At 36.9% G+C, this 72089-nt stretch overlaps 1 long non-coding RNA gene across 1 annotated transcript; it reads right to left on the bottom strand.

Moving 5' to 3' along the window:
- Positions 1–34222: 34222 nt before the first annotated feature.
- LOC112608370 lies at positions 34223–67730 on the bottom strand. Its single transcript, XR_003115983.1, has 3 exons — positions 67546–67730; positions 49958–50221; positions 34223–34542 (listed from the first exon to the last, which is right to left on the bottom strand). It is a non-coding gene; the product is annotated as an uncharacterized LOC112608370 (long non-coding RNA).
- Positions 67731–72089: the final 4359 nt, after the last annotated feature.

The raw sequence follows: 72089 nt of genomic DNA, 5'->3' as shown, positions 1-72089 counted from the left end.
AGTAACTATAGAGGAAATGTGTAATAAAATCACATCAGTATAACTTCAGTAGGAAGATAGTGACATCTATCTGTATTCTGGTCTCTCTAGGTGTAATTAGCTCATATATCTCAGATGAGAACTAACCTGAATTCTGTTTCTCAGTAGGTTTTGTTTGTTTGTTTGTTTGTTTTTGCAAAGTTGAGATTATATCTATTTGCCAGTTTTTTTTGTTTTTTGGTTTTTTTTTTTTGCAAAGTGGAGGTTATATCTGTTCTATCTATCTCAAAGATATCTGTGAGAACCATGTGGCATAAATGCACTCAAGTATGTATAAACTCTATGTGGAAGCAGGTGGTTTAAGATAAATTATACATTTCTCATTAGATTGCAAGCATAAATAATATTTTATTTACCTAATGAGATCTCACATATTATAAGCAGTCTGTATCTCTTCAAAAATGTTCTTATAAATTTACTGTTATAAGTACAGAAGCTCTTCTACTTAAAAAATTTTAAATTGTAAGTGTTCATAGATTTTAATAAAGCTGCTTATGAGAACAAAAGTAGATTGACTATACCCACCACAAGCAGATAAAAACAGCATCATAAACTCTTTTTAGTCTCATCCATCCTTTTTTATTAGTTTATGTCATATTAAGTATTGAAATTACTAAAATTTTACAAACTTTCTATGATAAAGAAAGACAAAATGCAAACATCTTTGGATATATTTTTAAGAGAGTTAACAAGAAAGAAGAATATTAGAATTAATATTGTCAACATCTACAGTTTTCCTGTGAAACTTAATTTTACATAGGTTTTGAGCAATATTTTAGACATGTTAATGCACTTGTGTACAGCTATTTAGAATGTACACTTTTCTAAAAGACTCATCTGTGCTCACCTTTGTGACTGTTGTGAAAATCAAGGACATGCACAAATAAGTAGTGTTTTTAGGCTGAGTAATGGCTTCCCCAGTATGTCTTTGGCCTGATCCCTAAAACCTGTGAATGTAACCTTATATAGTTACAGGGATGGTACAAATCGTGTTAAGAGTTAACCAGTTAAGAGTCTTGAAATGAGTAGATTATCTTATCCTGCATTATCTGAGTGTGGTCTAAATGTAATCACAACTGTCCTTATAATAGGGAAGTACAGGGAAATTTGACTACGAACACAGGAGAGAAGGTGATGTGATGACAAAATAGAGCAATTTGAGGATGCTAAGCTGCTTGCGCTAGAGAAAGGGGCAAAAGGCCAAGGAATGTAAAGAATGGAGTTCTAGAAGCTGAAAAGACCAAGGAAAAGGATGTTTCCCCCAGAGCTTCCCCAGGGAGAAGGACCATGCTGACACCTATGTTTGGGCTCAGTGAAACTGAATTTGGGTTTCTGACATTCATAACTATACAGAATAAATATGTGTTATTTGGAGCCACCAAGTTTGTGATATTTTTTTTTAGCAGTGATAGGAAATTAGTAGAGTGTGAACCTCGAATTATTGGTGACATCCCCCCAAAAGATACAATTTTATAAAGCTAACATTGTGCTATTCTGTGTTAAACAAGATTCAGATTCACTGGGGCCAGAATCTTGAGATCATTTGTTATATCTTCAGTATATCAAAGGACAGAAAGTTTCTTTTCTGGAAGCAGATGAAACCAGATTGACATTCCGGATCTACCCAGAAAGATATCATTTTTGGTAAATTGCTTAAGTTTTTGCCTCAATGTTCTCATCTATTAAAGGGAGCTTATAATAATATCTTTACTCACAAGGCTTAGGTTAAGTTATGATGAAATAATACAGGTTTAGCACATAGCAGAGTTTTGGCATCTATTATGTTTCAGGAACATATTAACTGTCGTTACTCTTGATGGCAGCAAACCTTGAGCCAGGAGGCAGCAATGTATTAGAAAGATCAACATCTGCCCAAGATAAAAGTGAAGTTGTGGCAAACACTAAGTGTAAACTCACAGTAAAAAGAAAAATATGCCAATTACCTTGATTATTGTTATATATTTGTTGAAAAAACCTGTCCAGGTGACCCAACACTCTTTGTTCTTACTCCTGTGTGTTAATATAAACTCCAGTCCCATAGTTGTCAATGCAGATCCCAGGTGACCACACCCGTGTTGAAGTCATCTTGGTAAGAATTATCTTTCAGAGTTGGGGACCTGGGCTCTATCACTGACTAGGAAGAAGGACATTGGTGAGTTATTTTTCCATTATGTACCTCAGTTTTCTTACATGTATTGTAAGAAATTTAGGAGATATTATGTAGTTACCTATGTCAGTGGGCTATTTTAGAGATTGAGATCTATTTGGGTACATAGAATTTAGGAATTTAGGAAACTATTGTACCTAGAATATAGCAAGTCCTCAAAAGATGACAGTTATGAACAGTACTAATTGTTAGACACTGGGTGTCAGTCCATTTTGTGCTACTATAACAAAATACTGAGATCAAACAATTTATAGTGAATAAAAATTTAGTGTCTCATATTCCAAAGTCTTGAATATCCAAGATTTAAGGAGCTGATATTTGACAGAGGGCTTCTTGCTATATCATCTCATGGTTGGAGGACAAAGAATGGGAGATTGAAACTAAGTGATTGAATTTGCAGACTCCAATCCTATTATAATCAGCACTAATCCATTTGCATCTTGCATTAGGCTCCACCTTCCAACACTGTTGCATTGAGGATTAAGTTTCCAGCCCACGTTTTGGGTGAGAAACATCCAAATAATAGCTCTGGGGATATAAAATGCATTAAGATTTGTGAAATCTCCTCAAAGATTTTGTAAGTCCAGGCATTAAACTTTGAGTGCTCACAGTAAATGGATAGGTAGATAGTTGATTGATAGATAGATAAAATCACTCAAAGTGGCCTAAATTCTAGACTACCTCTGTGGAAATATAATGTGAGCCACATGTAATGTTTCAACATTTTTAGTAGCTGCATTAAAATGAAGTAAAAAAAACCCGATGAAATAGTTTTAAGGATATGTTTTATTTGCTCTATATGTCTAAAATATTATTTCAGTGTCATTAACATAAAAATATGAATGTAATATCTTTTTTTAATATTTTGTCTTTAAAATCCAGTGTGTTTTTATGCTTAAACAAATCTGTCAAGTTTCCCTGGGTCTGTCTAGGTTTTAGCCCTGGAAGTCTCTCATGCAAGAAAACCCTCAGTTTCAGACAAACTAGGCCAGTTAGTTGCTGCATTTTTTTTTTTTTTAACTATACTTTAAGTTCTGGGATACATGTGCAGAACGTGCAAGTTGTTACATAGGTATATACGTCCCATGGTGGTTTGCTGCACCCATCAATGCGTCATCTGCATTAGGTATTTCTCCTAATGCTATCCCGCCCCTCTCTGTACCCATATGTTCTCATTGTTCAACTCCAACTTATGAGTGAGAACATGTGGTGTTTGATTTTCTGTTCCTGTGTTAGTTTGCTGAGAATGATGGTTTCCAGCTTCATCCATGTCCCTGCAAAGGACATGAACTTATTCTTTTTTTATGACTGCATAATATTCCATATATGTGCTGTATTTTCTTTATCCAATATAACATCGATGGGCATTTGGGTTAGTTCCAAGCCTTTGCTATTGTGAATAGTGCTGCAATAAACATATGTGTGCATGTGTCTTTATAGTAGGATGACTTATAATCCTTTGGGTATAATCTTTTGGGATTGCTGGGTCAAATGGTATTTCTAGTTCTAGATCCTTGAGGACTCGCCATTTTGTCTTCCACAATGGTTGAACTAATTTACACTCCCACCAAAATTGTAAAAGCATTCCTATTTCTCCACATCCCCTTCAGCATCTGTTGTTTGCTTACTTTTTAATAATCACCATTCTAACTGGCATGAGATGGTATCTCATTGTGGTTTTGATCTGCATTTCTCTAATGATCAGTGATGATGAGGTTGTTTTCATGTGTTTATTGGCCACATAAGTGTCTTCTTTTGAAAAGTGTCTGTTCATATCCTTCACCCACTTTTTGATGGGCTTGTTTTTTTTTTTCTTGTAAAATTGTTTAAGTTTCTTGTAGATTTTGGATATTAGCCTTTTGTCAGATACATTGCAAAAATTTTCTCCCATTCTGTAGGTTGCCTGTTCACTCTGATGGTAGTTTCTTTTGCTGTGTAGAAGCTCTTAGTTTAATTAGATTCCATTTGTCAACTTTGGCTTTTGTTGCCATTGGTTTTGGTGTCATGAAGTATCTGCCCATGCCTGTGTCCTGAACGGTATTCCCTAGGTTTTCTTCCAGGATTTTTATGGTTTTAGGTCTTAAACCTTTAAATCTTTAATCCATCTTGAGTTGATTTTTCTATAAGGTATAAGGAAGGGGTCCAGTTTCAGTTTTCTGCATATGGCTAGCCAGTTTTCCCAGCACCACTTATTAAATAGGGAATTGCTTCTCCATTGCTTGTTTTTGTCAGGTTTGTCAAAGATCAGATGGTTGTAGATGTGTGGTGTTATTTCTGAGGCCTCTGATCTGTTCTATTGGTCTATATATCTGTTTTGGTACCATTACCATGCTGTTTTGGTTACCATAGCCTTATAGTATGGTTTGAAGTCAGGTAGCATAATGCCTGCAACTTTGTTCTTTTTGCTTAGGATGCTCTTGGCCATATAGGGTCATTTTTGGTTCCAAATGAAATTTAAAGTAGTTTTTTTCTAATTCTGTGAAGAAAGTTAATGGTAGCTTGATGGGAACAGCATTGAATCTGTAAATTACTTTCGGCACTATGGCCATTTTCAAAATATTGATTCTTGCTATTCATGAGCATGAAATGTTTTTCCATTTGTTTGTATCTTCTCTTATTTCCTTGTGTATTGGTTTGCAGTTCTCCTTGAAGAGGTCTTTCACATCCCTTGTAAGTTGTGTTCCTAGATATTTTACTCTTTTTGTAGGAATAGTGAATGGGAGTTTGCTCACAGAGCTGAACTAAAGGAAATAGAGACAAGAAGAACCCTTCAAAAAATCAGTGAATCCAGGAGCTGGTTTTCTGAGAAGATTAACAAAATAGAAAGACTGCTAGCCAGAATAATAAAGAAGAAAAGAGAGAAGAATCAAATAGGCACAATAAAATATGATAAAGGGGAGATCACCACTGATTCCTCAGAAATACAAACTACCATCAGAGAATACTATAAGCACTGCTATGCAAATAAACTAGAAGATCTAGAAAAAATGGATAAATTCCTGGACACATACACCCTCCCAAGACTAATCCAGGAAGAAGTCAAATCCCTGAATAGACCAATAATAGGTTCTGAAATTGAGGCAGTAATTAATAGCCTACCAACCAAAAAGAAGCCCAGGACCAGATGGATTCACAGCTGAATTCTACCAGAGGTACAAATAGAAGTTGGTAGCATTCCTTCTGAAACTATTCCAATCGATAGTAAAAGAGGAAGGGACTCCTCCCTAACTCATTCTATGAGGCCAGCATCACCCTGATATCAAAACCTGGCAGAGACACAACAACAACAAAAAATTTCAGGCCAATATCCCTGATGAACATCAGTGCAAAAATCCTCAATAAAATACTGGCAAACCAAATCCAGCAGCACATTAAAAAGTTTATCCACCATGATCAAGTCAGCTTCATCCCTGGGATGCAAGGCTGGTTCAACATATGCAAATCAATAAACGTAATCCATTGCATAAACACAACCAATGACAAAAACTGTATGATTATCTCAATAGATACAGAAAAAGCCTTCGATAAAATTCAACACCCCTTCATGGCAAAAACGTTCAATGAACTACGAACGTATCTCAAAATAATAAGAGCTGTTTATGACAAACCCACAGCCAATATCATACTGAATGGGCAAAAGCTGGAAACATTCTCTTTGAAAACTAGCACAAGACAAGGATGCCCTCTCTCACCACTCCTATTCAACAGAGTATTGGAAGCTCTGGCCAGGGCAATCAGCAAGAGAAAGAAACAACAGTATTCAAATAAGAAGAGAGGAAGTCAAATTATTTCTCTTTGCAGATGACATGATTGTATATTTAGAAAACCTTATCGTCTCAGCCCCAAAACTCCTTAAGCTGATAAGCAACTTCAGCAAAGTCTCAGGATACAAAATCAATCTGCAAAAATCATAGTTACTGCATCTTTATAGCACTTCTCAATTTGAGCACTAAATTGTCATCAGAAATACCTAATCTACCTTTCGATTCCATCAAATTTACAGAGAAAAACATTCACATATCGAAATCCTTCAAAAGTACTTAAAAGATTGTTAATAACTGAATAGAGCATCCATCTTTAACTTTAAATTAATTAACACTTTAAAATATAGTTCCTCAGTCCTATTGGATACATTTCAAATGTTCAAAACTTACATATATCTAGAGGTTACTCTATTGGGCAATGAGGTTCTCTTGTGATAAAATTACATACCAAATAGTCTATGCTTTCTGGAGGGTCATTCTCCCATATAATTCAAGTTTCATCCCATAACTGAGCTGAGGAATGTATTGTCATATTGTATACATTACTGAGTATTATATTATCCTATAATTACAACACCCTGGGGAGATGTGACCACTGCCTTAAAGGTGTAATATTATACACTGCAACTTTATTAAGACTTAAGAAATATTTATTTGAAACATATTTGGAAGGAATGGAGTGACAAAGGCAGAATAGTTGGAAAGCGGGAGTGAAAGAAAACTGTGAGCAAAGTACATATAAAATAAATAAAGCACATGGCTATTCATCCACCCTATTGTGGAAATATGAAAGCTAAGCTGAGAGCCAGGAGATCTGGCTCAATGGTAGGCATGCTAAAGACCATGAGTTAGTCCTTCTCCTTTCTTGACCTGACTTCTTCACACTTCTAGCAATATCATGGATGGAGCATCCAGAGACCCATTGTTATTCTGAACACATGGAAATGTGTTATAACAACAATGATATAGTAATGATATTGCAACAGTGGTATAGCAATACATAGCTAAGACTGAAAGAAAGAAGCACAAATCCTGAAGGGTAAGAGTTAAGAGAGAGATCTAAGCCAAATGCATACGCATTCAAGTTAATGAGATAGTGGTTAAAGACAGAGCAGACAAAATGGGAATTGAATGCTCCTGTAGGAACAAAAAGTGTGGATTTAGGATTGTAGGGAACTGAAAGCTGTATATAGATGTTCTACATAACTCCAGGGCCATGAAAGATTGTAGAATCTGTGTTATAAGGGGAAATCTTTTCTCCTACAGGTACAGAAAAGTAGTAAGAAAGTTTGTCTTCTGCCTATGACTAATGGAAGGAAAAGATGTCTCTACAGTTCGAAATTGAAGAAATTAACATGAACCATACATGCATATTGGGTCAGAATTTGATATTCATATGCAGTTGGGATCACAAGTGAAAAAAATAATGTGAAATTTTCTCTAAGACTATTGTAAGCCCCATGGTTTCAGAATACACTAATGAAAGAAACCACACTGTGGAGACACTTCCAAAATCCAGAGGATACGTGCCTCCCATTGACAGCAGGGGATGGAGTGTGGCGGAAGGACCACCACTGAAAGTAAACACATAGTCCAAAATTACAAATTACTTGAGGAAATAATCCACCATGTGGGAGATCAACAGAAACAACAAAGCAGAAAATTAATACCCCAAGAAGTTGAAATCAGAGAACAGAAGAATGAAGCTATCAAATAAATACATTTTAAATGATTAAAGAGAACATAGACAGAAACAAATTACAGTGAAATAAGAAATTATAAAAATATAATTTAAAAAATATATACTATAAAGACAAAAATATATGGTCTTAATTTTTTAAAACATTACTGACTGGACTAAACAGTAGATTACTCATACTTGAAGAGAGAAGTAAAGAACAAGAAGATTAAGAAGATAAATTACCTAGATTGAAGTACAGAGATATAAATAAATGTAAACACATTTAAAAATAGATTAAGAATCATGAAGTAGGATATTAGAAGCTTCAATACTTTATTTTGTTAATATTTTATTAACCATCTAAAACAATGTACAGCAAGTAGTAGGTACTCAAAAAAAATTTGTTGAAAAGATGAATGAATGAACGAAGTTTCAAAAAGAGAAGATACATGATGCATGGTGATGGAGTGAAAATTTAAGATAAAAAAGCTGGTAATTTTTCAGAACAGAATAAAGACATGAGGTATCAGTTTAAAGAGTTGTAACCAGTCCTGAAAAGTAAAAAAAAATCAAACTAAACACACAAACAAAACATAGTGAATCTGTAGACATAGTAAGAATTGTAAAAAGCAAACAAAGGAAAATGCACAATGGCAAAAATAAAAATAAGAATATTAGATGTTTGGTAGACTTCTTATCAGTAATAATAGAGGCTAGAATGAAACAATATATATACAAAGGAAAGTAATTTTAATCTGATGATTCTATTATACCAAATGTCGTTCAAGATTGATACTAAGGTGAACAAATATTCAGAAAAGACTAAAGACTTATAGACCATTGCAAAAAGTGTTGCTAAAGAATGTATTTCAGAAAGAAGCAAATTATACTAAAAAGGAATTAGAGATGTGCAAGTTATAGTGGTAAGGAAAGAAATAAGTAGACATGTAAGTAAACCTAAATAAACAGAAACAAAACCAATAATAACTAAATTGAGGTTATTAGAAACAATGTGCAAAGAAAGTATTCCAAACAATAAATAACATGAATGACAGGGTGGCAGTGTGAACAAGATAAAGTATTCTAGGCTCTTTGAATTGTTTGGCAAGTTTGCAGAGACTGACAAAACTGACTTTGTTGTCATGTATGCATCCTAACATTTAAACATCAAAAAAAAAAAAAAAAAAAAGAAAGAAAGAAAGAAGAAAGAAAGAAAGAAAAGAAATTCGACACACACTAATTGAAAGATAAATAAACATCTCAAATATATTTTTTAAATGTTTCATCAACTAGGCCACACAAGAAGTCTAAGCAAATTTCAAAGAGTTAATATCATAGACTGTGTTATTTAACCACACTGGAAAAAAAAAATCAATAACAAAAAGATAACTAAAGTCTTTCATTTGAAAGACTAAAAGTCAATTAAATTGTTGATTAAGAATGAATAAGGAAAACTAAGTTATTTAAATCTGAATTACCATAACAGCATTGTTAAATATTGTGTAATACGGCTAAAGAAGTTACTAGGGCCAATTTATTGCCTTACTTAAGGAAAGAAGATACTATTCTAGAAGCCCATACCTCACCATTACAATATATACTTGTAACAAACCTGTACACGTACCCCTTGAATCTATAAAAATGTTAAAAAGGAAAAAATTGGATTAAATTATTTAAAAAGAAAAGAAGGCTAAACACAGATGAAAAAATGATTAAATTAAATATTAGAAAAAAACAGCAGAAGGAAGAAAATATCAGTAAAAAAATGAGAGAAATGAAAATAAAGCAGCACGTAGAACCAAACTTACTCAAGAAAAAAGGAATCGATAAAACTCAAATCATTACAGAGATTAAATAAAAAATACATCTATATCTAAACATGCACACACTCCAACTGAACCTAAACATTTGGAGAAATGATCAGAACTATAAGGCATATGCAATGCCTGTCTTATACTAACTATTCCAGAGAATGTTGAGCAAAAACATTATGCTCCCAGTCATTTTTTGCTAAGATTAAAATTCAAAACTGGATAAGAGTACTACAAGAAATTTAAAACAGTATCAGTTAGAAAGATTTATATAAAATCCCAATGAATTATTATCAATTGTTAATTCAGTATTTTCTGGATACTTAATAATCAGATAAAAGTTATCTCAAAAAGGAAATTTTAACTGTTAAAAAAGTCTGGTACTTTTAACTCCTACCATTAAAAGACAAAAGGAGTAAAAACATATGGTCTTCTCAATAAATGTAAAAAAGTGTTTAATGTAATAATCTCTATCCATGGTATAAGTAACTCTCAACAATATAAGAAAATTAAAAAGCATTTTACAGATAAATTTATCCAGAAAAAAAAAAAAAAAAAACCAGCAGCAAAACTATTCAATAGTGACATATTAAAAGTATTCCCTGTAAGGTCAGGACCAAGGCAGCAATGTCTGTTATTGCTGCTTCTCTTAAATATGACATGGATGTCCAAGCTAGCACAATAAAATAAAAGGCAGAGAGAGAGAGAGAGAGAGAGAAAGAAACAGAGAGACAGAGGAAGGAAGGAAGGAAGGAAGGAAGGAGGGAGGGAGGGAGGGAGGGAGGGAAGGAGGGAGGGAGGGAAGGAAAGAATTTGAAAGGGAGAAGTGATGATTGGTATTTCTACAAAATAATTGCTACATGAGAATTCTAGGAGAATGTCTATATTTGAAATATTAAGAATTTAGACTGTTGGGTACAATATCAAAACATGAATTATCAGTATTGACAAGGAATCATAGCAATTTATTAGAAAACATGAATGTCTTAAAGATGCAATTTATGGTAGCAACATCAACTATACAATATGAAGAAATAAGTCCAGAAAGAGATTTACATGAATTTTAAATAAGAATGAAATTATAAAACTTGTTGAAGTACGTAACAGAACATTTGAATATCAGGAGATCATGTCGATAGACATAAAAAATGCAACGTTAATTTCTCCGAAATTATTCTACAAAATCTCCAATTAATCTATAGTAATAAGTACAATTTTAATAACAATCTCAACAATATGTATGAGTCTGTGTATATGCATGCATGTGTACGTGTATGTCTGTGTGTGTGTGGCATGTGTGTGCCATTTGTGCTTGCATGTGTGTGTGACCTGACAAGTTGTTCCAAATGATTGTATGAAAGATTTTAAGGCTAAGACTAGCCAAGAAAAGTTTGAATAATAATATAAGAGACAGAATTGCTGGGCAGAATATTAATAATTTATATAAGGCTATGGTAATTAAAATAATGTTTAATTAACTAAGGGGTAGACAAACAAACAATAGAATAAACTTTAGAGCTCAGAAACAGACACATTTATATATGACAAATTGCTTTATGAGAAATGTGGTATTTACATTAGTGTGAAAAGAATTCATTCTTCTGTAAACAGTGCTAAGTCAATTGACTATTCTTAGGGAAAAAATAAAATATTTTCCTACCTAATTCCAGATTAATTAACAATCAAAATAAAAATTTTCCCTACCTAATTCCAGAAGAATTAGCAATCTAAATGTGAATAGCGTAACTTTAGAACATTTAACAAATAAGAAATTATTTCTGTGACTTCAGAGTAAGGAATATATAACAAATGAAATGCTAAACTTTTGCAATGAAAACTACAAAAATTATTGAAATTAAATCAAAGATCTAAATAAATGGAGAAATAGTTTATGTTCACAGATCTGATGACTCAATATTGTTTAGAAAGCAGTTCTCCTTAAGTTTTGGTGTATGGATTCAATACATTTTCTGTCAAAATTTCAGCAGATTTTTAAACTGTTTTAGAAAAAATAATAGTCGACAAACTGAACCTAAAGATTATATGAAAATACAAAGCAATAAGAAAAGCCAAAATAAATTTGTAACAAAACAAGATAGAGGACTTAAACATCTTGATTTCAACTTATATAACTTACAGAACGCATTACAGCGTGACAGTTGTTTGAGGATAACCAATGGAAAAAACTGAGTACAAAAATTAATTTTTACTTTTATGGCTAATTGAATTTTGACAAAGGTACCAAAGCAATTCAATTGCAGAAAGAATAATCTTTTCAACCACAATTCTGAGAAATGAAATAATGAATTTTCACCCTTATCCTATACCACTCACAAAAATAACCCTAATTAATTAATCATAGATTAATTAATCATAGATCTAAATGCAAGAGGTAAAACTATTAAACTTTTAAAAGAGAACTTTTGGGGAAATGATGTTAGGTTGAACAAAGTGTTCTTAGATATAACATCAAAAGCATAATCCATACAAGAAAAATATTAAATTGGACTTTATCAAAATTAAAATAATTTTTACTGCAAAAAATATTAAGAGGAGTATGCAAGTCACAGACTTGGAGAAAATATTTGCAAATCATATTTGGTAAAGGACTTTTATTTACAATATATAAGGAGGTCATATAATTCAATAATAAAACAAACAATCCAATACAATAGCAAAATATTTGAAGATATATTTTATCAAATAAGATAAATGGCCAAATAGCTCATAAAAAAAGCCAGCATCATTAGTCAATAGGGAAATACAAATCAAAACTACAATGAGATAATACTCCATATCCACTACAATGTCTATGATCAAAAAGACAGACAATAATGAGTGTTGATAAGGATACAGACAATGGCAATCTTCATACAATGCTGGAAATGCAAGATAGTACAGCCACTTTGAAAAACAATTTCACAGTTTCTTAAAAAGTTAAACATATGTTTACCATATGACCCAGAAATTCTACCCTTAAGTATATACTCAAAAGAAATAAAAACATTTGTCACATAGACCTGCATATGATTTTTCATAACATTATTAGTAAGAGCTCAGACATGAGAACAATGAAAATGTCTATCAACTGGTGGTGAATGGATAAACAAAATGTGATATAGCCATATGATTGAATATTATTCAGCAATAAAAAGGAACAAACCATTGATAAAAGTGACAAAGTGGATAACTTCAAAAACATTCTAAGTGGAAAAAGACAGACACGAAAGACTGCATATTATATGGTCTATTTGTATGAAAGTTTCAGAAAAGGTAAGCCTCTACAGACAGAAAATGGATTAGCAGTGGCCTGGGGCATAAGGAGGAACTGTAAACTGAATGCTAACAGACACAGGGCTTCTTTTTAGAGTGATGGAAATGTTCTAAATCTGAATCGTGGTAATGGTTGCACAACTACATAAAGTTACTAATAATTATTGAATTTTACCCTGAAAAACAGGCGAATTTTATGGTATGTAAAATGTACTTCAATAAAGCTGTTAAAGTCATAAAAATGACAATCATAATGAGAAAGATGATCAAATTTGGTCTTACAGTATTTCTAAATAATGTAAATTATTTGATATACATTAAATTTGATATGCATTAAAGTGTAAAACTAGTATATAGCACACAGAGAAGCACATATAAAAACATGGTGTCATTTTTGAGGATTCTCATCTTCCTTTCCCATGATCTAGGGAAGCAGAACTGCGTAGTGGGAAACAGATTTGGAAGTATAGATCTAAGTAATTTCATTTAAGAGCTGTATAAATTATCAGTTACCCAAGTTTCATATTTCCCACCTGTAAAATGGTCTAACATCCTTCTAACAGTAAAGAGTAAGTGATGCAGCGTATAATATAAATATTTTGAAAACTGTCGAGTGCTGTACAAGATACTAAATTGCAGTTGCTACCATATTTGGATACATTCTGTGTGCCAGGGATTCTTTTTTGGCATGTTACATTGTTATCTCACTAAATGACAAAAAAATAAAAATAAAACTTAGGAGGTAAGTAACAACCTCTTAGTACAATGAGGCTGAAAAGTATCTTCTTCAAGTTTACGAGACAACGGATAGCAGGGATTAGATTTGGCTTAGATTTGCTACAGTGAGAACCCTAACTACAACAGTGCAGCCTCTATGAAGCACAGTATAGAAATTCCTCAAAAACTACAAATATAACTGCTGTATGATCTAGCAATCTCACTAGTGGATATTTATTCAAGGCTAAGGAAAACAGTATATTGAAGAGATGTTTGTACCCTCATGGTTATTGCAGCACTTTTCACAATAGCCAAGACATTAAATCAACCCATGTCCAACAACAGATGAAGGGATAAAGAAAATGTGGTACATATACACAGTGAAATACTATTCAGTCATAAAAAGAATGAAATCCTGTCCTCTGAAGCAGCATGGATGGAACTGGAGGCCATTATTTTAAGTGAAATAAGCCAAGGGCAGAAAGGCAATAATGGCATGTTCTTATTCGTATGTGGAAGCTAAAAATGTTGATTTCATAGGAGAAATAGTAGAACTGAGGTTTCTAGAGGTTGGGAAGTGTAGGGAGAATGGGGGATAGAGACAGATATGTTAAAGGATACAAAATTACAGCTAGATAGGAGGGATACATCCTAGTGTTTTATAGCAATCTAGGATATATATTTTCAAATAGCTAGAAGAGGTGATATTGAATGCTCCCAACACAAAGAAATGATAAATGTTTGAGATGATGGGTATGCTATCAGCATATCTGTAGTATGCTGTTAGCATACTCTGATCTGATCACAATACATGGTATTGAAATATCACTATGTTCCCCAAAAATACATAGTTATTATGTTTCAATAAAAATTAAAAACAAAGAACCCCAAACTATCTTGTCTTGTCTCTTTACGACCAAAATAAGAAAATCAGGCACATTTTCCATGCTTAAGGACTGATTCTCATTTGGAAACCCATCAAGAAAGTATTGGTTGATAGGTGCAGCAAACCACCATGGTACACGTTTACCTATGTAACAAACCTGCACATCCTGCACATGCACCCTGGAACTTAAAATAGAAAGGAAAAAGAAAAAGAAGGTAAAAGAAGGTATTGGTCCAGATGAAACAGGAGTGTTATTTTATTTTTTTATTAATTAATTAATTAATTTTTTATTTTTTCAAGATGAAATCTTGCTCTGTCACCCAGGCTGGAGGGCAGGTGGGGTGATCTTGACTCACTGCAACCTCTAACTCCTAGGTTCAAGCAATTCTTCTGCCTCAGCCTCCCAAGTAGCTGGGATTACAGGCGTGCACCACCGCACCTGGCTAATTTTTGTATTTTTAGTAGAGACAGGGTTTCACCATGTTGGCCAGGCTGGGTCTCGAACTCCTGACCTCAGGTGATCTGGTGCCTCAGCCTCTCAAAGTGCTGGGATCACAGGCGTGAGCCACTGCACGGGGCCTTATTTTTTAAATGTATGATTATTGTGAAAATTTCATTAAAATTGTAGGAAAAAAGTTTTGTTTTTTTTTTTCAGTGTATAGGTCACTTAAGAAATTCTTACTGGCCGAGCATGATGGCTCACGCTGGTAATCTCAACACATTGGGAGACCTAGGCAAGTGGATCACTTCAGATCAGGAGTTTGAGACCAGGCCTGGCCAACATGGTGAAACCCAGCCTCTACTAAAAATACAAAATTAGCCAGGCATGATGGCGCATGCCTGTTATCCCAGATAATTGGGAGGCTGAGGCAGGAGAATTGTTTGAACCCAAGAGGCAGAGGTTGCAGTGAGCCAAGATCACTCCACCACACTCCAGCCTGGGTGACACGAGTGAAATTCTGTCTCAAAAAGAAAAAAACAAAAAATCCTCATTTAGGCTCAGAAAGGTCCATACATACCCACCTATATGGAGGACATTTCCACATGAGTCTCCTGCCAGCCTGCAGGGCTTAAGTAAACTCATCTTTGTCTTCCCAAATACATTCTTTTAAACTCTTTTATCTTCTATTTTCCATGGTACTTTTAGAATTCAAAGTCCAGAGATTTGAACTCATCTCTATAACAACAAATAACATAGACCTGTTGAGTCTATATTTTAGATATTTCTCAACTGTGGTTTTCTCTTGCTTTTCAATATCATAAGACTGGTTGAATCTTTTGATCCTTCATGCCCTCAGTATCAGAGATGCTTCCAAATCATTCCCCCCACCTCCAGTCTCTCCCTTATTTCCATCCCAGATTTTACTTGGACAATTAGCCCTAAAATGTCATGTCCATCATGCAATTTTCTTGTTCATTGCATTTTAGTCTACTGAGATTGAAAGAAATATTAAAGGCTACTTACTATAATATCCTTTCTGAAATTTGAATTTCTAATTTCTAGAGTTCTACAAATTTATAAACTGAAGCTTCTTTTCATTAGGGTAAAATTAGCTGATAACTCTATAGCTAGTTCAGAAAGGAAAAGGTTTGAATTCATGAAGGAGGACGCCAGGTTTTTGAAAGAGGGAAAGAGGGATATCATATCTTTGTCTAAGTGGGTCTGTAGACAGGAAAATCCCTCTGTCCATGAACTCTTTTTACCTAGATAAGTCTTGCTTATCTTCCAGACCTAATTTTAGTCTTCCCTTCCTTTGAGAAGAGTTATCTCACAACCTAAAGCAGGTGTCGCTAAGACATGGTCTTATACCTCTCAGTAATTTTTCTCGATAGCCCTGTGAAGTGATTAACCAACTCTCACTGTATCAAAGTCTTCAACGTGATATCCAACAGGGAGATTGTCTATGTCCTTTACCATTTTCTCACCAGTACTTAGCACAGTCCCTATGTGTTCGGTACTCATTAAATGAATGAATGGATGAATGAATACATTAAGGGAAAAGGATAGACTAATTTTGGTGACAATTTGTCAAAAACCTTGGGCGCTCACAATTATTACATGCCCACAAGCACCGTGCTAAGAACTTTAAAAGTAATGCTTCCCCTTAGAGAGTGATTAATATCTCATTTTATAGAAGAGAAAACTGAGACTCGATGAGGCAAAGTAGCCGGTCCCAGATCGTTGACAGATGCTGAACCATATATGAAGACGTATACACTATAGCACAAACCATCAAAGTTTACACCAAGGACAAGGATGAGCTGTTTAAAGCATTTCATCATAGAAAAAGGGTTTTCTGATAACCATGAGATTATTGCTCTGCTACATATAAGAAAATGGTGTTTTTAGCCATTAATGGTGCCATCAACGGTACTTTTAATTTCACATTTTTAGAAATAGTAGTTTATGGTCCCTTTTAATTAGAATAACTAAAGAAACATCAGCAAGGTAGCTGACCAGAGGTGCTGAGCTTGCATCTCATCCACAAAGAAAAAGCCAAACAACTGACAACTATGTGTCAGAGTAAATAAATGCCTCCACTGTTACAGCTTCTTTTTTCCCTCTGTGTCTTTGAATTTAGAGAAATTTCCATCCTTGCTCAGGCATGCAGGTGAACTATAGGCTTTTTAGACCTTCTTATGCCTACAGGCAGTAAGGGAAATCAGACTAGTTTCAGAGCTGTCTCTACATCTTGAGGAATTTGGGATTTGTTTCATTTAAGATTCAGTAAAAACTCAAATGTATTTGGCCAAACACTCTCTCCCTTTAGGTTTTAATTCCCAGGTGCAATTTAAAGAAAGCTTAATCCCTGGATTTGATTCACAAAATGTGATTTTATATAAGATATTTGATATCTTCTTTTGAATTTTTTTCTTTCCTTTCAAACACCAAAAGATTAGAGTTGATACATTTTGGTTTTAAAAAGTACAAATCCAAAATTCTTAGAATTCTTAATGTGGAAAATTATATTTGGGCTTTGTAGGTTGATATATAGCTTTATCTGTTATCTGAGTGACCTTTCCCTGCTTTCTCTAGTTCTCTATAATTTTCCCCATAATTCTCAAACCTCGGGGTTTAAAAAAAAAAACTGAACTAAAAACTAAAACAATATCATCACTAAACTGTGAAAACTGATTACTTGTAATATTATTTTTTATCTGTGGTTTGTAAAGGTCTATCCCTTAGAAAACATTTTTATGTCCTTTCGTGTTTTATAAAAGTTTCTGAAATTAATGTTTTTTTTCAGCAGCTATCGTCCGAAACATTTCGTTTATACCCTGAAACTGGCTTTTTTTTTTCCTGGATCATCTTTTATTTGTGGGGGTAGGAAGTAGCCTCAGGTACAACACATTCAGGTTCTATTTTAGAGGACTAGTGGTAGCTTACAGTTTTACTTTCAGAATAGTTTTCTATTTACATAAAAAAATTTAAAAATAGTGCAGACAGCTCCTATATATTCCTTCCTCAGTTTCCTCTATTATTAACACTTTTCATTACTATGATACATATATTATAATGGGCTAACATGGATACATTACAATTAATTAAATGCCAATTTTTATTTGTTGCTTTATTCCATGAGTTATTGGAGTACAGGTGGTATTAGGTTATATGAGTAAGTTCTTTAGAGGTGATTTGTGAGATTTTGATGCACCCATACCCAAGCAGTATACACTGCACCATATCTGTAGTCTTTTATCCCTTGCCCCCCTCCCACTCTTCCCTCAAAGTCCCCGAAGTCCATTGTATCATTCTTGTGCCTTTGCATCCTCCTAGCTTAACTCCAACATATCAGTGAGAACATATGAGGTTTGGTTTTTCATTTCTGAGTTATTTCACTTAGAATAATAGTCTCCAATCTCATCCAGGTTGCTGCAAATGTTAATTCACTCCTTCTAATGGCTGCGTCCACTGTGTGTGTGTGTGTGTGTGTGTGTGTGTGTATATATATATATACACCACAGTTTCTTTATCTACTCATTGATTGATGGGCATTTGGATTGGTTCCATGATTTTGCAATTGTGAGTTGTGCTGCTATAAACGTGTATGTGCAAGTATGTTTTTTGTATAATGACTTCTTTTCCTCTGGGTAGATACCCAGTAGTGGGATTGCTGGATCAAATGGTAGTTCTACTTTTAGTTATTTAAGGAATGTCCACACTGTTTTCCATAGTGGCTATACTAGTTCACATTTCCACCAGCAGTGTAGAAGTGTTCCCTGATCACCACATCCACATCAACATCTACTGATTTTTGATTTTTTGTTACAGCCATTCTTGCAGGAGTAAGGTGGTACTGCCTTGTGGTTCTGATTTGCACTTCTCTGATCCTTAGTGATGTTGAGCATTTTTCCATATGTTTGTTGGCCATTTGTGTATCTTCTTTTGAGAATTGTCTATTCATGTTCTTAGCCCACTTTTTCATGGGATTGTTTGTTTTTATTCTCACTGATTTGTTTGAGTTCATTGTAGATTTTGGATATTAGTCCTTTGTCAGATGTATAGATTGTGAAGATTTTCTCCCACTCTGTGGGTTGTCCATTTAGTCTGCTGACTGTTCCTTTTGCCTTGCAAAATTGTTTAGTTTAATTAGGTCTCAACTATTTATCTTTGTTTTTATTGCATTTGCTTTTGGGTTCTTGATCATGAAATCCTTGCTTAAGCCAATGTCTAGAAGGGTTTTTCCAATGTTATCTTCTAGAATTGTTGTAGTTTCAAGTCTTAGATTTAAGTTGATTTTTTTGTATAAGGTGACAGATCAGGATCCAGTTTCATTCTCCTATATGTGGCTAGCCAATTATTCCAACACCATTTGTTGAAAAGGGTGTCTTTTCCCCACTTTATGTTTTTTGTTTGCGTTGTTTGCTTTGTGGAAGATCAGTTGGCTGTAAGAATTTGGGTTTATATCTGGGTTCTCCATTCTGTTCCGTTGGTCCATGTGCCTGTTTTTATAGTAGTATCATGCTGTTTTGGTGACTATGGCCTTATAGTACAGTGTGAAATCAGGTAGTGTGATGTCTTCAGATTTGTTCTTTTTGCTTAGTCTTGCTTTGGCTATGTGGGCTCTTTTTTGGTTCCATAGAAATTTTAGAATTGTTTTTTCTAATTCTGTGAAGAATGATAGTGGTGTTTTGATGGAGATTGCATTGAATTTGTAGATGCTTTTGGCAGTATGGTATTTTCACAATATTGATTCTACCCATCCATGAACATGGGACGTATTTCCATTTGCTTGTGCCATCTGTGATTTCTTTTAACAGTGTTTTGTAGTTTACCTTGTAGAGGTCTTCTAACTCCTTGGTTAGGTATATTCCTAAGTATTTTATTTTATTTTATTTTATTTTATTTTTGCAGCTATTGTAAAAGGGTTTGAGTTCTTGATCTAATTCTCCGCTTGGTCGCTGTTGGTATATAGAAGAGCTGCTGATTTGTGTTGATTAATCTTGTATCCGGAAACTTCATTGAATTCTTTCATCAGAAAACTGGAGGAGTCTTTAGGATTTTCAAGGTAAACAATCATATTGTCAGCTAACAGTGACGTTTTTAGTTCCTCTTTATCAATTTGGATTCCCTTTATTTCTTTTTCCTGTCTGAATCCTCTTGCTAGGACTTCCAGTGCTATGTTGAAGAGGAGTGATGAGAATGGGCATCCTTGTCCTGTTCCAGTTGCAAAGGGGATGCTTTCAACTTTTCCCCATTCAGTATTATGTCAGCTGTGGGTTCATTGTATATGGCTTTTATTCCATTGAGGTATGTCCTTTGTATGCTGATTTTGCTGAGAGTTTTAATCATAAAGGGATGCTGAATTTTGTTGAATTTTTTTCTGCATCTATTGAGATGGTCATGTGATTTCTGTTTTTAATTCTGTTTATATGGTGTAACACTTTTATTGACTTGCATATGTTAAACCATTCCTGCATCCCTGGTATGAAACTCACTTGATCATGGTGGATTATCTTTTTGATATGTTGTTGGATTCAGTTATCTAGTATTTTGTTAAGAATTTTAGCATCTATGTTCATCAAGAATATCAGTCTGTAGTTTTCTTTTTTGTTATGTCCTTTCCTGGTTTTGGCATTAGGGCTATGCTGGCTTCATAGGATGAATTCGAGAGGGTTCCTTCTTTCTCTGTCTTGTGGAATAGTGTCAAAAGAATTGGTACCAATTCTTCTTTGAATGTTTGGTGGAATTTTGCTGTGAATCCATCTGGTTCTGGACTTTTTTTGTTGATAATATTTTAGTTACCATTTCAATCCCACTGCTTGTTATTGGTCTGTTCAGGGTATCTAATTCTTCCCAAGCTTAAAAGCTAGGAGGGTTATATTTTTCCAGGAACTTATCCATCTCCTCTAGGTTTTCTAGTTTATGTGCATAAAGGTGTTCATAGTAGCCTTGAATAATCTTTTGTATTTCAGTGGTGTCAGTTGTAATATCTCCTGTTTCATTTCTTAGTGAGGCTATTTGGATTTTCTCTCCTTTTCTTGGTTAATCTTGATAATGGTCTATCAATATTATTTATCTTTTCAAATAAACAGCTTGTTGTTGCATCTATCTTTTGTATTTTTTTGTTGTTCATTCGTTTGTTTCAATTTCATTTAGTTCTGCCTTGATCTTGGTTATTTCCTTCCTTCTGCTGGGGTTGGGTTTGGTTTGTTCTAGTTTCTCTAGTTTCTTGATGTGTGACATTGTAATGTCAGTTTGTGCTCTTTCAGTCTTTTTGATGTAGCTGTTTAGGGCTATGCACTTTCCTTTTAGCATCACCTTTGCTGTATCCCAGAGGTTTTGATAGGTTGTGTCATTATTGTCATTCAGTTCGAAGAATTTTTAAATTTCCATCTTGATTTTGTTTTTGACCCAGTGCTCATTCAGGAGCAGGCTATTTAATTTCCATGTATTTGCATGGTTTTAAAGCTTCCTTTTGGAGTTAATTTCCAATTTTATTCCACTGTGGTCTGAAAGAATGCTTGATGTAATTTTAATTTTCTTAAAATTATTGAGGTTCATTTTATGGCCTATCATATGGTCTCTCTTGGAGAAAGTTCCATGTGCTGTTGAATAGAATGTGTATTCTGCAGTTGTTGGATGAAATGTTCTGTATGTATCTGTTAAGGCCATTTTTTCCAAGGTATAGTTTAAATTCATTGTTTTCTTGTTGTTGTTGTTGACTTTTTGTCTTGATGACCTGTCTAGTGCTGTCAATAGAGTATTGAAGTCCCTCACTATTATTGTGTTGTCGTCTATCTCATTTCTTAGGTCTATTAGTAGTTGTTTTATAAATTTGGGAGCTCCCGTGTTAGGTGCACATGTGTTTAGGATTGTCATATTTTCCTGTTGAACAAGGCCTTTTACCATTACGTAATGTCCCTCTTTGTCTCTTTTAACTGCTGTTGGTTTAAAGTTTGTTTTGTCTGATGAAAGAATAGCTACCCCTGCTTGCTTTTGGTGCCCATTTGTGTGAAATGACTTTTTCCACCCATTTACTTTAAGTTTATGTGAGTCCTTATGTGTTAGGTGAGTTTCCTGAAGGCAGCAGATAGTTGGTTGGTGAGCTCTTATCCATTCTGGAGTTCTGTATATTTTAAGTGGAGCGTTTAGGCCATTTACATTCAATGTTGGTGTTGAGATGTGAGGCACCATTGCATTCATCATGCTATTTGTTGCCTGTGTACTTTGTTTTATTGGTTTTGCTTCTTGTATTTTTGTTTTATAGGTCCTGTGTGATTTATGCCTTAAAGAGGTTCTATTTTGATGTGTTTCCAGGATTTGTTTCAGGATTTAGAGCTCCTTTTAGCAGTTCCTGTAGTGGTGGCTTGGTAGGGGTGAATTCTCTCTCAGCATTTGTTTGTCTGAAATATACTATATCTTTCCTTCATATATGATGCTTAGTTTCGCTGGATGCAAAATTCTTGGCTGATAATGATTTTGTTTGAGGAGGCTGAAGATAGGGTTCCTCTCTCTTCTAGCTTGTAGGGTTTCTGCTAAGAATTCTGCTGTTAATCTGATAGATTTTCGTTTATAGTTAACCTGGTGCTTCTGTCTCTCACAGTTCTTAAGAATTTTCCCTTTGTCTTAACTTTGGATAACCTGATGACAATGTGCCTAGGCAATGATCTTTTTCCAATGAATTTCACAGGTGTTCTTTGTGCTTCTGTATTTGAATGCATAGGCTAGGGAAGCTTTCTTTAATTATTCCTCCAAATATGTTTTCCAAGCTTTTAGAATTCTCTTCTTCCTCAGGAACACTGATTATTCTTAGGTTTGGTCATTTAACATAATCCCCAACTTCTTGGAGGCTTTGTTCATTTTATAAAATTCTTTTTTATTTGTCTCTGTTGGATTGGGTTAATTCAAAGACCTTGTCTTCAAGCTCTGAATTTCTTTCTTCCATTTGTTCAATTCTATTGCTGAGACTTTCCAGAACATTTTGCATTTCTATAGGTGTGTCCAATGTTACCTGAATTTTTGATTGATTGTTTTTTCTTTGAGTTATCTATTTCCTTGAACATTTCTCCCTTCACTTCTTGTATCATTGTTTTGGATTTCCTTGCATTTGGCTTTGCCTTTCTCTGGTACCTCCCTGGTTAATTTAATGACTAACCTCCTGATTTTTTTTTCAAGTAAATCAGGGATTTCTTCCTGGTTTGGATCCATTGCTGGTGAACTAGTGTGATTTTGGGGTGGTGTTAAATAGTCTTGTTTTTTTTTTTTTTTTTGTATTACCAGAGTTGGTTTTCTGGTTCCTTCTCATTTTGGTAAGCTCTGTCAGAGGGAAGGTCTTGGGCTGAAGACTGTTGTTCAGATTCTTTTGTCCCATGAGGTGTTCCCTGATGTAGTATGCTCCCCGTTTTCCTATGGATGTGGCTTCCTGTTGGCCAAACTACAGTGATTGCTGTCTCTTCTGGGTGTAGCCATCCAGCAAGTCTGCCCCGCTCTGGGCTGGTAATGGGAGTTGTCTGCACAGAGTCCTATGATGTGAGCAGTCTGTGGGTCTCTCAGCTGTAGATACCAGCACCTATTGGGGTGGGGGTGGTGGGGTTGGGGAGGATGGTTGTGCAGTGGACTCTGTGAGGGTTCTTAGCTTTGGTGGTTTAATGATCTATTTTTGTGCTGGTTGGCCTCCTGCCAGGAGGTGGCACTCTCCAGAGAGCATCAGCTGTGGTAGTATGAAGAGGATCCAGTGGTGGGCGAGGCCCTAGAACTCCCAAGATTATATGTCCTTTGTCTTCTGCTACTAGGGTGGGTAGGGAAGGACCCATCCAGTAGGGGCAGGGCTAGGTGTGTCTGAGCTCAGGCTCTCTTTGGGTGGATCTTGCTGCAGCTGAGTATTTGGGGTGTCTCCCAGGTCCTGCAAGTGCAATCCGCTTCCTTCATAGGGTCTGTGGGTCCTCTCAAGATTGCTGATTTGTTCTTGCAGTCCATCTGGAGCTAAAGTTCACAATGTGAGCCTTCCAATGCTGCTCTGTCGGTCCAAGTCAGAGCTGCATCTAGTCCTGTTTCCCATCCATCTCATGTGAGAATCTGCTTTCCTCCACGTTTCTCTCCAGCCTCTTTCAGGCTTCCTACGCCACCATCCCACATCGCTCCTCAGCCCTTCTGCTTCCTGGTGGGAGCTGAGGATCCTCAGGCTCCATCCAGTACTTCTTTGCTTCAGCAATGGGTTCATGTCAGCAGCAGCTGTGGTCCCAAAGTTTATTTGGATTTCATTAGTTTCCTTTAATGTCTTATTCCTGTTCCAGAATTTCATCCAGGATACCACATTACATTTAGTTGGCAAATCTCCTTAGATTACTTTGTACTGTGACAGTTTCTCAGACTTTTTTATGCTCTTGACAGTATTGAGGAATACAAGTCAGGCATTTTATAGAACGTCCCTTAGTCTGGGTTTCTTTGATGTTTTCCTCATAGTGAAACTAGGGTTATGGGTTATGAGCTTATGGAGGGAAAATCTCAGAGATGAAGTGTCATTCTCATCATAGTATATCAAGGGTACATGCTAGCAACATGATTTATCACTGAGGATGTTAACCTTGATGACCCTACCAATAGTGTTTGCCAGGTTGGAAATGGATTAATTTTCAACCAACTCTTTTTTAGCATTCAGAGAAGCAACAGGACAGAGGTTTGAGGTATGTGATCTGAAGTCAATACATGTAAGTTCTTATTTTGGCCTTACCAACTTCCTGTGGAACTTCACCCTTCCACATCTCATCTGTATTCTACGGGGTTCAGAGAATTATTAAAAGGAAAAAGGAAACATACTGAGTTCTTCTTTTTTTTTTTTTTTTTTGAGACGGAGTCTCACTCTGTCGCCCAGGCTGGAGTGCAGTGGCCAGATCTCAGCTCACTGCAAGCTCCGCCTCCCGGGTTCCCGCTATTCTCCTGCCTCAGCCTCCCGAGTAGCTGGGACCACAGGCGCCGCCACCTCGCCCGGCTAATTTTTTTGTGTTTTTAGTAGAGACGGGGTTTCGCCGTGTTAGCCAGGATGGTCTCGATCTCCTGACCTTGTGATCCGCCCGTCTCGGCCTCCCAAAGTGCTGGGATTACAGGCTTGAGCCACCGCGCCCGGCCAAGTTCTTCTTTATTTCATAAATTTTATGTTCTCACTTTGTATGTTTATCCCACTTTTATCAGTCAGAGTCTCATCTGAAAGAAAGATGTGTAATTTGAGGAGAATATAATAAAGGAAGTATTGACAATGGTGAGGGCTGGGCATAGGGAAACTCAAGGTTTGAGGGTAGCCTGCTAGGTCTAGTATGAGCAGGGTGCCTGTACTGACAGGGTGAGAGGAAGATGTTCTGTGGGGACCCCAGAGACACACATACAGCAGGTAAAAAGCTTCCTGGACGGGGCTGTGAGAATCACCCAAAGAACACAGTCCAGCCCTTGGCAATCCTGGAGGCAGGGAGCTGATGGGTTAAGTCCCCTGACCTCATGCTCCTTCCCCCCTCCTCCCTCTAATCTTCTGGATGAATCCAACCGGAAGCCAGAAGGCAAGGAGGGTCATGGAGATCAGACACCTGGGCCACAGGGAAGGGTGCAGAAGGTTAGAAAGTGTATCTGGAGAGACCTGTCCAAGATATCCAGCACACCTATATTTTGAATACTATGAGTTACAACTGAATCAGTTTAGCTCAGCATATAGCATGTTCAACATTATTTAATACAACTTTTACTTGCATATTTGCAGAGTCAGAGGACTCAATGAATTTCCAGACAGCCCATGTAGATGTGGTATAGTTCAAATTATTGAAGTCTTCCAACTACGTTTTCTATTATTTAATCTCACACAATAGGTCTGATTTATCTTCCATGTCATAACTTGAAATATGTACAGATAGCTCCAGCAAGCTCTCTGGAACAGCAGATGCTCTGTTCTCCAGCTAAAAACCCCAAGTTCTTTGAAAATCAGGTAGGATATTGAACCAGTACTTTAAAGATTCACCCATATCTCAGATCTGTAATTCATTGGAAGTGCAAACCACTTTTCCCAAAATATTTATAACCGTAAGTTTCACTGATGTTGCATTAAGAATTAACATAAAGAGAAAAAACATTAACATAAATAGATTAACTGAAAGAAGATCAAAATCCTGAGGTTATGGGTCAAAAAACAGAGGATTAACTGCCTCTGTAAGGGCCATATATACAACAAATTGTCAATCAAAATGGCACCGGGAGGGGAGGGGGTAATCTGAGCCAGCTGGCAAGTGAGTCAAGAACTTCCAGTTGCATCAGATAGCCAACTGTCCTTTGCACAGAAATGATACCGTCTTGAATTTGATTTGAAGGAAAAGGCAAATAATACAAAAAATAAACTTTGAACATGTTGCTTTACATTTGACAGAGCTTAAATATGTCTTATGTCATTTGCAAGATTGTGATGTAGACATTATTATGTCTATCACAAAGATGAAGAAAAAGAGGCTTGACTCACTAAGCACCTGGTCCAAAGTCACACTGTCCTAGCACAGGACCAGGCACATATTGGACACTCAGCAAACCAATCTGAAGGAACGAAGCTTAATTAACTTAAGTGCTGAGCTAATCTTCTAGAAAGGGCTGCCTGACCAGTTTCTACTTCCTGGCACAATTCTTGGGCACAGAGAGAAGTCAGCCAGAGCTCTTTTTTTCATATTGTAGCCAGAGACTCATTTGGACACCTGAATGAAAGTAATTTTTATATTATCTAATGACTATAACTCACTTTCTATTACTTAATAAATGCGATGAATAAAACAGTCCTTGTGAAGCCAGACAGCATTTGCAAATGGGTTGCTGTGACTTGACAGATGGATTTGGAGCCCGAAGCAGGGACCAGAGTTGCTGAAAGCTGCAAGTGTCGGCAGAAACTGACTTCCGAGTCATTTCTCTTTCCTTGGACGGTGATAATCTGGGCTTTTTAAATGATTAGAAAATCTCAAAAGTGCTGCTTAATTGTTTTAGTTTGTATATAAGAATCAGCTAACTGTTGGAATACAGAAAGTTTTTTTTCTTCAGTCTTCCTAGCTAGTTCTAGCTTCTCTCCTGACTTTGAGAACTATTTAGCACTCTGAAAATAAGGTCATGAGGCCACCTGAGAATATCCTGTATACCTTAGTTAGGAACTGGGGAACTCAGGAGAAGCCACAGTATTGCTTTTTTTTTTTTTTTTTTTTTTTTTTTTTTTTTTTTTTTTTTTTTTTTACAAGCTATGCATTGTTTAATTTGTTGAGTTTATGAGATATTTTAAGTATTCTAAAAAAAGATGGATTGGGGTCTTTAAATACTATGCCATGGTCAATATAACGGAAAATAACCTGGGTTTGGAGTTAAGAGTCTTCGGATTTTTAACATATCACTTATATCAGTTTTTTTTTTTTTTAATCGGCCTGTTTTTAATTTTTAAAAATGTCTCCGTGTCCTTTATGAAAAAGTTACTTTGTTTCAGAATTCACACTTTAGCGCAGTGGTTCTCAATTTGGGCTGCACATTAGAATCTCCTGGGAAGCTTCTAAAAGCTACAAATGCCCAAGTCAGTTAAAGCCTATGTGTGAGACCAAGGTATTTAAATATACAACACTCGCATGCATCTAAATTAAAAAGCTACTGCTTAGCCAATCAGAATGGAAGGTTCAGTTTTACAGGAACACAGAAGTTTTTTTTGTTTTTGTTTTATTTTTTTTAGACAGAGTCTCGCTCTGTCACCAGGCTGGAGTGTAGTGGCTGGATCTCGGCTCACTGCAAGCTCTGCCTTCTGAGTTCAAGCGATTATTCTGCCTCAGCCTCACAAGTAGCTGGGACCACAGGCACGCACAACAACACCCAGCTAATTTTTGTATTTTTAGTAGAGACAGGTTTTCACCATGTTGGCCAGGATGGTCTCAATCTCCTGAACTTGTGATCTGCCCACTTTGGGCTCCCAAAGTGCTGGGATTACAGGCGTGAGCCACCGCGCCCAGCCAGGACATGGAAGTTTTCAACGTTTACTCTAAGCCTCCCATCGGTGGGAAAGTTGAAGCTCAGAGAGATTCATAAGCTTGCCTAGAACCATACAGCTTGAAGCAGAATTCAGGTCTCCTGAAATCTAGGTCATAATATTTCCTGTGGTAGTATAGCATTCGTCTCAGTTGCTCATAAGCTGCCCAGAGAAGACAACAGAGTTTGGGACAACAATGGCTTAATAAAATAATCTAGAGGGAGGCTAGCAGTGAAGTTAGCCTCTATAATGGCCTGCACTCTGATTACCAACACCAAAACCTTGTATTTGACATAAACCAAGAGCCATGTAATCACACGTCCACCAGTGAGGTCAAGCAGACAACTGACCTGCATAGGATAGCACAGAGAAATAGGACTCTCAAATGGAGAGTCGTGTCCACCCAAAATCTTTAAACTTCCAAATTGTAACAAATTTCAGAGTAAACAAATCAAATTGATGAACTGGATTCCCTTATAGGCTGCTAGTTTGCAACCTTTGACTTCAATGTCAACTGATATATTACAAACTTCAGTCCTAGATTTAGGAGGAACTTCACAGTATGATGTGACCCGGCTTTTTGCCTTTAGTCTGGTTTTGTATCGTCTCCATTCTAAATCTAAGGAAACCAGAGGCTGAAGATGTGGAGTAAAGATGCAATGTCTCATGACAAGTGGGTAAGAACTAGAAGATAAGTCTTTGAATTCCTTGCTTCATGGCTCTTCTGGGTGTTGGAAGAGTATGAAACCTGAAGTTGGAAAGAAAGAGATTCAAAATAATAGTGACACCACTTCCTAGCTGGGAGACTGGGGCCAAGTTACATTTGCCTTAGCAAGCCTTGGCTTTTTCCACTATGAAATTTAGAATAATAAAAGTAGTGACTTCATAATGTTGTAGGGGGATTAAATAAAACAACACATGTTAAATGTTTAGCCCAGTGCCAAGTACAGCGTGAGGATTTCTGAACCGATGCTTTGTCATTGCTGTTTTGTTGTGCCTTGTTGCTTCCTATTTCAAAGTAATGCATTCTTAGAGTTCCTGATTTTTTAAGGACCAGCTAATTTCAAATTGGCTCTCTCTCCCCCAGCAAGCCTAGTGTCTCTGCCACCAGAGTGCAAACACACTTGAGTTCACCATATTGAGAGCTCCACCTGCAGTATGTTATAATTGGCAGTGTGGTGTTTGGAACTAGGGCATCACAGCTTTAGAACTGACTGGTATGTACCTGAGGTCAGGGACCTGGTGCACTGCCACTCCAAGATGTGACAACCCCTTTTTGTAATGTATTCATGAGAAAAGATGTAGTTATATGAAGAAAGTAAAGGGAATCAGAAGCTTGAAAATCTTCAGGCCTCCTGGACCCTGGAAATGACTTACTTTTCCCATGGCATGAGTAAGAGGAGTTTGGTCTGGAAGTTGGCTTGTGTTCGTTCCATCTCTGTCTCCTGTGTCTTGCCCCAGCCTGGTCCCATCTGTCATCATCTAGCAGACCTAAGGAGAGACATGTGAGTGTGGAGCGATGGGGGCGGACACATTTTGCAAGCCTCCAGGAAGCCCCAAACTGTGTTACTAGAGTTCACTCTTGGTGATTCTATGCGGGATGAGGCTTCCAAGGGTTATGGGACGTGGACTTGAAAGGAAACTCCTGTTTCCCATTCAGTGCATCCAGCCTCAGGGGAGGGAAGAATAAACCGGCATCTTCTGATGTGGGTTGCTGTGTTGCACAGCCTCTTCCCTGTCCTTGGTGCGGTCCGTATTGATAACCACAAGGTGGCATTGCAGATTAAAGTGAAATACCACAAACTTGCTTCCTTGTTCCCAGGTGAGGCTCTGGTATTCATTCCACACCTGGGAGTTAAGAGGATATTTATCACAATCTGTTCATTTTACAGATGATGATATTGAGGCCAGAATCAAGGCAAAATCTGCCTAAGCGAGTTGTGGTATAGAACATAAATCACCCAAGTACTAATCAGAAAGGGAAATGCATTACCCATTATTAAGTACCCAGGTAATGGAAGTTGCCCCTCAATGTAACAAAGTGTGAAATATATCAATGTGTATTTTAAATGATTATTAGTATAAGAAATTCAAATGTATCCACTATGAGGGCAGGGATTGTGCCTATTTTGCTTGCCACGTAGAAGATCCTGGAGGTTTTTTGTCTGTTTGTTTTCTTTTTGGAGTATTGGTTTATGTTTTCTAACTTGTATAGATTTAGATTTTTCAGCTCTAAATTAGAAGTTATTGGGGGCACACATTACTTTCGCCTTTATCTCTCACTCGCTCAATTAACAAATGGTTATTAAGAAGCCAACAAATGTAGGGGCTGGGTTGTGCCCCTACTAGGAACCTGGCCCTGTTTTTGGTACTCAGGGGATGACAGGGACACTGAGGACCCTGCCCTGCTGTTATATGTCCACTGTGAACTCACACATTGACTTTTCAAGATGATGGAGATGGAGCAGGGATGTTTGGGCTGCCTTAACCCTTACCTTAACTCTCACTCTGGCTCCTCCACAGAAATCAGGGTACAGCTTAGTTTCTGACTCTAGGAGAAGTCAAGTGGTCTCTGAAGTTCATTGGTAGCATCCAGACCTCTGGATGAGCTTCCTGACGTTGCTCTGCTGCAATACTAATACACAAGGGTTCCTTCTCATTCCAGGTTTGTCACTCTCTGAGGTGCCTTAAAAAAAGTTACTTTTCTCCAACCTGGGCAATAGAGCGAGACTCCGTCTCAAAAAAAAAAAAAAAATATCAGGTGAACAAAATAAGCAAGAAATAAAAAAAATACAAATGACATCATCTACTTATAGAAAGTTCAAACACATTATATTGTTTAAGGATAAACATATAAATGTTAAGTGATAATGAAAAACAAATGAACTTCACAAGAGTCAGGTCAGAAAGAGGTCCATGGGAATCTTCTGGGTTTGGTGGCATTTTGTTCCTTGATCTTGACCATTACTACATGAAATTCATTTTATAATTATTAAACTTTATATGTATTATTTACTTTTCTATGTGTGTATTGTCTCCCAATAAAGAATGAGAACAAAAATGTCAAAAAAAAAAAAAAGTTACTTTTCTTGGGACCTCAGTTTCCCTGTGTTTCTCAAAGCCAAATATTCTACTTTTCTAGATCATCTAATACCCTCCTGTCATGAAGTTTGTAAGCAATTGCATCGCCTCTCCTACTGCTTCTGCTTCTGTTCAGATTCCTTTATAGCAAAACATTGGCTGTGCAATGAGGAGTCCCTAATGACTGAATGTGGAATGTTTATTATTTGGGAAGCTCTGAGGTTGGGACTTCAGGGAAAACGAAATGCCATCATGCTGTTTTAGAAAAATGCTCTCCCATCAGGGGAAGAGTCAATGATTCTCAGTAGGAAAAGTTAAAAAAAAAATCAAGTGCCCAAATGAAGCTTAGTTTTGTTTTATATTTTAATGCTCAAATAAGCCAAGTGACCTCACTTGGGACACTGAATTTCTTAGAGTAATATTCAAGAGTAGATAGATTTTCTGGTTCCAAATTTGAAAATTCCCACGGGTAAAAATCTCCACAGCAAGTAAAACCACCAATGTTGGGGAGGGGAATAACATTAAATCATTACAGGTATGGGTATTTTTTAAAGTGATACATACTAATCATACATATTTACAGAGTGCTTGTGATACAGTCACACAATGTGTAATCACTGAAGCAGAGTATTTAGGATATCCATCACCTCTACCATTTATTATTCATTTGTTCTGAGAACATTTTAAATCTTCTTTTCTACCTATTTGAAATATATAATATATTGTTGTTAACTGTAGTCACCCAACTGTGCTATCAAGTCCTGGAACGTATTTCTTCTGTCTACCTGTATGTCTGTACCCATTGACCAACATTTCTTCATCTTACTCTACTCTTCCCAGTCTCCGGTAGCTATCATTCTACTATCTACCTCCATGAGATCAATTTCTTTGGTTCCCACATGTGAGTAAGAACATGCCATATTTGTCTTTCTCTGCTTGGCTTATTTCACGTAACATAATGTCCTCCAGTCTCATCCATGTTGCTGCAAATGGCATGATTTCATTCTTTTATGGCTGAGTCGTATTTCATTCTGTGTATATAACAGATTTTCTTTATTCATTCGTCTGTTGATATACACTTAGGTTGTTTCCGTATCTTTGCTACTGTGAATGGTGCTGCACTGAAAATGGGAGTACAGGTGCCAATTCGATATACTGGTTTGCTTTACTTTGTATAAATACCCAGTAGTAAGATTGCTGGGTCATATAGTCGTTCTATTTTTAATTTTTTGAGGAACCTCCGTATGTTTTTTTATAATGGCTGTACTAATTTACATTTCCATCCATAATGTATAAGAGTCCCCCTTTCTCTGCATCCACACTAGCATTTTATTTTGTCTTTTTTATAATAGCCGTTCTAACTGGGGTGAGATGATAACTCATTGTGGTTTTGATTGCATTTCTCTGATGATCAGTGGTGTTGAACATTTTTTATGTACTTGTTGGCCATTTGTGTGTCCTCTTTTGGTTAGTCTTAGCAAAATCCTTCCTTCGTGTAACTGAGCTCTGGATTTAGTCTCCCAAAGCACAAGGAGATTTAACTGACAGTTCTCATGCTGTCCTGCCACCCTCACTTCAGCTCTGAGTGTTCCAGTATTCTAGCTTAGAGCTGTTTTTGTTCTTTCACTAGTTTCTCATATAACATTGTTTCTAGGCCCCTTTCCATCTGCTCCAGTTGTCCAATGTCCTTTTTGAACAGTGGTGGCCAGAACTGCAAAATTCCCATGTAATTCCCCCATGCAATTTATTTGTGTCCATCTCTGTGCTAAGCAAAAACAATAAGGAGATGTAGAAGACATGGCCTGTGTTTTTGAAGAGCTCTTCTACAAAACAAAGCTATCAAGTGGCAGGTAAACACAGAAACAGAAACAAAAGGCAAAAGTTTTAAAGTGGTTTTCCACGGATGGGACAGAAATTAGCACAGAGAGCAGACAAAAGGTTCTTAGTACTCATTTGTATTGTCAAGTTTCTGGGTGTTCTTATTTTATTCCTAATACAGTATGCCATTAAAATGCATGTCTACATTTATTGCCAATGAATGTTACCCACATGAATATTAAAGGGAAATAAATTCTCAGTGGGGAGCAAGGCTGGTTATATTATTTCTTTTGTTTCCCTCCTTTCTTATTTTAAGTCAGGGATAGCCAAGTGCTCAGAGTAGACATTTTGTTTCATTAATCCCTTTCTTTTTTGAATATTGACACAGCTGAGACTCAGAGAGAGAATGGTGTTTGCACCCAACGCAGAATGGACCAAAGTGCTAGATTTCCTTTGCAAAGAAACTCATCTTTGCAGTAAATGTGTGTTTCTTTTTTTTTTTTTTTTTTTTTGGCTGATGGCACTTGGCACTTGTGAGATCATCATCAGGCTCTGGGTGTGAATGCAGCTTCATGGCCTCAACCTTTGCATTTTTGCTGACTGAGCACTGTTCTTGGCTGTTCAAGGCATAGGTAGAGGGAGGAATAATTCCCCAGCTATTTTGGAGACCCCTTTGCTTTCTCTGTAATTAGTGTAGAACCCACATCTTGGCCACACATTTGTAAACCATGTTACTGGTTACAGAGCAAAGTCATGTCCATCATTTTACTTCCTCCTCATCATAGCCCTGTGAGGCACGTGAGAATACCACCATTTATATCTAAGGAGACTGAAACTTTCAGATTGCAAGAGATAGGCCCTATACCATGCAGGAAAGACCAGGCAAAGGGGCAGAGGCTGAATTTGATCTCAGGGCTTTTGACCTCAAAGCTCTTGGTAAATTTTTACACTTTATGGCTGCCTCCAAAACATTCACCTTTGTGTATAATGTGTAACCATCTGCAAAGCCCTTGACACGTAATTCTAGTTCAGTTATGCCTCACAACAGCCATATGGGTTGATGTGCCTATTTTACAACCAAAGTGCATTAACTTTCCTTGAATTTCTTCACTTTGTGTTTGGGAGAAAAAGGACAATTACATAAAGTTGAAGAATAGAATTGTGTGTGTGTGTGTGTGTGCGCGCGCGCATGTGTGTATGCATATATGTATGTATGTGTGTTTAATCAGCACAAATCTCCTTCCTGTGTTCTAGAAAATCTAGTGGGGCAAAATTAGAAGCAATTCAATTTCCTCTGCTTCTCTTCAGTCCAGGACACTGAAAATATTCCTTCACAAAAAATGTACCCCAAACCATATAAGATACAAAATGTTTAAACAAAATTCACATTATTTTCAATATAATCCTCTCCCATGGGTAAAAACGGGAATTATGTGTTTTTTAAAGATGCTAAATATGTTAATCAAAGTTTGATTCTCTCAGTTAACAATAACTTATGCTTCCTGGCAATTTACAATTGACCAAAAGATTTTGAATATCATGTATTTAATTCTTCCAGGAATCACACAAGGTAGACATTATCATTTCCACTTTACAGATGCAGAAACCAAGGCATAGAGATGATCATAAATTTCCCAACCACTGAGTGACAGAGCTCAGTCATGCAGAACTCAGGTTTGCATGACTCAAATTATGTGCAAGTTCTTGGAATTTTCCATAAGGGACAACTGCATCTTTTGCCCGTCAACAACTAGAAACGACTCAACGACTCTTTCTGTGAGCAAATGTCGAGGTCTTAACCACTTTAGTTCAAGTAAGTTCCTTTTTTCTTTTTTAAAAATCAGGTTGCTGGAGATGGTACACAAAATAAGAGAAAGAAGGCCTAATTCATTCTGTCAGCTCAACTTGTAGTCACTTGACATGTGAAAATTACAGATGACAGCTTCTCTATCTGTGACTTTGACACACTAAATCATAAATGTACCTCTCACGTCTTTGCTGAAACAGCAGGAACAATAAGTGTCCAATTGCAGCACTGGTAAGCAGTCAGGACCAAAATTATTAGAGGTATCAGTGTAAGTAATATTCATTCCACCCAGTACAAACCAGTTTTCAGATTTGGCAGTGAACTTCTGAGAGCCTGGACTTGGGTTGCACCAGACCCTGGAGTTAGAGTGGACTCTGAGGAAAAATATAAAAATCGTCAAAGCATTTCATCCTATAGTTTGATAAGTTCAATAACATTATGTAATTAGAAGACACCTTATTCACCTTCTAATTCGTTCTTTCTATGTCGCAGATAAAATTACAGAGGCCCAGGGAGGGAAATGATCTGCCTAATATCCCACAATAGGCCAATTGTAAAGCTGGACATTTGGCTCCTATAGAGACCTTTTCTCTTCCGTTACACAGTAGAGATTCACTGCACTCCTATCCCATATCTGGTTCCTGAGTAATGACACTAAAGAAAAAACAAACACATGAACCTGCCCTACAGGCTGATGAGAAAAACCGATCAGTTAATAGAATAATGATGCATGTAACAATGACTACAATAATTTAAAATAATAACACCAGCCAACATATATTGAGTGGAATCTATTATTCTTATAGAGATCCCAAGAGGTAGATGTGTAATTATCTTGAAGAGGTAAAAGGAAATAGGATACTGGAGGTTAAGTATCAACCAAAGTTATGGTCTTCAAGTAATGGAGCTGGGACTGTGTGTACAACTGGTGGTTTGGGTAATCAGAGAAGGGGAAACGCCCATAGCATCCTAGGAGGAAGGAAAAAGTGATGCCTGCACTGGGTTTTCAAGGAAAAATAGAAATTAGACAGGTAAAGAAGGAAAAAGAATGTTAGAGCCTGAGGAAGAACATATACAAAGTTAGAAACGCTTGTGTCATATCAAACAACTGGAGGAAATTTATTTTTTTGGAATATCGGATTTGTGTGGGAGAACAATGAGGGCTGAGGATTGGTCGGCAAATTTGGGAATCTCAGATTATGAAGCGTCTTGGTCAACACTTCTAAAGAGCTTAAATTTTATTTTAATGCAATTTATTAAGGGCAATGGGGTGTTTTAAGCAAATGAGACAGCATGACCAGATTTTCATCTTAGATTGATATTTTTAATCAACAAGCAGAGGTAGAGTGGTCTGAAGAGCTTAGGAAAGAGTCAGGTAACCCACTGCAGAAGAATTTACATCGACAAGGATGTGCTGATGAGTACGCTCCATGGATAGGAATTAAGAGTCAAACCATAACTGTGGTACACCTGGCGTAATGTGTCTGCATGCGTTCACATTCATTTCATGTATACATATACATATTGCGTATATTATGATGTCATAATACATATAACATACAAATAGATAATTTACATATATATGTACAGGCATAGAGTATAGATCAATTACAATTCTTCCAGTAACGCATAGTCACTCTTCTTACAACAAAAATGAAAAAGGATACTTTCTAAACACTTTAATCAAACTTACAAAGCTTTTTGTGTCTGTTCCTGTTCACCAATCTGGCCTCATTCTTCACCAATGTACCCCCAGTCTACCCTCTAGGCACACTGTGCTTCGTTTTTTACCCCTTCTAAGAAGCTATGCTCTCTTTTATTTCTCCTCCCCTGATTATTTCCCACTTGACATTCAGCTCTCAATGTAGATGTCACTTTCTCTAGGAGGTAAGTCTGCCCTAACTGTCCATATTAACTTAGGGGGCCCTGCTATATGGTTTCAAAGTACACTCTGCATTTATCCATCATAGCACCTATTGTACTCTACGAAAAAGCCTGTTCTCAGCATTGTCCATGTCTTATTTTTAGCTCCATGATTATTGCTCTCTTGTGTCTTCTTTACATCTTAATTCTTATTGCCTATGCCTAAACAGAGGGTAAGAAATGAGGTTTATATGGCCAATAGTAGGCAACCAGTAAATATTTGTTTATATTTATTTTAAATAAAGAAGCAAACTAATGAATAAGTAAATAAGGAAATGAATGGAGTACAGATATACCAGCCAATAAAACTAAAATATTAGAGTCCTCACAGACTCCGTTACATCTCACTATTTGGTGGTATTTGAAGTAATTCTGAAATTTCTACCTTCTTCCCTATAATGCTGACCTGTCACTGGGTTTCTAAGGATCCATTCTATGGCAAGAAAATTCTCACTCGAAAATTTTTAGGAAGTGCTTGAAAGAGATGAACCTGCCTTTAGTCACCTGGAAATACTGGGTTGAGCTTTACACACTGAGCTATGACATGCACAGGCTAGAGGAGGCTTTTAAAAGTTTATTTTTTACTTTACTAGCACTTTTGTTGGTTTTAATAGGCCTCATTCAATCACTTTCAAAGAGTAGAATCATTGCTACTGCATCAGTCACACAAGTGATGACCAGGTAGCAATTATAATTTGAATACTTGATATTTTGGCAATTTTCAAAAGTTAAAATGTCTCCAGAGTGTCTAACCAATGTTTTAAGTTATTCTATTGTATTACATTATATTCTATTCTATCCTAGACTCCCTGGTTCTATTCTATCCTATTCTCTTCTAGTTTATCCATTTCCAATCTATTCTATTCTTTTTCATTTACATTTTCCATGCCATGACTCACACTAGGTATTAGCAAAAGTTGTGGTGTTAGCAAAAAATAAATAATCCTTGAACTCAATACTTCAGTAAAAATATTAATTTACAAAAATATTTCAAATATATGTTGATAAGTGCTCTATTCAACCTTGTGCAAAGTTCAGCTCTACACAGAAGAATCCATTTATTTTTATAACATCAAAATTATTTTCTTGGAGAAGATAAAAGAAACATTGTTTATAAGAGTGAGTAGGAGTTTGTGAAAAAAAAAGGACTACAGAAGGTCATATTCTAGTCAGTGAAAACAGAATATTGAAAGCGATAGGTGAAACACAACGATAAGCTCAAAAATCTATAACTAATGACATTTTACTAGTATACAAAGTGCAAGGTGCTTCTTCCTTCAGAAAGATTTGGCAGCCATCTCTGGTTTCTTCCAAATTCATCAGTCAACCACATTAAAAATAATAATAGTATAATACCATATACAATGGCATGTACTTAGGTGACCTAACAAATTCAAATTCAAAGTGAAAGTGATGTGTTAGTACTTCAAATTTCCATACATTTGGGTCTTACATTTTTAATTTTAATCTAAATCCCTTAAGTACAGTGACTGCATCTTTAGTCATCTTCATAGCCATCAGATCAATACACACACTGATGTCAAACTGTGTGTAGGATTTTTTTTTTTTCTATATAAAAATCTACATGCACAATGAGATACCATCTCACACCAGTTAGAATGGCGATCATTAAAAGGTCAGGAAGCAACAGGTGCTAGAGAGAATGTGGAGAAATAGGAACACTTTTACACTGTTGGTGGGATTGTAAACTAGTTCAACCATTGTGGAAGACAGTGTTGTGATTCCTCAAGGATCTAGAACTAGAAATACCATTTGACCCAGCCATCCCATTACTGGGTATATACCCAAAGGATTATAAATCATGCTGCTATAAAGACACATGCACATGTATGTTTATTGTGGCACTATTCACAATAGCAAAGACTTGGAACAACCCAAATGTCCATCAATGATAGACTGGATTAAGAAAATGTGGTACATATACACCATGGAATACTATGCAGCCATAAAAAAGGATGAGTTCATGTCCTTTGTAGGGACATGGATGAAGTTGGAAACCATCATTCTCAGCAAACTATCACAAGGACAAAAAACCAAACATCACATGTTCTCACTCATAGGTGGGAATTGAACAATGAGAATACTTGGACACAGGAAGGGGAATATCACACACTAGGGCCTGTCGTGGGCGGGGGTGGGAGTGGGGGTGGGAAGGATAGCATTAGGAGATATACCTAATGTAAATGACGAGTTAATGGGTTCAGTACACCAACATGGCACATGTATACATATGTTTGTTACATATGTAACAAACCTGCACGTTGTGCACATGTACCCTAGAACTTAAAGTACATTTTTAAAAAATTTACTTTCAATAAAAAAAGATAATAGAGGATACAGTTGTAATAGAGAGTATGTTTAGCAACACAGATCATATAATTAACTTATTTATTCAACCAGTAACAATCACTTACTATGATCTAGCACATTTTAATCTAAAACACGTGTGCCAGACCACAATGACACATTGATATGTTTGCAGAGGAATGGCTAAATGATTGACAATGAATTTAGGAAACATTCCCGGATTCTCTACTAATCCAAAGACAACACCATTAAGCAGATGGAGTATCTAATTACAAAAACAAAACAAACAATCAAACAAAAAACCTGAGGACACTCATCTCAACTAGGTCTCCTGCCATTAAAAAACTGAAGCATCACATGTATAGTAAACAACTGTTTTCAGATATTGAGCAACAGGTAAAGCATAACAGTGATCACTAAGAAATGGGAAACAAATTAGTGAATCCTCAAATCAACAGGCTTACATCCAGGGAATACATTTTGGCCCATAGGGCAGGAAGCATTCCAATATGGAACTGAAGAAATAGAACTTACACTTCCAAACTGCTGGTACGAGCTTGAGAGGAAAGAGTTATATGGAAATGTGGAGATCTCCATACAGAAATTTGGATTTCCCTTTGAGTATTTGACTGAATACTTAGTTGAACCTACTATATAGCCTGCAAGTCTAGGCAAGAAATAAAATAAAGCAGTAAGAAGACAACTACTAGGGGTATATTAGCTAAACATCTATGAGCTGTGAGATTCTTAAGTTTGTACAAAGCAAGCCAGAATGGAGAGATATTATCCATCTTAGATGAAATTCTAAACAACTTTCACCTTAGAAATAAGACTAATCAATTCACAGAGTATAGGTTAATCTACATGATCCTAAGAAAACTTACCAAAAAGCCCCAGAAGAAGAAAAAGACTTACATAAAATCCTCAGAAGAAATTAACTGCCTGGCAAAACAAACATCAACTATTTAAGTAAAGGCAAAATCCAGGCACTTAGTAATGAAGTATCCACATGTTCACGTACATAAATCAAGATTACTAGACTTGGAAAGAAGAAGAAAAGTTTGACTGACAATCAGTAGAAAGATTACTCAACAAAAATGCCCACAAATAACACAACTAATGGAATTACCATACAAGGACTTTAAATCAGTTACTATAAATATATTCAAGAACTTAAAGGAAAATGTGAACATAACTAGAAAACAGGGATCTCAATGTAGAAGTAAAAATTATGTTTAAAAAACAAAATAAATTACAGATTAATAAACCCAATATCTGAAATAAAGGATATTAACTGAATGTAAACACATTATTTTCATGTATACATGGACCGTTCACCAAAATAAACCATTTACTGGGCTATAATAAAAGGATCAATACATTTATTGGGGAAGAATAAAAGCAAAGGTAGCATTGAGATCTGATTTCATTTTTTTACATAAATTGATTATAGCTGCATTAAGTCATTAAAATATCCAAATTAATATTATTACAGTTCAAGTTTGTTGTTCTATTAACTCTTTGTGCAACTTGGCACGTTTTTTTTGTATCCCTGAACCTCAGTTTTCTCAAGCATCAATGTTTAGTTTTAACTAGACATTGTCTCCTTAAATTAATTTCTGCTATTATTTGGGAAAAGAGCACCCATCACGATGTTTTGTATATAGAAGAGCACCTCAACAAATATTTGTAAAAAATGTTAAATAAATTAATAAAAGAGAGACTTTGACAGTACTTTGCTGCATTTCATCCTTTACATTTCTATCTTTAAAATATGCCTTCTTTCCAAAGTGCGGTAGACTAAGTCCCATAGGATAAGAAATTGGAATTTCTTATCCTTACTTAAATACTTGCCCTTTCCTAATTTATTGTAGATATGGAAATAGAGTATAATTTTCAGTCATCTGTTTATTGAAGTAATAGTGTGATATCATTAGGTAAATTACAGTATTTATTTGCTGGAGTAGTACATAAAAACATGTTGGCTTTTCTGTTATACAAAATGTTATTAATGCCTGTGAAATATAAAACAGCAATAATGGAATTAATGCAAAAAATTCAAATTATTACTATCTTTGGCCCCTATCTGCATATATCTTGCAAAGTCCATTTTGCTGTTGACAGTGTGAATTCTGGATTGGGTGTGGTGGCTGATGCCCATAATCCCAGCACTTTGGGAGGCCAAGGTGGGAGGTCACCTGAGGTCAGGAGTTTGAGACCAGCCTGACCAACATGGTGAAACCCCATCTCTACTAAAAATACAAAAATTAGCCTGGCATAATGGCAGGCACCTGTAATTCCACCTACTTGGGAGGCTGAGACAGGAGAATCTCTTGAATTCAGGAGACAGAGGTTGCAGTGAGCCGAGATTGTGCAGTTGTACTCCTGCCTGGGCAACAAGTGTGAAACTCCGTGAAAGAAAAAAAGAAAGAAGGAAGGAAGGAAGGAAGGAAGGAAGGAAGGAAGGAAGGAAGGAAGGAAGGAAGGAAGGAGGAGAGAGAAAGGGAGGGAGGGAGGGAGGGAGGGAGGGAGGGAGGGAGGGAGGGAAAAGAAGGGAAAGGAAGGGAAGGGAAGGGAGAAAGGGAAGGGAAGGAAGGGAAGGAAGGAAAGGAAAGGAAGGAAAGGAAGGGAAGGAAAGGAAGGGAAAGCGAAAGAGAGAAAGAAAGAGAAGGAAGGGAAGGAAGGGAAGGAAAGGAAGGCAAGGAAAGGGAAAAGAGAGAAAGAAAGAAAGAGAGAGAAAAAGAAAAAGAAAGAAAGGAAAAGAAAGAAAGGAAAGAAAGAAAGAAAGAAAGAAAGAAAGAAAGAAAGAGAGAGAGAGAGAAAGAGAAAGAGGAAGAAAGAGAAAATATGAATTCCACAGGATTGCTACCTAAAGCGTAAATAACAGTGTGTCAATTGTTGTAAGAATGAAAGAGGCCGGGCGCGGTGGCTCAAGCCTGTAATCCCAGCACTTTGGGAGGCCGAGAGGGGCGGATCACAAGGTCAAGAGATCGAGACCATCCTGGCTAACATGGTGAAACCCCATCTCTACTAAAAAATACCAAAAACTATCCCGGCAAGGTGGCGGGCGCCTGTAGTCCCAGCTACTCGGGAGGCTGAGGCAGGAGAATGGCGTGAACCCGGGAGGCGGAGTTTGTAGTGAGCTGAGATCCGGCCTCTGCACTCGAGCCTCCGTCTCAAAAAAAAAAAAAAAAAAAAAAAATGAAAGAAAGTATGCTATGATTTTGCAACTATTTTTTACCTAATTTTAGGATTAGAAATATTTAAGTCAATATTCTTCAAAGTGTACTTTGTAAATCATAATCACACAGGCTATCAATGTTATGAAGAGAGTAGAGAAGGAATGAATCCCAGACTCAAATAAGTTTTGAAAATATTGACCTAAATAAATTCACTGACTTAATAGATCTTTTAATATATTAATGTATATTATAAATCTCTAAAAGGTGGAAGGGAGATCATTGTATAAAGGGATCCCAGAACTTTTCACCATGTGTATTAGAGTCCTGTGGCTGTAGTAACAAAGTAACACAAACTTGGTAGTTTAAAACAGCAGAAATGTATTCTTTTATAGTTCTAATGGTTGGAAGTCCAAAGCTAGCATATCAGAAGAGCCACAGTTTTAGCAAAATAGCCTCAAAAAAAAGTTTTCTGCTAATCAATAAGGGTGCTTTAAAAAATGCTAAGCATTCACTAAAACACTTGAAAACATATACAATGAATAAAATGTATCTTTTCTTTCGCTAATTTAGCACATTTAGTAATTTGGCAAATGTTTTTAAGAATGTCATATTTTTAAAGAACTGAGATATAAAAGTTGATGTATAAGATATGGTCCTTGCCTTTATGAAGCTTAGATATGCTTAGGAAAATAGATGTAAACATAAAAAGTCATCTTCAGAATAATAAGATAGTCTGTTAGAAATATAAAACAAGAAAACGAAATATAAAAAAAAAATCATGGTGATAACATGTTAGCAAAACAAAAAACTAAAATTAAGTTCTTATGGTGAAAAAAAATGAAAGCATGGATTCAATGAAGAGTTAAAGAATCAAGTGGAAATATCAGACTAATGAATGTACATGGAAGATATTGGAAAGAAATATATTGATTAATATTCTTTCAACTTAAGGAATGTAAAGGAGTAAAAGAGAGTTGCCAATTTTTATATAATAGGAATACTGGAAAGAAGTTAGTGGGGGATGCATAAAAAGCATGCTTGAAGAAATAACAATTGAGACTGTCCTAAAATAAAACAGAAGCAAAATTACAGATAAAAAAGGTCTCAGAGTGCTAAATCATGTGAAAAAGAAATCAAAATAAACAAGAAACAAGGAAATAAAAGAAGACTGTACAGTAAAATTAAAGACTTCAGTAAAGGAGAAAATTTTATCCAATTCCAGAGGAAATAAAGACCTGATCTATAGAGGAAGAGGAAACCAGGTAGAAACCAACATTGTGTATGAAGCACTAGATGCAAGAGGATAATGGAGAAATATTTCCAAAGTGCTAAAAAAAAGTACGTGTATATCAACTCTAAATGAAAAAGCCAAATAATCAGTCTTAGGCATAAAAAGTCCCAAAAGTTTTAATACAAAAATACCATTTTTGCAAACATTTTTATAAAAAAAATTACAAGTAGACTATTAAATTCAGGAGAATTATAGAAGATCTTGCTAACAAAGTTAATTAATTACCTTAATAATAATAATAGTAAAATAACATAGGTAATGGAACAATAGATCAAAAAAGAAACAATATTCATAAACATACATGCACCTAAGGAAATAGACACAGAATTAATAAAATAACAGTATAAGAATATCAGAGAGAAATAAATGTGGCAATAACTTATAGGGTGAGATTTTTACATGTTCCTCTAACAGATCAAGTAGATTTTTAAAATAAGTGAAAGTATTTAAAAAAATTACAAAAATATGATTAGCAGGCACTATCTAATAGATACATACAGACCACTGTACCCAACAAAGAATATACATTTTTAAAGGACATATAAAACAGTGACAAATATTAACATGTAAGAGATTACAGAGTTCTATTAAATAATAAAAAAAAAAAAGGGAAAGGGAATATAAAGTGTGGGAGTTGCAATTTCAAAAAGAATAAAAAGTTTGGGGTTTCAATTTTTTAAAGAGCTTCAGTGAAGTCTTCATTTATAAATTGACATTTGAATAAAGACTTGAAGGAGAGGGAGTGACCCATGTGAATGTCTGGGGGAAGAATATTGCAGGCAGAGATAACATACACTGCTTTATATTTAGCTAATATTTACAATTGTGCCTTATTGTGTATGAGGTGAAGGAGTTGATATGGTTAGGCTTTGTGTCCTGACCCATATCTCATCTTGAATTGTAATCCCTATAATACCCATAGGTCAAGGGAGAGACAAATTGAAGGTAATTGAAAGTGGGGGCAGTTTCCTTCATGCCGTTCTCATGATAGTGAGTTCTTCACGAGATCTAATGGTTTTATAAGGAGCTCTTTCCACTTCCCTCCACAGCTCTTTCCTGCCACCTGTGAGGAAGGTGCCTTGCTTCCCCTTCGCTTTCCACCACGATTTTAAGTTTCCTGAGACCTCCCCAGCCATGCTGAAACTGTGAGTCAATTAAACCTCTTTCCTTTATAAATTACCCAGTCTCAGGCAGTTCTTTATAGCGGTCTGAAAACGGACTAATACAGGAGTGAAATGGGAACCCACTACCTGCCCTACAGGTGGGAGCCTGAACTGGTGTGGCCAATTTCGAGGGCAAATCTTGGTAGTACTAAGTGAAATTGCGTGTGTATGTGGCCAGGGATGTAGGAATCCTACTCTTGGGTATCTACTCCAGAGAAAGCCATGCACAAGTCTATCGAGGGATGTGCATGACAAATTTATTCATAAGATATGTATGGTAATAAGGAAGTAGATCAATCTAAATATCTATTACCAAAAGTTAGGTAAATTATAAAGAAGAGGGTGATCAATACAAAGCAGAATTATAGACAGAAGACAAAAACTAGATGCACTTAGAGGAATAAGGTTAAATGTTAAAAACACAGTATGTATTGAATAAATTAAGAAATAGGATAAGTAACAAATGTATAATTTTATTTGTGAAAATTAAAAATGTATATTTACATAAAACAACAAAATATGTGTTAAGCTTGACTGTATATCTAAGAAACATCAATATGCTAGTCTGGATGTTTTGAGGAACAAAGGGGAAAAGAGGAGGGAGAGAAAACGAATAGAAGATAAAATGCAAAGTAAAATAAAACAAGTATGAGGCCATGAAAGAATCAAGATAATTACCATGAAATAGAGTAAGATTGACTCAATTATATGCTTCATCTAAGGTTGAAAACAAAAACAAAAACAACACAAACAACAAAACAGTTGAATATAAAATTATGTAAGTAGTATATAAAGATGAAAAATAAAAAGTTCAGACTGAAAACTAGAGACATATAGATCATATTTGTGTGTGTGTGTGTGTGAGTGTACACACGCACACTCACACACATTTCCAGTTGGTGGGATATAGGTGTTTTATGCTGTTTTTAGAACTTTATTTATTTTGTATATTACCACACCGAAGCTCCTTTCTTATAATCAGAGACAAGGAAAAAAGAAAAGAAAAAGTGCCTAAAGGCATCTACATTTCATTTTGATATTTTCCTTTTTAATGTCATAACATATAAAAATGTAAAGTAAATTAAAAAGATATCAAGCAAAGAAAAAGTCTGATGAAATTATTAAACCAAATAGTCAAGAAAAGGCAAAGGCCTAACTTATGCATACCTCCTGATTATAAGACCAATACACAGGCAAGGTTGACTGCCTCTCAAAGCTAGTTTTTGCTGCATTTTTAACTGTTTCTATAGCACATATCAAATTCAACATTTTACCCAAGCTCATTAGTTGAAAGACTAAATATGGAGCCTTTGGTTCTCTCCTAAAAGGGTCTCATTACTATGACTAACATTTAAAAAGAGTATCATTACTAAGCCTGCAAAAATGGTCATGCCAATAATGAGATGGAAAAATCCAGACATGTGGTGCTTTCTAAAGAAATAATGATTTTTTAAAAGGGTAATTCCCTGATGTCAAGGCTTGGCCCTTTTTAACTTCCAAAAGCTATTTAAAAGATCAGACTTTTGATGCTAAATCAAGAAATCCAGTTTAGACCCTTGCAATTTTGCTGCCTTGGATCACTAAAACATAGGCCGTAGCTATCCTGGAATTCCAAGAAATTCACAAATATAGAGCACTTGGTCCTAAGAGATGTTGGCAGACCTTTGTAAAATAAGGATAAAAGCAGCTTCATCCCAATACCTCTTACGGTATCCTTTGGTAGAGACAAAGTCCACCAGGACTGTTCTGAGCTGAAAACGCTAAAAATTATTTCAAACTGATGGTATTTCTTTTTTCTTAATAATACACATATCACATTTTATGCTCCTTTATAAAGATTTAAATTTTCTCATCTTTCTGTAAAAATTTAATTCATCTTCTCTTTCCCCTCCTTCCTGTCCTCCTCCTCCTCTTTTTTCACCTTGTTCTTCTTCCTTCTCTTCATCTCCCTCATCCTTCTCCTCCTTTTCCTGCCCCTCCTCCCTTTTCTTCATCTTATTTTTATGTCTTCTTACTTGTTTTTATTACTTTCTTCTTCATCAGAAAACTAGCTTCTAACTGACTCAAATACATTTCAGGAAGTAGTGCCGGTTATCAACAAAAGAGTTATTATGATGTCACCATTTTCATTATTTTAACAGACATATATTGAATATCAACCATGGCCAGTAGCTAGGCATACCATTTTCATAGACATGGCTACATCTTCTGATGCATTCTGTCCCCAAGATCCTAATTTTATAAATGGAAAAACCAGTGTACATTGTGTATTTCACATAGGGTAGATTCTATGTTAAATTCTTTACTTAAATCATTTTACAAAATATTAAGAATACCCTATGTATTATATCTAATTAGACCATGATACAAATGAAAGAACTGCACTTCAAGAATATACTACATTTCACAGGTCAGTGAAGAAAAAGAGTTAGAAAAAGATATATATATATCTCAACTGAATCCAGATTTGTCTCATGCCAAAACAAGTACTCTTTCTACTACTAATTTCATTGCCCCCAAGAGATTGAAGGGAGATAATTTAAGTGGCAGAACTAAGTTTAAGACCCACTTATATCAGTATAAGTGACTTTCTACTTTAATGCATTGATACTTTTCTATAATCTTATTTCAGCTTAACATGGAATTATATATTATTTTTGACATTCAGACTTTGAAATTTTTTCTATTTGTTTCTTCAGCTGGGCAATGTAAAAAAACAAAACAAAACAAAACAAATTGTTGTCAACATTAATATGAACTCATTATAAAATGATGACTGGCAATTTTTGTCCCAGTGGCATATGGAGGACAAAATCTCAGTTCGATTCAAGAAACATTTATCGGTTGGGTGCAGTGGTTCACATCTGTAATTCAAGCATTTTGGGAAGCCAAGGGAGAAGGATTGCTTGAGCCCAGAATTTCAAAATGAGGTTGGGTAACTTGCCCAGACCCTGTGAGCTGTGTTCATGTAACTGAACTCCAGCCTGGGTGACAGAGAGAGACCCTGTCTTAAAAAAAGATCATGGAGCATCTATTACGTGAGAGGCACTGTGAGTCTTTCAGGATACAAAGAAAAAATAAAACTATCTCTGATCTCAAAAAACAAACAAACAAAAAACACTAAAACAGATAATCACAATTAAATGTACCCATGCCAAGTTAAGGTTAAGCCCTGGGAACTTTGCCAGCATAGCAGACGGGAGCCTAAATGTGCAAGGTGAGAGTGAAGAGATGGCAAGGGAGATTCTCTTGAGAAGACAGTTGATGATGAATGTCAATAACAAGAAAAAGTCAACTAGATGGAGAAAAGAACAGAAGGCTCTCAGAGGAAGTACTGTGAGCAGAGGCCTAGGGGCAAGAAACACGTGGAGAATTTAGAGGATGGTGATTAGATTAGTTCATCTTAAGCTTAGAGGTCTTGTTGAAGACTAGTGTGAAATGATAAGTGGAGGTTTTCCCTGAAAGGCCCTTTAAGTGAGACTGAGAGACCCGGGATGGATTATCTGGACTGAGGATGGGGTCGTTGTGAATTGGGATTGCTATTAAGAGCCATAGATCAGCAGTGTTCTCCTTCCTCTATTGTACTTAAGAGAAATCTGCATCCTAGAGAGAGAAAGTGAGTTTCTCCAACTCACATCTAGTCAATTGGCAGAGCCATTTATTCAGTCATTCAATAAACATAATGGTTATTGAGTGCTGATGATGATAAGGATACTGCAAGGCCCACAGTGTTCTACCTTCATAGATTTACCTACCACTGAGCATTTAAAAATAACTACCATGTATTGAGCTTTTACAATGTACCAGAAATAGTGATGAGCTGTTTAAGTAAATTATCATAATTTTAATAGAATTAATTTTAATATAATTATCTTAATACATAATAGAATTTTTTAATAGAATTATCTTAATTTTAATATGAAAATTATCTCACATTACCTACTTCCCACTAGATTCTGAACTTGTAAGAATAGGCAACCTGTCTTATCTCGTTTCATTGATGTATTTTCAGAGCCTAGAACCTTCCTGGCAGGTAGTAAAAGCTCAATAAATATTTCCATTAAAAAGTCCTCTTTATTAATTGGCCACTTTTGTTAAACCCATTTTTTTCATTAAGATTAAATAATCCTTCTGACTCTCAGGCCAGGGTTCTTGGCTCTGAGCAAATCTTTCCTCTCCTCAGTACCCATCCCATCTCTTTTCACTCTCTGGGAAGCCAGATAAACAACCGCAAACATAATCTCATTTTCAAAGAGCTTGATCTTTCCTCCCAAGACCCTGACATAATCCCCCACATGTGCAGGAAGGCAAATGTGTTTCCCAGAAGCCTCTTCTAAGCAGGAGGCAATAGTCCCATGGTATGGCTTGCAGGTGATACCCATTCTAACATCAGGGAGACAGAACTTGGAGGGAAGGTTTCCGCTTGGGACAGGATGGTAGAGCCCTGTCGGGGAAGATTCCCAGGGAACTGTGGAAAACACCCTACAGATGAATCTGAGGGTGGTTACAAGGGCCCACCTCCAGAGGCTGCGGACCTGATGTAGGGACTGAGATGTCATCAACCCTACCAGAGTGAATGCTGTGTGACTGTAACTTCGTGCACATACTACTCTTTAAGCTCTCTATAAGATTCATCTGTGACCCACGGCTGCTTGCAGAATTCCAAGCCACAATTGGTACCACTTGACCTCCCCAACTCCACCCCTCACTGCATCCTACATACCCCCAGCCCACCCTGACAATCCTCTCCACCAATCCTTTGACTTTTCTTTGAATACTATGTTTAAAATACTAAACATGCATTTGGAATCTAGGTAGTTATATGATCTCAAAGTCGGAAAGAAGCTAAAAGGTCGCTGAGCCCAAATGTCCCATTTCGTGCAGAAAAAAGCCCTTCGAAGTGGATTAAATCCTGGATGGTTAAAATGATGTGAACAAATCAATGTTTATTAAGGAAATATTTAGTTCTTTTTTTTTTCTGTTACATGGAATAAGCACACCTCAGAGCCAAGATGGAAAAAGAGGGAATCTTTGGTAAACAAAGATTGACTGAAACAGCAAAGTTTTTTTATTTAACTGTGCATTAAACTGGTGGTTGAGTGAAAAATTTACAAAGCAATGCAGAAGACTTCATAAGTAAATGGAATACTTTGTATAAATAAAATTATAATGTTCCTTCACCTCTTTCGACACACACACAAAAACCCACGGAAGTTCACTAAAGTGACTAAAATACACAGGACTAAAGACAATTAGAATTTATTGAATTATCAATAGAATACATTAGATTTTTAATTTTTGTCAAGCTGTTAGATGTAAAGTGGTCTGTCACTGTTGTTATGTTTGTTTCTGTTTTGGATTGTTCATTTTTACTTTCCTCTTATTATTGGTGAGGTAAAGCATATTTTTATATTTTTAGGCCATTGTAAGCCATTATGTTTTCTGTTCTGTCAATTGGCTATATATAATCTTGGCTTATTGAAATTTACATTTTAATTGATTTTAAAGTTCTTTATATATTATGGATACCATGAAACACTTCATAATAAAAGATTTTTAAAAGACTTACCTGTAACAAGTCCATTAAAGTATTTATTTTGCCCGAGATGTATTAGTTGTTACTATTTTTCGCGTCATTGAAGAAGATGATGAGCCATAAGCAGCAAGTTCATTACATAGGTCACATCCCTGCAATCTAGATTCAGGAGTCTGCATACACCCACTTTTTTCACTGAAGGAAGAGCCCCAGTCGCTAGTTCGAGAGATCGCCTTCATCTTATCATTGTATTTCTTTGAGGAGTACAGGTTGCTTGTGAATCCGCTAGCACTGAGCCTTTGGGAAGAGAAGTAGGAGAAATAAAATCAGAGATTAATTAAATTCAGCATATCTTTGTTTTTTGTCTGTTTTTTTTTAAATATAATTTTGTTTTATTTTTTGTTGAAGTACAATCAATAAATATTGCTCAGTATATATTTAAGGTGCACAGTGTGATAATTTGATAAATGTGTACATTGTGAAATGATTATCAACATCAAGCTAATTTATACATCTGTCACCTTCTTTCATGTGTGCATGTGGTGAGGACACATAAGATCTACTGCCTTAGCACATTTCAAGTATACAATACAGCCTTGTTAACTACAGTCACTAACATTATTATGCTATGTTTGAGATCCCCAGAAGTTATTCATCTTATAGCTGAAAGTGTGTACATTTTGAACATCTCCCTATTTCTCCCACCTCCTACTCTCTGGCAATCACCTTTCTACTCTCTGCTTCTGTGACTCTGACATTTTTACATTCCACATGTAAGTGAGACCATGCAGAATTTGTCCTTCCATATCTGGTTTATTTCACTTAGCCTAATATTCTTCACGTTCATCCCTGTTGTCACAAGGCAGGGTTTCCTTCTTTTTTCTGGCCGAATATACTTCATTGTGTATATATGCCACACTTCTTTTATCTGTTCATCCATTGACAGACACTTTGGGTGTTTCCATATCTTGGCTATTGTGAATATTCCTGCAATTAATGTGGGTGTGCAGATACTTCTTTGGCATCTTAATTGCATTTCCCTTGCAATGGAATTAATAGCCATAGTGGGATTTATGGAGCATTTTTTAGTGGTTCTACTATTCATTTTTTGAGGAACCTCCAAACTGTTCACCTTAATGGCCATGCCAATTACACTCTTACTAATAGTGTAAGGGTTCCCTTTTCTCCATAGCCCCACCAACACTTGCTATCTCTTGTCTTTTCGATAATAGCCATCCTAACAGGCATGAGGTAATATCCCAATGTGATTTTTATTTGCAGTTCCCTGATGATTAGTGCTGTTGGGCACTTTTTAACATACCCGTTGGTCACTCATATGTCTGTGAGAAATATCTATGCAAATCTTTTGCCTATTTTTAGGCTTGTATGTTGTTATTTTGTTTCGTTTTCTTAGAGTTTTGCTAAGTTGTATGAATTTTTAATACATTTTTGATATTAATTCCTTATCAAATGTATAGTTTGCAAATACTTTCTCCCATTCTGTGGGTTGTCTTTTCATTTTGTTGATTGTTTTCTTTGCTGTGCAGAAACATTTTAGTTTAATATAGTCCCATTTGTTTGTTTTTGGTGTCTGTGATTTTTGTGTCATATTTTTAAAAATCATTGGCAAGACCAAAGAGATTTTTCCCTACATCAAAGAGCTTTTCCTTTATGTCTTTGTGTACACATTTTACAATTTCGGGTCTTACATTCTTTAATTCATTTCTAGCTAAGTTTTGCCTGTGATATAAGAGTTCAGCTCTATTCTTTTACTTGTGGATATCCGGTTTCCCAACACTATTTATTTAAAGACTTTCATCACTGTGTATTCTTGGAGTTTTTGTCAAAGATATGACCTTACAGGCATGGGTTTGTTTCTGGGTCCTGTATTCTGTACCATTGGTTCATATGTCTATTGTTTTAATGCCAATGCCATATTTTTGAAATTACTATAGGTTTGTAATATAGTTTGAAATCACGACGTATGATTCCTCCGGCTTTGTTCTTGCTCAAGATTGTTTGGGCTATTCAGGGTCTTTAGTGGTTTCAGGTAAAGTTTAGGACTGTTTTATCTATTTTCATGAAAAAATACCATTGAAATTTTGACATGGATTGCATTGAATCTGTAGCTTGCTTTGGGTAGTATGGATATTTTAACAATATTACTTATTCCAGTCCATGCACATAAAACATCTTTCCATTTAGTTGTATCTTTTTCAACTTCTTTAATCAATATCTTACAGTTTTCACTGAACAGGTCTTTCATTTCCTTGGTTAAAATTTTTCTTAAGTATTTTATTTTATTTCTGATGTTATTGGTAAATGAGAATATTTTCTTAATTTTTTTTAAATAGTTTAATAGTATATATAAATGCAACTGATTTTTGTCAGCATCTCTCAATGAGGACACTGAAGAAGGGACAGAAGAACTGATATATAAGCAATAACTGCAATAGGAACACAAATTTTCTAGACAAACTCAGATTTATAATTTGCAAAGCACTTCATATTATTAGATCTTATCTCATTGGATCTTCCTAGAAATAGCCTTAGTATTTTCTCTATTTCACTGAGAGAGAAATCAAGGTTTGAAGGAGTGTCTAACTAAGTTCATACAGCTAACAATTAGCAAGGCAGGGGTTCAAAATTATTATCTTCTAGTCCTAGATCCTTTTGTCTGTTATTTGAGGACAGATATATTTTGATGAATTGGCATATAAGCTACCTGTGCTAGAGCTTCAGTTCACTAACAGAACCACAAAATATATTTTATAATGTAAATTGCTTGTCCTGTTAAAAGTGCATTTACTTTCCCAATTTTTAAAAAGTGAAAGGATGAGCGCAAAAGCCAGTAACTTAAAAAGTAAAATTATCTGCAAGCTAACCTGACACACAAGAGTCCAGATGTTCATCAACTTCTATTAAAGGCCATTTACACAAGAATTTCCTTGCTCCACACAAGCAACCACATGAATTATCATTGCAATAATAATAATAATAATAATAATAAGACTTGCTTTATTCATTCTTCACTAACCAGCCCTGGTACAGAAGCCAAATAGAACGTTTTACTTCCCTCAAATACACATTTTGACATATGCATTTTTATTTTCTTAAGAGTTGTCATTGTTATGTTCTCACAAACTGTCACCAAATGACTGGCTCTGTGAGGCTTTTATTGATCTTGGGGGTCCACTCATAATGCTGCCCTTCAGAACCTGAATAAACTCAGATGCTCAGCCGCAGTTTCCAGAATCCATTTCTCTCAAGTCCCATGGTCCCCTAGTAAATATCTTTTTTTTAATGTCCCCTTTTCATTTTATTTTTGCTCATTGAAATACCATTTGGTTCAAATGAAAACTTAAAGCCTTTTTCCAATACTGTCCCTTCTCTTTTGCATGTGCAAATGTCACTCTGTAACTCATTGCCATCAGCACACTATACCAGCTGCTTGGGAAGGCCTTACCTGCCCTATGAGCCTACAAGCTCCTTGAGGGAAGGGACTGATAGGTCAGAGACAGCCTTTTGTAAGTCTGGACTATGTTCATGTTAATGCTCTTGCTCTTTGTTAAGGGCCAGATTCACAGATATGCTGCAGAGGATGTGCTGTGTTTTCCTGCACGTGTGGTGGGGGATGCAGCTTCCGTTGAGGCTCTGAGTAGCAAGCGATGACCATAAAGGCATTTTACCACACCCTTCTCATCACCTCAGCAATTGGAAACACTGATCCCAAAGGAAAGACAATCACAGAGTACTCAGGGTAAAGAGACAGAGTGCTCACTCATTCAACAAATATCTATTGGGCATCTTCCATGTGCCAGACACTGTCTCAGGGCTGAGGATAGGAGGCTGGAGGAGGGCCTGAGACTCATAGTGCTTATAATAAGAGAATAGGTATAGACAATACATCAAATAAATAAGTGAAATGAGTCACATGTTTAATGGGAGAAATTGTATGCAAAAAAATTAAATAAGATGATGATAGTTAACATTAATTTGATTGCACATTTCAAAATTGCTAGAAGAGAATAAGTTGAATGTTTCTAGCATAATGAAAAGCTAAATATTTAAGATGTTGGATATCCTAATTACCCTGATTAGGATTGTATGAAGGTATGAAATTATTACATGTACTCCCAAAATATGTACATCAAATATGTATCAATATAAATAAATAAATAATAAAGCAGGAAAATGAGACAAGGTTTCAGTGGGAATATTATATAAGGTGGTCAGAAAGGGCTTTCTTGAGAAGATGTCTTTGGAGCAATGACCTGAAGAGGTGACGAAGTGACCCAGGCACATATTTATGGTACCTTACCTCTAGTCAGAGGAATAGTGAGTGCAGAGGCCCAAGGAAAGAGCAAGCGTAGCATGTTGGAAGAGGGACAAAGAGTCTAAGATAGTTGGTGTGGAGACAGAAAAGAAAAGGTTGTTGACATCATGGGGAGGCAGATTGGAGAGGCATTTGTAGGCCATTTTAAGGACAGGCTTCCAGTCTGAGCAAGTTGCAAAATTTAAGAGAGTTTTAAGCTAAGGAGAGCTGTTATCTGATTTATGTTCTAAAAAAGCTGCTTAGTTTCCTGCCTTGAAACTAGGGGAATGGGATAGCAGCAAAGACATTATTTGTTAGGAGGCTCCTGCACTAATCTAGCAAAATACAATGGCATCTTGCTGTGGAAGGGGGATAAGTGGATGAATTCTGTATTCATTAATGGATTGGAGATGATGGGGGATGTTGAACAAAAGAGGTCAAAGGTTACTCTAGCAACTGCAGGTTAGAACAGGCACTTCATGAGGTAGGGAAAACTACTAGAGAGCAAGTTTGTTTATTTGCTGTATGTGTGGAAGATAAAAGGTTGGGTTCTAGTCATGTTAAGTTTGGGATGCTGATTAGACATACGCAAAGAAATACTGATCAGGCAGTTCATTTAATAAACAAATCTGAAAGTCCAAGAAACAGGTCTGGGCTAAAAAATAAAATGTTTTATATTTATCTGAAATAAGAATGCTTTTTCACCCAAAAATATTAACCCTAGATAAGAAAGTGTCCAAAGACGAAGACCTGGGCATTTCAATATTAAGAATTCCAAAGGAGACTAAGGTGTGAGCAGAAAGAACAAGAAAAACAAGGAGAGTCTGATGTTCTAGAAATAAGCGAACATAATATTTTAAGGGAAAGCCATTATAAGGCGACTATAGCTTCTCAAGAAAACATAGTTGGTTGCTTGGTCCTTTAAGGCTGCTGCATCTCAAAACAGCCTGACAAAGGTAGGATAGAAAAATGGAAAAAGAAATGTATCTATCAATGTCCTTCTCTGTTCCTGTTTTCCATTGACTAAAGTCTTCCTGGTGGGTAGATTCCTGGTTTGACTCTACCAAGTATCATCCAGGTGAATGTGAAAAGGGTTTTACCACCCAGCCTGTGTATGCGGCCAGAGGCTCCATGGATCCCATCAAGGCTGGAGCTTCCGGGGCTCTAACTGCAGTGGGCCTGATGGAGGCCATTACCAAAACTAGTCCCTCACCCAGGAAAAGGTGAAAGCTGGGCTTTGTAACCATCAGGCTAGTTTGAACCACCTGTGGTGCTATTCTGGCTAGCAAACAAGGCAAGTGGATGAGCTTCAGGAAGCACTTAACACCAAGTAGATATGGAATGTGCTTAAACTTGGTCAGTTTCCTCTGTGAAGGGAGAAGTCATTCGTTGCATTGCTGTTTTCTTTCTCAGTTCCACCAAAACAAACTCTTATTTGTCTTTCTTGCTTAGTCGTATATCATCTCTTTCATAAAGCCTTTTGAAACAATTTCAGCCTTTCTTCCTCTTTTCTGTCTCAGTGCCTGAACTGGTCAATCAAGGATTTTATTTTGAATTTAAAAATTCTGGGAATCCAGGTTTGATTCTACCACCTATCAGTCAAGTGAATCTGAGTAGACCATTCTTCCTTTCTTTACATCATGTCAATTTAGTACTTTGTGTAAGCTAGAGGAAATTATATTTGCTTGCAGTATCACCTAAGAAGATCATTAGATTACCACATGTGATAATACTTTTATAAACCATAACATTGTGTACATCATCATCATCATCATCATAATTCTATCTTTGTTTCCTGTGAATGAGACCTTGAGGCCAAGAATGACACATCTTCTTTTATCTGTCCCCCAAATTTTTAGTGCAATGATAAGCCACTCAATGACAACTATTGGCCCAAACAAACTTGGAAAGGAAAAAAAAAATACAAATCCTTTGCTTCAAATTCTTTGTGGAACTTGGTTAGCCATAAATAAATAAATAAGCACATGTAAATAAATTACAAATCCAACTGTGTGCCTTGCCCTGAACTCTGTGTTTGACGTTAAAACCAAGCCTCCCTCTTTTAAAATTGAAATATGAAACATTATGTTTGATTTTTTTTCCCTTTTAGATACAGAGCTGTGGTTGCAGAAATAATTTAATATACTGCACTGCATTTCTCCCACAAGTGTGCCAATTCTGATTACATGTTTCCAGATGCCCTTGTTTGTTGTGGTTCTTTCACTAGTACCTGGCCAAGGAGCTGAATGGCTTATCTCTGTAGGTAGCTCTGGCCAGCAACACTCAGTCAATAGGTGCTCTACGTACAAAGAGCACCCTCAAGATCATTCACACTGAGGTCAGCATTCTAGAGTCCTCTGGACTCCCAAGCTCAGCACCTGTACTTTATGTTTAAGAGCCAAGAAATTGAGGAAGAAGTTGAACTGGCCAAGATAGTCCAGCAGGCAACAAGCCTAAAACAGATTTAATAAAAGATCTCATTCCTTTCCACCATGTTTTTGTGAGATATTTCATGGGAATTGCCACTTGGGATGTGCATACAGCCAGCCTGGAGCATGGCCAACCACAAGCTTAAGGCTTTCAAAGGCTAACTCCTGGTCTATAGGCAGAAAACCTCAAGGAGTGGAGACTGCTTCCAAAATTCTCCAGCCCATGAGCTTTTTGCAACAGTGTGAGAGTGGGCACTAGAAAGTATATTGTTCGAGTACAGAGATTTAAATTCTAATTGAAATGCAGCAATTTATTCACTATTACCTTAGACAAGTCCATTTTTCTCTGCAGGCCTCAGTATTCCCATCTCTAAAATGAGACGCCTCGGGTATCTAAGGCATTTTTCAGTTACACTCTTTTGTAATATGCTCCATGGAGGCAAACAGCTGTGTTATATGGCCAAAAAACAGCGTTCAATCTTGAGCCACACATCCTGGGTTCCTGTTGGCTGTAGTTTTTACTACCTTCTGGCTACATGATTTTATCCAAGTTTTCCCCTCCTTGAGCTTCAGTTTCTCCAAATATAAAACAAAGAAGGAACTGAGCAAACACGCCAATCTCCATTTTGATATTCTGGCATCCTAGTTCACTGTACTCCTTTGTTTCGTATCGGACAGCAAGGCTGTATCCTATACCCCATCAGCTGCCACACCTAGAGAAAAAGAAACCTGTGAAAACTTCCAAGGGGCAATCAGAGATGCTCTCTTTAAACCCTCTCACCTCAGAAAGGCTCGAAGTTTGAACTTCTCTCCCATAATCCCTTTGCTCAGGAGAAAAGATTAAGGCATAAGTCCTAGCTATAAGGATGCAGGAAAATGCGCTGCTTTGAGGTGAATCAAAATCTTCACCTTCTACTTTTGGTTTTGCACTTACCTGTGTGTACTGGGGAGTGGTGGTAGGGTTAAGACTCAACGTTTACCTTCTGAGTTTTCCAATTATTAACTGTTGCCAGCTTTACACATGCATTTAGTGTCCCAATTACATCTTGGGTTCCAGCCCAAACACAGTTGCTCTGGTTGCTCCCATTGCCTAGAAAACCTATCTGTCTTCTCTTGCCCATTGCTCTTCAATAGCAGATAATCATGATCATACTATTACTGCTAATAATAATAACAATATTAAAACAACTATCACTTACTAAGTCATCCTTATGTGCATTATAGTACAGTGTGATTTATATACATATCACATCTCTCCTAAAGTTGGACTCCAAGTAAAGATTTTTTGGTACCTCTCACCTTGCCTAGGACAAGAAGAATGATAGGCACTCAAGAAATGATAGATTCAATTATCTCATTTAATCATCACATTGGATTGGAGGAAAATATGTCAAGAGATGCTCAGAATCTTCTCAAGGTCACACAGCTAATGTAAATGTCAGAGCTAAGATTCAAACAGAAGTCTGCAAGATCATAAATTTCATCAGGATCTGTATTGCAACAAAGTACTTGCATAAACTTCAAGCTTTTTTTTTAAATCTCTCAGGGAAGAAGGCATCAGGTTGTAATGAGAGCTGGACAAACTGGGAATAGCTAGTAAAAGCAACCTGGACATCGAAGTTTCTACATGTGTATTTTGGTAGAGAAGTTGGAGGGAGCAGTGTACATGGTAGCAGAAGAATTGCTGGTCAAATACCCTTTTCTCTTCCACTTGAAAGGCCTCTCTCTTTTAAGTACATATTGATTAGAGTCCAAATATCTCAATTCTATTCTTAGCCCAGCACCTTAATTACAATGGATTCTCAGTTAAGCCTGATGGTTCAGTTCCCCACCATCCTCCACCCCAAACCCCTTTTAACACAGAGATCAGAATAATGCCTCAGAATGGCTTTCTTTTTTAAAGAAATGATGATCTATGAGAAAAATATATTAACAACATTATATTCATGGTAAATATTTTAACCTTAATGACTCAGAGTCATTTTTCTTGGCAGACAAAATTTCAATGCCTAACTTAAAAAATAGAGTTATATAATATTTATAGTTAAATAATAATATTGATAACAACAGCAACAACAACAACAATAATCAATTTTAAGCACTTGCTATGTAGCAGGCACTATGCTAAAATAATTATATGCATTATTTCATTAAATACAATCAACATCCTATAAAGTAATTACCATTATTATTTTTACTTTGTAAAACTTGGCCTTAGAGAAGTGAATAAATTTACCCACAGCAGCTAGTGAGTGAAAGAATTTGCAGTCTTTCTGGCCCCGGAGTCTGAGTTCTTAATTGCTGACATAAACTGGTTCTCCTAGTGAGAAACAGGATGATACTTCAAGAGCTGTAAGATATAGATTTGGGAATCAGAGGGGTTAACTCCCAAAGGAAACAGACATAATATGAGTAGAATAAGAAAATGCACATGCGAGTGCCTTTGCTTTTTTACAGGATTAGAAAAATTTAAGCAATTGCTCTGTATGTCATAGAATTTTACATCAGGGACAAGGAGACCTTCATGACCACCAGCAGCCGACCTTAATGCCTCTTTCACTTGCATATCACTTTATAGTTATCCGGCAAAGCTTATTCCACAGTACAGTTGCATAGTTTCTTGTGAAGTAGCTTAGTCAGACTTGGACACTGTAGTGCAGAATGCTTAAGTGTTTGGCTTCAGATCACAAAGTTAATACATGGAAGTGCCAGGTGTCAAATCTTTGTCATTCTGTTCCAGTTACAGGATTCTTTCTTACAGATAAAAAAGAGTTTGATGAATTTTAAGCATCTTGACAAAAAGTTCAGTTATTTGGTAACTTTGTCAAAATGGTTTTTAGAGACACTGGGGAAAAATCAGAGAGAACAAAAATGTGTTTTGGATAATTCATCAGAAATATTATAACAAGATTTAGGTCTTTCAGAAGGAACTACACACTATTAAATGCACCAAATCATGACCAGCAAATATGCAGGTTTTCTGGCTTTCAAGAGCTGAAATTAGGTAGCTTCTCCTGAACATGGGGAAAAGGATCCAGAATTTTCCTTCTTCACAAATACTCAGGAATGAAATCACAGAAGATTTGGAGGTCAAGGACTTCAATTAAAATCTTGCACAGTTTTCTCTACAAGATTGTGAGATCCATCACTAGATCCTTTTGTGATATTAAGGCTGAGTTATGAGTATGAATTTAAGCAATGGGAACCACCCTGTGTGTGTACATCTATGAAAATGTTCAATCCAAATGGAATCCAGATCACAGGGGAGGAATATGTCTGAGAGGCAGCATTGTTACTTATACCACAAATCATTTTTTTTCTTTCCATTTTATAAATTCCACTCCAGGATGAAACATTCAAGCTGTGGAAACATACAAGATCAGTTTCTCTTAGTGGCTATCATGGACATATTGAAGCAAGATGAGGACTGGCCTTGAGCTATCTTGTGGAAGCTCATTTGGGGTGTCAATTCCAGGCTTGTGTTTGAAACTTAGAATTTGGGGATGTCAGTTCTAGGCTTCTATGTAACTTAGATTTTGTGTGTGTGTATGTTTTTTATTCTATCCTAGTGATGTTTTCCAGACTGAATGCACTATTGTGGTTTCTATAGAAAAAGAGGAAAACTGGAATAATAGTACTCCATGGTGTTTGTAGTTTCCTGCTCCATGTGTGGAGTTAGAAAGAGAAGAGGAATGAACGTTAACATAGCGTGGGCTACTCCAGCAGAGCAGGGGCTTGGGGAAGGTCTTAGGAATGGCTTTGGGAGGGTAGGCCCTGAATTGTGTGTGGGTGAAGAGGTTAGGATAGTCAAAGCACCACACTTTGATTACTTTCTCTACTTATCTCAAGGTCTGACTCCCTGCTATTCCTCCAATATGACAGGCATCCTCCTGCCTCAGGATCCTTGCACCAGCTGTGATCTCTACTCAGAATACTCTTCTTCAAAGCTGACTCCCATAACACCTACAATGCTTGTTCACATCCCATTTTTTTCAGTGAGGCTCACTCTGATGACCCTATTTCAAACTGCAACTTGCATCCTCCCTAAATCCTTGTTTTCCCCATACTTACTACTTTCTAACAAACTTGTGTATTTATTTAAATTTGTTTTTAGTTTCCTTTTAGAAGGTATGCTCTGAAAAAGAGAGGATTTCCATCTACTTTGTTCACTGATAAATCCCAAGCACACAGAATAGGGCTAGCATAGGATATAGGCACTCAGATATTTTTTAAATAAGTGGTTAATATTTTTCATATTGTTTCCTTTAATTACTTTTTTTATCACATTATGATGTAAAGCCTATCCATATACTTCCTTTTAAAGTTATTTCTTTCTGCTGGGTGTGATGGTTCATGTCTGTAATCCTAGCAATTTGGGAGGCTGAGGTGGGCCTATTACTTGGAGATCAGGAGTTCAAGACCAGCCTGCCAACATAGCAAAACTCTGTCTCTACAGAAAAATACAAAAAATTAGCCAGGCCTGGTGGCACATGCCTGTAATTCCAGCTATTCTGGTGGCTGAGACAGGAGAATTACTTGAACCCGGAAGGCGGAGGTTACAGTGAGACAAGATCATGCCACTGCACTTCAGCCTGGACTACAGAGTGAGACCCTGTCTCAAAATAAAATAAAATAAAATAAAGTTTTTTTTTTTTCCAAAAGATACCAATTTAGTAAACATGCTCAAGGGATACAACTGTACCTACGTCCAAGTCATTTTAGTTTTACAAATACATAATTAGTCAAATCAAAAAAGGCTTGTCTGACAGATGAATGAATGTTAAGTCAACGCTAAATAACCTTTAAGGGGAAAGGGTGAGGAGGCAGAGGTGCTTGTATGTATCATCTTCCAGGAGCCAGGCATTGGCAAACACCACTATTACAAATAAAAGCCTGAGATTCTGAAAACTTAAGTGACTTATGGAGGTTACACAGCTAATAAAAAGAAGCGGTATGATTTAGATTCATTATTCCTGACTCCAAATCCTATGATTTACTGCAACATAGTGTACTATCTTCAAACTGTAAATTCTTCAGAAATGGTTATTGTAGACAATTTACATGTTGGATGCAGTGATGTGCCATGCAGATACCTCCATGCAGATACCTGGGAAAAGGGACTCCTTTTCCCAGATGTTGGGATTGCTGTTCACTCTCAGCTCTCCAGCTACCAACTGCTCTCTACTGCAGGGAGCCTCCTCACCCTAGGTCACACCCCTTCCCAGGGCCAGCCCATATCCAGTATTCTTCAATGTGGGGTACAAAAACATGGCCCTCTTGCCTCATGTGGAACAACTCTGAAGGCCATCCCAGCTCCAGCACTTCTGGTGGGACTCATGGAAGCCTCTGTTGTGACTTCATGGGACCCAACTCCTCCCTTTGCCCAGCCCTAGTGCCTTCACACTCCCAAAGGTGTATCTCCCAAAAGCACCCCTTGATGAACTTCTAACACACAAATCTCAGCCTTGGAGTCTGTTTACAGGGAGTCTGATCAATGTCAATATATTAGGTGGTATTGTTGTGTTCAGGGATTAGTGAACTCAACAATACTAGGAGCATATTCCTTAGATAAGGTCCCAGACCATGTGCAGTGTTGGGAACTCCTAGTTTCACAAAATTTGAGGCACTCTCTCCTAACTTCCAGAAGCACTTCAGCAAAAACAAATATGATACACAATTTCACCCTTTTGAGATCACCTGTTAATTTGACTACCTTGGTAGTACATCACCAATTTGACAGTTGTATTTGTCCATTCTCACATTGTGATAAAGAAATACCTGAGACTGAGTAATTTATAAAGCAAAGAGGTTTAATTGGCTCAAGATTCTGCAGACTGCACAGGAAGCTTAGCAGCTTCTGCTTTAGGGGAGGCCTCAGGAAGCTTCCAATCATGGCAGCAGGCAAAGAGGGAGCAGGCATCTTACATGGCAGAAGCAGGAGCATGAAAGTGAAGGGAGAGATGCACACTTTTAAACAACCAGAACTCACGAGAACTCACTCGTTACCATGAGAACAGCACCAAGGGAGTGGTGCTAACCCATTCATAAGAAATCTACTCCCAAGATCCAATCACCTCCCATCAGGTCCCACCTCCAACACTGGGGATTACAATTCAACAGGAGACTTGGTAGGGGGCAGGAGGGGAGGTGGACACAGATCTAAACCACATCAGCAGTCATCACAGCCAGCAGGTAACTTACTCTGAAAGCTCCTACATTCAATAAATAAGATCAACTGTGAGCTGGGAATTATGCTGCATTACAAGAAAGTCAAAGGTGCATAAACCTAGTTCTATCCTCAAGTAGCTCTTAGTTTAGAAAATGATACTCTAACTTTTGTTCACCAGAATCACCCAACAAGCTTGTTAAAAATTCTCATGCTTTGTCTTGGAATCAGAACTAATAATGATTTCTGCAGGGTTCTAATATTAATATTGTGACACAAGTGATTCATGAACCACTTGTGGAGAAATTCAAATCCCAAAGATGACATAAAACATACATTGCTAGGTCTAACCATACTAAACACCAGATACTGTGCTAGAATCTGTGAAGAATTTTAAAGAGCACATGGAATGTAATCCATATCCATGGACTATAGTCCAAAGTACATAAAGACATATAATCTACTAGGAGTGATAATATTCCAATAAATCTATGTATGTTTAATTTTTAAAATTACATATTAGGTAACATGCTAGCCTCCAAGGCAACACAAAGGTGAAAATACATGGTTCTCCTCCTCAAAAAGTTCCATTAGCGCTAGATAAGTGTAATTAATTTCTGCCTTCACTCATTTACCTATTTGTTGCATCAATTAATTCATTTCTTTATGCATTCAATAAATATTTACAAAATAGCTGCTAAGTGAAATGTGCTATCATCATGGCAGGAAAATACGTGGTAAGTACCTACAGAAAAGTACGAATATCACCAATATCGTAGTATGGGAGGGTTGACACCTTAGCTTGCATACATTTTTCAATATCTAAGTCTTGGATAATTCAACTGCTGCCTATGGCAATGAAATGCAGTCATCTTAAGGTAGTAATCACTGTTAATATATGTGTAATTGGATAACCCTAATTCACTTTAGCTTAAAAAATCTGTGGGCGGGAATTGGTGGTAAGAATTTTCTTTGGTTTGGCTGATTCAAATGAACCATTTTTGAATTTGGAGAATTTCGTAATCACTAGCCTGACTGGCCCGCACTAGCAGTTTTCTGGATTTCTAGGAAAATCTCTGGTATGCGTCATAGTGAAGAAGTATTCCAACAAAGAAAGGGGATAAATGAAGAATCATAATCATTTAGAAAGAATTCACTGAGAAATAGAGATCTGCGTGGTGTAACTGAGAATTGCACAATGCGGTTGCAGGGCATGCGGGATGCATGACAGGTGGGGCTGCCTGCTCTTCCCCCTCGCCCTCCTGAGGCATCAGGGTGAATCAATCTGACATCTCATTTCTATAGAGCACAGTTGGATCACAAACTGAAAACATACCACAGACATCCACTACCAGTTAATTAGAATCGGCATAAAATATGTTATCTAGTTTCCATTCCTACTGCTGCTTTTTGGATTTAAGAGTGTGGAGACTGGCCAGGCACGGTGGCTCACGTCTGTAGTCCCAGCACTTTGGGAGGCTGAGGTGGGTGGATCACTTGAGGTCAGGAATTTAAGACCAGCCTGACCACAGTGGTGAAACCCCGTTTCTACTAAACACAAAAAGTTAGCCGGGCCTGGTGGAGAGCACCTGTATTCCCAGCTACTTGGGAGGCTGAGGCAGGAGAATCACTTGAACCCGGGAGATGGAGGTTCCAGTGAGCCGAGATCATGCTATTGCACTCCAGCCTAGGCAACAAGAGTAAAATTATGTCTTTAAAAAAAAAATGTGTAGAGATTTTGAATTTAGGTTCAGTTCTACGAACCGGATATTTCCAGATATTTTCAACTGACTTAGTTTCTCTTGATATTAGCTCATTTGTCTTTCTGGTAGATTACCTATCTAACTAATGCCTGTGTGTGTTTATGAAGATTGGGGCAGAAAATAGGTGACTCAGCATTGAGAAAAGAAAGCGGGCAAGGGCCAACCTGCTCATGAATAACAGGGCTTTGTTTGACATGGTCCCTGACTTCCTCACTTCTGTGCCTTCTCTCCACTGGATGCACCGGCCCACCTGCAATCTACCTTTTGGGTATTTTGAACTCCTATCGTTTTCCTGAACTTCTATTATTTTTCTTTCACTTTATCACTTATATGCTATAATAAATGCTGTTTTCTTTGTCTGAATAAACACCTGTTTCTTCACCCCTTGCCAAATTCAGGACTACTTATCGCTTGACTACGCAATGTATTGAAATTCATTCTTTAGCTTTCATGGCCCGTCCTCTAACATTCTTGTTAGTGGCATCCGTCTGGGTCATACCACACATACCACATCCTTCCACCACTCCCTGTAGTACCCTTATCTCGGCAAGAGACTTTGACTGTATCTCTTTTGTAATACACATTTTGTGTAACAAAATTACATGTTAGATTTTATAAAGCAGAGAATAATTTAAAAGAAACTCATAAAAAACAGTGAAGGTTTGGTTATACATTTATCCCATTACCATTTACTAAGTCACTTCTCTATGCCGTGAAATGAAAAAATTAAGAAGAAAATAGCACTGCCTTTCCCGTCAAAGTGTTCACAGCGTAGTAATAGAGACAGACTCAAAATATTTGACTTTAAAATAATGAGGAATTGGGTACTAATAATTTGTTCATATTAATGGAGTACCTGCGGACTTCATCTTTTCAGGCTGCTATGACAAAATATTAATAGCTTAAACTGGATAATTAATAATCAACAGATTTTGTTGCTTGTATTTCTGGAGGCTGGGAAGTCCAAGGTCAAGGCACTAACAGATTCAGTGTCTGGTGAGGGCCTGTTCCTCAGATGGCACTTTCTGATCCTCACATGGTGGAAGGGGCAAGACACCTTTCTTCAACCTTTTTTATAAGGGCCCTAATCCCATTCATGAGGGCAGAGCCCTAAGGACTTAATAACTTCCCAAAAGGCCTCCCCTCTTAATGTTATTATATCATGTTGGGTACTAGGTTCCAACATATGAATTTTGCAGTGTGAGGGAGGGGTGCACAAACATTCAGACCATAGCAACTGCTATTTGCCAGCCACTGTTCTAGGCAGTGGGGTGGACAGGTATGCAAAGCCAAGCCTCACACTCAGTGAGCTTCTATTACAGAGCTTTCAGTGGGAAATCTGAAAAGCCATGAAGTTTACAGGAGGAAAAGCCTTATTCTGCCTAGGGTGGGAGTTTAGATCTGGCTTTTATGAGGAGATGACATGTTCACTGGGCCCAGTGGAGCAAATGCAGTACTAACTTTTAAGGGTGAAGGAATGCTCACTTAACTATGGAGCATCTAATGCATGATGAATGTGGTTGTAGGGAGCAGAGTTCCTGGCATGAAGTAGGTACTTGATAAATGTATTATATTTGGATAAATAACCCAAATCCAGAAATGAGTACTCATTTGAGAGTCCCTTCCCTCAAGGATCATGCAGTCCAGTGGAGAAGTTCATTCACTCTCATTCACTCATAACAATATGGCAAATGAAAGGAGAAGCCAAGAGTGGACAGAATGGAAACTCTAAAACATACATTCCTCTCCTATCACCATCCTCCCAAACATCCGCTAGTCCCTCTGTTTCCTCCTCTGAAAGCTTATATTCTTCTTGGGAGTTCTGAGTTCTCTGGTGTATCTGTTTCTTTTGCTGGGTGCTTCACCTTGGCTTCCTCCCAAATGCCTCCAGCAAATGTTTATTTTTATAAATGTTGTATACACAGGGCAGAAGATAGAGAAAGGGGTGAGCCAGAGTCATTTACGAAAGCACTTTGGCACTCTGCTCTGGAAATCATTTCCGCAGGAGGCTACCCTGGACAGAGTGCACTTACTCTCAGACCTCCCATCCCCACTTCCAAGCAGAAGTCAATGCAATTTTTATTTACAGTCAGAAGCTCCATGAAATTCTGAGCCAAAAGGCTTCTTTCCTGAAAAGCTGGTAGTGGCCTCCAACATTCAGCTATCACCTTTAACAGGAACTCTATGCTGTTTGCACCAAACAAATAACCAGGCACCTGGGTCAGAAGCAGAATTAAGGACCTAATTTGTCTCCATCCATGGATATTTAATCGACACCTACTTGTGCAAATCCTATCACAGCCACTGAGAACACAAGACATAGGATCCTAAAAGAGCAGGAAGAGGCTGTCTTTTATTGATGACATATCATATATTGTCATGATTTACATACATAAAAAAGATATTATCATCCCGCTTTACAGATTGGGGAAAGGAGGAAAGAAGGAAGGGGAGGGAAGGGAAGGGAAGGGGAGAGGAGTGGAGGGGAGAGGAGGGGAGGGGAGGGAAGGGAAGGGAAGGGAAGGGAAGGGAAGGGAAGGGAAGGGAAGGGAAGGGAAGGGAAGGGAAGCGAAGGGAAGGGAAGGGAAAGGAGTAGGGGAGGGAGAAATGGAAGGAGGGAGGAAAGGAGGGAGGGAGGAACAGAGGTAGGGAGGATTTGAAGTTCTGTAACTTGTATAAAACCCACAGCTCATGAATAAGCTTTCTACTCTTTTTCTCTTCATCACTCTTAAATCACACTTTCACCTCCACCTCTCCACCAAAATTGTTGTTATCAAGGTTATTATATATAAACCTAATTATTATAATAATGATTGACACCCACATTGCTAAACACAAAAGTCAAACATTAATTCTCATCTTGGTTCACTGATTAGCAACATATAATACAGTTGACTGCCTCCTTGTCCTTGAAACTCTTTCTTCACTTGGCATCTGAGACATCTTACATGATCTCTTGGTTTTCCTGGTGCTTCACTGCCAGCACTTTCTCAGTCTCTTTAGCTGGCTTCTGCTTGTCAACATCATCTTCTGCTATTGAAGTATCTCAGAACTCAGCCCTTGGACACATTGTTTGTTTTATATACATTCACTTTCTTGGTGACCTCCTTCCGTCTCATGCTTCAAATCCCACCCGCATACCAATAGCTCTAATGTCCTCTATTCTGTACCACTTCTCTAAACTTCAGCTTGATATATACAACAGCATACTCGCTCTCTCTCCTTGGGTGTCTCAAACTTATCAGTTTCAAAATTAAATTCCCATTTTCCCCCACCAAACCTACTCCTCTGATAGACTCCCCAGTCTCAGTTCATGGCAACTTCATCTTTCCTGTTGCTCAGAACAAAAAGCCTCTTTTGGTTACACCTCATACCCAATCTGATGGCATACTGGTTTGTGTTACCCCCAAAATACATCCTAGATGCAGCAATTTCTCACCATCTGCCCTGTGACCAGCCTGCTGCAACTCTCAGTCTTCTCTTATCCAGATTACTTCTTGGAGGCTCTTCCTTTGTATTTGCCCCATACAGCCTGGTCTTAACTCAGTCACCAGTGTGATCCTAATAAACCTGTTAGACTTGTTGTTCCTGAACTCACAGCTCTCCAAAGGTCTCTCGTTTTATTCAGAGTAAAATCCAAAGACCTTAAAACAACTGAAAGGACCATACTCCCTGTTCCCTCCCTGAACTCATCACTTATACCCCACCCCCATCCCAGCCACTCTGCTCTGGCCACACTAGCCTGCCTGCTGTCCCCTCTATCTGAAATTCTGTCCCCCAGAAACCTACACAGCTGATTTTCACATCTCCTTCAGGTCTTCACTCCAATGAGACTTTCTCAGCAAAGACATACCTGACCACTTTTCTTAAAATTAAAATCCTATCCCAACATTTATTTTGTTTCTCTCTCTTTTCTATTTTTCTCCATAGAAATACCTCCATCATGTATTCTATATATCTTATTTGTTTTGTGTATTTTATCTCATTTCCCACACTAGAAAGTAAGCTTCTAAGGGCAATACTGGTCCTCTCCACTGATATATATATGTAACTAATCTAATAATACATAAATAATAAATATTAATTGACAGTGAATAATTGTGAGACATATATCTCACAGCACTTTAGAGAAGCATATGTCATGTATGGGAACTTCAATTAATATTTATTAAGTAAATAAATCCAAACAAGAAAGAAAAAGAGAGACATCACTGAGGCTTTTCATAAGCAAGGAAGACTTTGTGGAAAAGAAAATAAAAATAATTTTTGAGTACTTACTGTGTGCCAGATACTATGCTAAGTGTCTTACAGCTATTATCTCATTAAACTCTCTTAATGACTCTGTGAAATAAGTTCATAAAATCACTGTGTCCATTTTACAGATTAGAAAACTGTTGTGTCAAAAGGCTAACCCACTTTCTCAAAATCCGTGCAACAATTTGTGTAAGATGCCAGGAGCCAGACCTTTAACTCTCTGGTTGCCAACCATGGGGTACCATTTTAGAAATCTCTCTTAGAGATGAAACTATCCTACTTGAATTAAAGAGAGAAAAAATATAAAAAAGAGTTACATTTGAAAAGAACAACTGTTTATTAATTTATTTCTTTATTTATTCAATAACTGTTATTATTAGCTCCTTAAAGCAATTCCCTTATACTGTGTGCTGTACCCATCGGATGGAAAAATGAATGAAACATTGCCTGCTCTCAGTGAGCTTACAATCTAGCACAGCCTAGTTAGTGTAAAATTATCAGTATTTTATTTATTTTTGTATTATTATTTTTTTTTTCTGAAACAGAGTTTCACTCTTGTTGCCCAGGCTGGAGTGCAATGGCACGATCTCGGCTCACAGCAACTTCCGCCTCCCAGGTTCAAGCGATTCTCCTGCCTCAGCCTCCCAAGTAGCTGGGATTACAGGCATGTGCCACCACACCCCTCTAATTTTGTATTTTTAGTCGAGATGGGGTTTCTCCATGTTGGTCAGGCTGGTCTCAAACTCCCGACCTCAGGTAATCTGCCCGCCTCGGCCTCCCAAAGTGCTAGGATTATAGGCCTGAGCCACCGCACCCGGCCAGTTATCAGTATTTTAACAGCTTTGTGCTTTAAGAGCGCAGAGGAGGGAGCAATTGATTTCCTTAGGGATGTAGTTATACAGGAAATATCTCAAAGACAGATGGCATGTAAACATAAGCCCACAGAATGGATTACACCATTGCTAAATGCAGAAAGTGGTTTTCGGGCAGAGGCTGTAGCAAGAGTATGGGATCTGCTCAAGGAAAAGAGCTTAGCAGGTAAAAATAAGGAGATGAACATGCCTTAAGGGTGGTAGGAAGCCATTGCCACGTTTAATCTGGGTTGTGGGCTGGTCAGATCTGTGCTTCATTGAGGTCACTCTGACAGTCATCAGGGAAGATGGATGGCAAGGGATAAAAAGGGAGACAGGGTGCTGGGTTAGGGCCTTGTGACATCTGGGAGAAAATGGTGAAACCAGAGTTGATATGATTAGGCTTTATGTCCCGACTCAAATCTCATCTTGAATTGTAATCCTCGTAATCCCCACATGTTAAGGGAGAGACCAGGGAGGTAACTGAATTATAAGGGCATTTTTCTCCATGCTGTTTTCGTGATAATGAGTGAGTTATCATGAGATCTGATGGTTTTATAAGTGTTTGATAGTTCTTCCTGCATTCATTCTCCTTCCTGCCACCTTGTGAGGAAGGTGCCCTGCTTTCCCTTTGCCTTCCCCCATGACCGTAAGTTTCCTGAGGCCTCCTCAGCCATGCAGAACTGTGAGTCAATTCAACCTCTTTCCTTTATAAATTACCCAATCTCGGGCAGTTCTTTACAGCAGTGTGAAAATGGACTAATACAAGTGCTAAGTCAGGAGAAGTGAGAATGATGACTCAGGTATCCATACTTAGAGAATTAATCAGTTATTCTCAAATGTGGATGTCCATTGAATGACCCAGGGAGCTTTTAGCAACTCTGGAACCCCACACACAGCCCAAACCAATTACATCAGAAATTTTGGTCATGGGGCAGAGTATCAATAGCTTGTAAGGCTCCACAAGTAATTCGAATGTGTAGCTAAGTTTGAGAATCACTGGTTTATGAATTACTGGATCTGGATGACTAGTTGCATATGACTGGGAAGAAAGAAGGAGGACATAAAGAGAGATTTTCTAGCTCACCATGACCTGGGGAAACGCTATTGGTTTAAGGTCTTGTCTCCTGAATCAGAGTGGCTACAACAGGTGCTTGATGGTAGCCTTGGGCAAATGATATACTTTTTGCCTAGAAATAATGGTCAAGTCACCTTATGGAATTACTGTGAGGATTAAATGAGATAATACCTATAAAACACATAGCATAGTGCCGGAAACATGAGTGCTCAAAATTTTTATTGTATAAATTATTCAGTTACGGTAGGCAAGAACAAGTCTACAGGGAAAAGAAAGATGAGTGATATCTAGTAGTTGTTTGGAAATAATACTTAGTGTTCAAAGGGGAGTTCAATGCTATAGGTACAAAATTGGTGTAGTTCAGTGGTATTGTTTAAATCATATAAATATATCATTCAGGGAAAGGGTATAGTGAGATGAGAAGGCGAAAGACTAGTATATCAGTTAGTTCTAATTGTTCTAAGCCTCAGGTGTCTTTGCTGTAGAGTGAAGATAATAGTATCATGTTTTACAGCATTTGTGTGGTATTAAATGACACGATGCAGGTAAAAAACATTAAAAATATGAGGCATCTAGAGTGCAAGAAGCCAGATGAGAAGAAAGGGAAACAATTTTCGGAAAAGTAGTTGTCAAGGAATAAGAGTTTGAGACTTGGAGGAACAATCTTTCATGTTAAATATACAAAATAAATAATTTTGGGACTTGGTGTTCCCTTTGGTATAACGAATCTTTGAATTAAAGGGTATTTAGATAAGTATTAATTTATAGTCCAACTTTAAATATGAGCTTCCTAGCACAGAAAACAAAGAGGGAAATGCAATTAGTTACATGATTGAAATACTACTTCCCAAGAAGAAACAGTTATTTGCCTGTTTTGAAGCTGGAAATCAGTTTTGTTCCTAGGTCCTAATTGAAGGAAAAATGTGTAATATAATGGAGCACAATACCCTCTTCAATATCTCTAAAAAGCTTTTAAAAATGAGCTTTATGAGGCTGCTTCTCATAAAGTCTCTCTGTTTAATGCTACCCCATAAATGCATATTTACTAGGGACCAAATGATAATATTGTTTAATAATACCATAATGAAATAAGCTACCATTTAGCGAGCATTTATTATGTGTCAAACACTGTGCAAAGTATCTTATTTACATTGTTCTTGTGCATCAGCAGAAGAAGAGAGAGGGCAAATGTTATCCATGTTTTCCATATGGAAAATCTGAGGTTCCATGAGACTAAATGACTGCTCAAGCTTAAACCACCAGTAAGTAGCATGGCCAAGATTTAAAACCAAGTCTACTCACCTTCAAG

This window comes from Theropithecus gelada, chromosome 15 (assembly GCF_003255815.1).
Source record: "Theropithecus gelada isolate Dixy chromosome 15, Tgel_1.0, whole genome shotgun sequence".
Taxonomy (NCBI): Eukaryota; Metazoa; Chordata; class Mammalia; order Primates; family Cercopithecidae; genus Theropithecus; species Theropithecus gelada.
This window is presented reverse-complemented; position numbering and strand designations above follow the sequence as displayed.